At 39.7% G+C, this 72,089-nt stretch overlaps 3 protein-coding genes across 3 annotated transcripts; 2 read left to right on the top strand and 1 right to left on the bottom strand.

The window, feature by feature from the left end:
- Positions 1-35,019: 35,019 nt before the first annotated feature.
- On the bottom strand, positions 35,020-36,395 carry LOC9310502. The gene is made up of 2 exons (XM_002872273.2): positions 35,474-36,395; positions 35,020-35,381 (listed from the first exon to the last, which is right to left on the bottom strand). Exons 1-2 carry the CDS (start codon positions 35,979-35,981, stop codon positions 35,302-35,304), a joined length of 588 nt encoding a protein of 195 aa, XP_002872319.1. The 5' UTR covers positions 35,982-36,395; the 3' UTR covers positions 35,020-35,301.
- Positions 36,396-36,794: 399 nt separating this feature from the next.
- On the top strand, positions 36,795-39,923 carry LOC9310501 (receptor-like protein kinase ANXUR2). Its single transcript, XM_002874388.2, has 3 exons — positions 36,795-36,931; positions 37,012-39,588; positions 39,702-39,923. The coding sequence occupies exon 2, from the start codon at positions 37,014-37,016 to the stop codon at positions 39,585-39,587; it is 2,574 nt and encodes an 857-aa protein (XP_002874434.1). The 5' UTR covers positions 36,795-36,931; positions 37,012-37,013; the 3' UTR covers position 39,588; positions 39,702-39,923.
- A 2,444-nt stretch (positions 39,924-42,367) lies between these two features.
- Positions 42,368-45,919, top strand: LOC110227375. The gene is made up of 3 exons (XM_021021461.1): positions 42,368-42,455; positions 44,565-44,718; positions 45,538-45,919. Exons 1-3 carry the CDS (start codon positions 42,368-42,370, stop codon positions 45,917-45,919), a joined length of 624 nt encoding a protein of 207 aa, XP_020877120.1.
- Positions 45,920-72,089: the final 26,170 nt, after the last annotated feature.

Here is a 72,089-nt window from a genome sequence, read left to right as displayed (position 1 = left end):
TACGAAGATTTGTTATCTTGTTTGCTCTTGGCTGAGAAAAACAACAAGCTGTTAATGAGGAACAGTGCCCAGAGGCCCCCGGGATCGGCTCCAGTACCAGATTCCCGCAAAGAATCGTGGCCGTGGACATGGGAATGGACGTGGAAAGCGTGGACGCGGAAATGGACGTGGCAACCGACATAACCTCGGTTATGGTTCCGGTAAGGGCCGTGGTATCTCTAAACCAAACCGCCCTGCCCACCCAACCAATCAGTCTGCCTGCACCAGTTGCGGAATGTTCAATCACTGGACAAAGAACTGTCGTACTCCCAAGTTTCATTGCGATTTTTATCAGAAACATGGGAAAGCACCTGCTGAAGCTAACATGGCCCTGCAAGTTGATGCTAACGACACCACCATCGAGCCGACCGATCCCATGGACTACGAGATCTCAGATCTCCTCGATTGATTCTATCATCTGAACATGTGTTGTTATCAAACGGCACACATCTGGACATTCCAGATGCATTATACTCACCCAGCTCAAAAAGAAACCTTTTAAGTTTTAAAGATATCAGACTTAATGGTTTCCACATAGAAACCCAGGGTGAAGGGAACAAGAATCCCTACTGATCACTAAGATCATACTTGGCCATAAACAAGTCCTCAAGACTATACCCGCATTATCTACTGGCCTTTACTATGCTAAGGTCAGTATGATTGAGGCTAATAATGCTCTCAAAGCCCGATTCCAAGACTACACTATTTGGCACGACCGGCTTGGTTATCCCGGTATGACCATGATGCGTAAATTAATCCAAAATTCTCAAGGACACACCCTTCGAGAAAACCGAGTCTTCCCTCAGCACCTCACGTGCATAGCTTGCTCCCAAGGGAAGTTGATCACTCGGCCTTCACCAGTAAAAGTGTCCAAAGAGACATTACATTTTCTGGAAAGAATCCAAGGAGACATCTGTGGTCCCATTCACCCACCTTCTGGGACATTCTGGTACTTCATGGTACTCATAGACGCTTCGACCCGTTGGTCGTATGTCTGCCTATTGTCTTCTCGGAACCAAGCTTTTGCTAGGTTATTGGCTCAAATCATCAGATTACGAGCCCACTTTCCAGACTTTCCACTAAAGACTATACGTCTTGACAATGCTGGTGAATTCACTTCCCAAGCGTTTAATGATTTTTGTATGGCCATGGGGGTAACCGTTGAACATCTTGTGGCACATGTCCATACTCAGAATGGACTTGCTGAATCATTCATTAAACGAATACAACGGATTGCTCGACCATTACTCATGAGGTCGAAGCTCCGGTCTCAGCTTGGGGACATGCAGTATTACATGCTGCTGAATTAATACGCATCCGACCATCTAGTGAGCATAGATATTCCCCATCCCAATTATTACAGGGTCATGAGCCAGACATCTCCCATCTCAAAACATTTGGGTGCTCAGTCTATGTACCCATTGCTCCACCACATAGAAACAAAATGGGATCTCAAAGGAGGATGGGAATATATGTTGGTTTTGATTCTCCCACCATCATCAAATATCTCGAGCCGACCACTGGAGACCTATTTAAGGCCAGATATGCGGATTGCCAATTTGATGAATCGGTATATCCAACATTGGGTGGAGAGAAACACAAGCTGGTCAAAGAGCTATCATGGAATCAAACATCCTTAAATTGGCAAGATCCTCGGACTCTAGAATGTGATTCGGAGATCCAAAAGATTATACACTATCAAAAGCTAGCTAATCAATTGCCAGATTCCTTTGCTGACCCGAACAAAGTAACCAAATCGTACATACCAGCTTGTAATGCACCAGTACGAATCACTGTTCCAACGGGACAAGTTCAAGTTGCTACAGAGTCTGCATCACGAAATAAACGTGGCAGACCTCTAGGTTCCAAAGACAAGAATCTACGGAAATCAAAGAAAGGTGCAATAGTTGAAACCGGGATTCCCAATATAACAGACATAGCGCGCGCTGAGACTCACTCTAATGAACCACCAGAAGAGGTTCGGGACGCCGAATCTCTAGGTTCTGACGAGATCGATAACAATGAGATCTCTATCAATTACAACATGTCTGGAACCCAATGGAACAGAAAAGAAGTCGACTTAAATGCACTCTTTGCATACAAAGTAGCACTTGATATTGCGAACACGCAAGAGGATCTAGAACTCACGTCTATCATAGAGTGCACTCATAGAACAGACTGGCTAAAATGGAAAGAAGCCATAAACGTGGAGTTAAAGAGTCTCAAACTCAGGAATGTGTTTGGTCCGATCATCCGGACACCATTCAATGTCAAACCAGTGGGCCATAAATGGGTCTTTGTGCGTAAAAGAAACGAACTCGGTGAAGTCGTTCGTTATAAAGCACGGCTTGTAGCACAAGGATTCTCACAGAGACCCGGAATCGATTATGAGGAGACTTATTCTCCGGTGGTGGATGCAACTACTTTTCGATTCCTCATAAGTCTGGCCATAAGAGAAAATCTAGATTTGCGGTTAATGGATGTTGTCACCGCATATCTCTATGGGCCCCTCGACAATGAAATATACATGAGATTACCAGATGGCATAGAGCTTAAAGATAAGCATGCATCTCGAGATCAATACTGCATCAGGCTGAACAAATCCTTGTATGGACTGAAACAAAGTGGACGTATGTGGTATAACCGGTTAAGCGAATATCTCATCAGAGAAGGCTACAAAAACGATCCCATCAGTCCATGCATTTTCATCAAGAAATACTCAAACAAAGGATTTGTAATCATAGCAGTTTACGTGGATGATCTAAACATCCTCGGAACATCTGGTGAAATCTCCCAAACAGTCGACTGCTTGAAAGCAGAATTCGAAATGAAAGACCTAGGTAAAACTAAATTCTGTTTGGGTTTACAACTTGAGTACGTTAAAGGAGGAATCCTTGTGCATCAAGCGGCTTACATTGAAAAAGTACTCAAGCGATTCAATATGGACCAGGCCCACCCATTGAACAGCCCAATGGTTGTCCGGAGCCTAGGATTGGACAGTGATCCATTTGGTCCCAAGAAGGACGATGAAGAAATTCTCGGTCCAGAAAAGCCATACCTCAGTGCTGTAGGAGCGTTAATGTACTTGGCTAGTCACACTAGACCAGACATTTGTTTTGCCGTGAACCTCCTAGCTCGCTTCAGCTCATGTCCAACTCAGAGGCACTAGAATGGTATCAAACACCTCCTAAGATACCTTCAAGGTACTAAAGACTTAGGACTGTTTTACACTAACCACAACAAGGATGGACTAGTTGGTTTTGCTGATGCAGGATATCAATCAGATCCGCACAATGCCAAGTCTCAAACTGGTTATGTGTTCACGCATGGAGGAACAGCTATCTCTTGGAGATCGATAAAGCAGACAATCACTACCACTTCATCAAACCATGCAGAACTTTTGGCCATTCACGAAGCCAGCAGAGAATGTGTTTGGCTACGATCCATGACTCAGCACATCCGATCAGATTGTGGTATGAAAGAAGATAAGGAGCCCACGGTTATGTTTGAAGACAACGCGGCTTGCATTGCTCAACTCAAGGAAGGTTATATCAAAGGAGATCGGACGAAGCACATCCTACCGAAATTCTTCTCAACCTCGGATTGGCAGAAGGATGGTACGATCAGCGTTCAACAGGTCCGATCATGCGATAACTCCGCCGACCTTTTCACCAAATCATTGCCCGCTTCAACACTCCGGAAGCTCATCCAACAAATAGGAATGCGTAGACTTAGAGATCTACGGTGATGCTCTAATCAGGGGGAGTAATGCGTGTTGTACTCTTTTTCCTTCACCATGGTTTTTCCCACTGGGTTTTCCTGGTAAGGTTTTAATGAGGCAACATTCCCCAGCGTATTATCGAGATCCCGATTGACCATCAGGTCCGGTTACTCCGTCCAAGGGGGAGTGTTATAATACATCATATTGGACTTATAACCGGGCCCAATAAGCCCATCAGGGTTATTCATTATGTACTCTAAAACCCTAGGTTTATATGCCTATATATATGTATCATTATTCATGGAATGGAATAAGATAACAATAAGTTTCACAACAATTATAAAATACTTGAAAGTAATACAAAGTTGCAGGAAGAACACACTGCGGCTACGAAAACAAGTCTAGGTAAAAACTAAAAACAAAGACTGGATGCCCTAGGGAAAACCCTTAGAGGCTGCTTATATAAGCGAGAAAAGTTAAATAAGTAAAGTTCGAGATAGTGGTTTTCACATCGAGACTCTGCGATCTAGCATCTGATGGGCTGAAATGGGCTTCCCTGTGATCGAAAGGAACTGATCAAACTGGGCTTCGGGAACTCCGTCTTGCGATCGAGTGGTCTGAGGTGAAGACTCGATGGAATGGTCCAGCGACCCTGCGATCGAGTGGTGCGATCGAGTAGATGACGTGAGGTGGTGATCGAGTGGTGTAGAGTGGGTGATCCCTCCGGGCTTGTGATCGAGTGAAACTAAGCTGCTGCTTCTCCGGGGTTGTGATCGAGTGATATGTCCTCCATGACAGCTTCTGCTCGATCTTGCGATCGAGTGGTTTTTTTGAAATTGTTCCGGGGTTGTGATCGAGTGGTTTTGGCTTTCATGACAGTTTCTGGGGTTGCGATCGAGTGCTTTGCTCTGTCAGGGCTCCGAGGTTGCGATCGAGTGCTTTGGCTGAAGGAGTGATTGAGCGTTCTGAATTTGTGTTCTGTTTCTCCTCTGTTTGAACTCCAAAAGCATCCAAAGTACCTGAAAACAACCAAATATGCAATGCACATGCAATCCTAATGCAAAAACATCCTAAGTATGCAAAACACACTAAAACGACTACTGATGAGATGAAATGTGATTGAAACAATGACAAAGTGATGAAGAATGAATGCTTAAATCATGCAAATTATAGACATATCAATAACCATTGCGTAAGTATTCTGAGCGATAGTAAGGATGGGCCTTTGAAATCGTTGATACATGAGCCGAATCAGCTGCGGCTATCGCATGTATGCAAGGCAGTTTGTCGAGGTCAAACATACGACATGTACACTTCTTCTGTTTTAAATTAACAACATTCATAGACGCAAGACTCCTCACTTCGTATTGATGGGGATCAATCTCCTGAACACTTAGCTTACTAGCGCGAGTCACTCGGGACTGTTAGAGGAAAGACACAGTAATTAAAATAGATGGATCAAAAAATAAAGGCTAACAGTTTAAAATAAAGTAAGTTATGTGGAATGTAATACCTCTAGTGCTTTTTCAACTCCTTTAGTGAGAATGGTTGTCATAAGCGCAGCCTGTTTTCTCCTTGCAGCATACCATCGAGTTAACATCAATCTTATATCGTCTAGCAGTTCAACAATGGGATACCTTCTAGCAGGATTTAACACTTTGTATAATGATTCAGCAATGTTGCTTGTTGTGAAGTTGTACCTATCTCCTATAACAAGCAATCAAATGGATAAGAGATTCCTATGGACAGGGTTATCGAATAGCGTGGTCTCCTTAATCTATTTAGACGGTTGACAAAACTTCACATAAGCTATCCCTTGACAACAAGTTCAAAAGCAAATCAATTCACCACCGTGATAGATATTCTCAAGCAGAGCTAGATACAGACCTAATCACCATTAGCGATCTCTAACTAAGCAGGCAATATCGAATCAACTTGTTAAAGCCAATACCCGCTCTAAACGGCCAATACCTTGGGATAGAGACGAGTATCTCTGGAATTAGTGGATCAGACATTCCATCAAACACCTTTTGGGTGCGGGAATGTCTGGATTCATATTCCAGTTGATCAGAAAGGAACAAGCAATAAGTGCAACTAATCCAGAAGAGATTCAAACAATCTAAACTCAACCATCTAAATCGACTAAGACAACCACGACTACTCTATCCCATCCTCAGAAATACAATTCACTACTCAGACATAATAAAAAACAATAGCAATGAAACGATTGAAAACATGATAATAGGAAATGATAAAGACTGAAACGAAAACTGAATTATAAAATACTTGAAAGTAATACAAAGTCGTAGGAAGAACACACTGCGGCTACGAAAACAAGTCTAGGTAAAAACTAAAAACAAAGACTGGATGCCCTAGGGAAAACCCTTAGAGGCTGCTTATATAAGCGAGAAAAGTTAAATAAGTAAAGTTCGAGATAGTGGTCTTCACATCGAGACTCTGCGATCGAGCATCTGATGGGCTGAAATGGGCTTCCCTGTGATCGAAAGGAACTGATCAAACTGGGCTTCGGGAACTCCGTCTTGTGATCGAGTGGTCTGAGGTGAAGACGGGATGGAATGGTCCAGCGACCCTGCGATCGAGTGGTGCGATCGAGTAGATGACGTGAGGTGGTGATCGAGTGGTGTAGAGTGGGTGATCCCTCCGGGCTTGCGATCGAGTAAAACTAAGCTGCTGGCTTCTCTGGGGTTGTGATCGAGTGATATCTCCTCCATGACAGCTTCTGCTCGATCTTGCGATCGAGTGGTTTCTTCTGAAATTGTTCCGGGGTTGTGATCGAGTGCTTTGCTCTGTCAGGGCTCCGAGGTTGCGATCGAGTGCTTTGGCTGAAGGAGTGATTGAGCGTTCTGAATTTGTGTTCTGTTTCTCCTCTGTTTGAACTCCAAAAGCATCCAAAGTACCTGAAAACAACCAAATATGCAATGCACATGCAATCCTAATGCAAAAACATCCTAAGTATGCAAAACACACTAAAACGACTACTGATGAGATGAAATGTGATTGAAACAATGACAAAGTGATGAAGAATGAATGCTTAAATCATGCAAATTATAGACATATCAATAACCATTGCGTAAGTATTCTGAGCGATAGTAAGGATGGGCCTTTGAAATCGTTGATACATGAGCCGAATCAGCTGCGGCTATCGCATGTATGCAAGGCAGTTTGTCGAGGTCAAACATGCGACATGTACACTTCTTCTGTTTTAAATTAACAACATTCAGAGACGCAAGACTCCTCACTTCGTATTGATGGGGATCAATCTCCTGAACACTTAGCTTACTAGCGCGAGTCACTCGGGACTGTTAGAGGAAAGACACAGTAATTAAAATAGATGGATCAAAAAATAAAGGCTAACAGTTTAAAATAAAGTAAGTTATGTGGAATGTAATACCTCTAGTGCTTTTTCAACTCCTTTAGTGAGAATGGTTGTCATAAGCGCAGCTTGTTTTCTCCTTGCAACATACCATCGAGTTAACATCAATCTTATATCGTCTAGCAGTTCAACAATGGGATACCTTCTAGCAGGGTTTAACACTTTGTATAATGATTCAGCAATGTTGCTTGTTGTGAAGTTGTACCTATCTCCAGGAAAGTGAACCTTACTCCACGTAGTTATGTCTGCCCGCCCAAATAGCTGTGCAGGTCTGGATACAAAGCTTTAATAATATCAAAAGTTGCATTGAAATCTACTAACCGATAAGCTGTAGGCCGCCTTCTTCACTAATCCAAATGTTTCACTTCCTCTAAATCTAAGCTTTATGTTTTTGTGTAGATGGTATGTGCAAATCCCTCGGCTAGCTTGTGGATATACAGTCCGTATAGCTTTTGCAATAGATTTATGCCTATCCGAAATAATGGCTAGTCCATGATCATCTGGAATAACACAGCTTAGTTGTCTGAAGAACCATTCCCAGGATTCATCGTTCTCTGAATCAACAACAGCAAATGCTAAGGGAAATATATTGAAATTTCCATCTTGTGTGGTTGCTAGTAACAAGGTCCCTAAATATTTCCCCTTCAAAAATGTACCATCCACAACAATAACTTTCCTCATAAAAGTAAAGCCGTCAATGCTAGCACCAAATGAAATGAAAACATACTTGAATCTATCTAACTCATCTACTTCAAGCCTAGTAAGGCTCCCGGGGTTTGCTCTCCTAATCCTGTATAAGTATTCTGGAAGGTCTTGATACCCTGTTTCCGGACTACCTCTAACTAATTCACGTGCATACTTAAGTATACGATGAGCTTTCCAATATCCAACCTAGTAAGATGAAAGTTTATGTCATATAGTTACCAACGCCTTACGGGTGTGAGCACTTATATGTAAACCTAGTAAATAGACTTACCTTGATGCCATAACGCAGTTTCAACGCCTCAGAGACATGATTAGGGAGTACGCCTGGGCCTACACCACCAACGAAATTCTTGTAAAGTACTGCAAGTATATCCTTGGTTGCTTGTCTACAACGGGCGGATCGCTCTGTTACAGAACACGTATGCTGATTCACATAGACTTTGATGTGAAAATTCCCAAATGCATCAATCGGTGTAGCTCTAACTCTCCAAGTGCACCCTTTAACCCAACACTTTACAGCAAAAACCCACGGCGTAGACCGAGCAACGACGAAGTCAAATTTTTGTAAGACACTAATTATCTTTGTTCGAATCACCAATTGAAATTTCGATTCATATTTTTGCCCAACAGCGATAGCAACACTTCCACTAAGTAATTGCACATACTCTTTTGCAGTAATCGACACCCTCTTGCCAATTGGAACGATTTATTCACTTCTTTTTTTTGCACATCTACCATTTCTTCATCTTCTTCATCTTTAACCGCTACTTCCTCTGCATTCTCTTCTTCTTCAACTTCCAACTTTTCTGCATCAGCTTGATCTTCATCATCTGTTTCCTCATCAGATAACTTATAAGACATACCGTAATCTTCATCCCCAGAGCTTGCTCCATCACTATCATCGCAACAATCAAACCTGTAAATCTCGTCCTCATCCTCGCTTTTCTGTTCCTCTCCTTCTAGATAAGCTTCGCCGTCCATTGAACAAGTATAAATTGGTTGTTTCCCTGCTGCTTTACTCTTGTAATACTGCTCTTCGTTGGACTCTGTTTTCTCAGGTGATACATCCGGGTCAAAAATATATTTTTCAGTTTCATATTCTTCGATTTGGACACAGAGGCGCCCCACGAATTCGGAATTGCATTGCCGGATAAATCCTTCTAACTGGCGCCGGTTACATACAATAACCGGAGGAGTATCTTCTGGAATGACGATGAAGTTCATCGTATGCAATTTATAACTAAGCTTAACCTCATAAACCTTTCTATCAAACCTGAAATCCTCGTACACCATTGCCAAAAAATCATCAAACGAACTTCCTGCTTTCGCAGACAGTACCCTGCAACCTCTTCTTTCATCTACAATAAATGACCATTTGTTTTTTGCAAATTTCCACTTCCCACATACCAGTGGAATTTCTACCATCTTTCACTAGATGAAACAACAATAGATCTGTAATAAACAATACTTTTTTGCTAAAATGTTTGCTTCGGGGAACAAGACAGGTTTCCGGCGTAATAAATCGTTAATGTAAGGGTAAACAAGACTTTCGCTTTTGTTTATGTTCGCCCTCTTTAACACTAATCGATAACAATTTCTTACATATCTATCACCACATACATCCAGAAAAAACGCCCAAACGTGCTAGTTGAGTAAACTGTTACTCTGCCTCGTTATGACAGAGTTAAGAAATAACTCTGTCCAAATAATTAACTCTACCATGTTGTAACAGACTTTTTACGGTTTCTGTGTCATATAACTCTAAATCGCTCTTTTAGTCTACCACCATAACATAAAACTCTCCCTCACAAATATATTATTTTACAATGTCACATAACTCTACCACCACATAAAATTAAATCTATCACGGTGTTATATGAGTAAACGTAAAGTCATCATAATCTGTCAAATGACTCTATGAAACAAATAACTCTGCTACCATGTAAAATATCTCTATCCGTAAACTCTATCAATTATTAACTCTATGATATTAATCTAACTGAAAAATATAGTTTTTTTTTATTTCTATCGATTAAATCTAATCATTTAATTAACTCTACCGTCACTACAGCGACAGACTTTTGTCGGCGCGGGACATTTTCGCGGATAAAATTCACCTTCTTTCACTGACGTGGCATCATCTTTTAATGGCAGATTCGTAATTACGTTTCCCACACAACATCAGACGAGGGGCAATTCTGCCTTTAATGAGCGACAAATCGTACGCTCCATATGGGTAATTAACGCCCTTTTTGTGCTTTTTGAGTAACTCACCCTTTCTTTTTTGTGTATCTCATTATTTTTTTTAACAAAGGCTTTCAATTAAGGTAAAAACCAAGTACAGGAGAAGAAGGAATTAGAGATCCAAATGTTTACATTACAACCATAAAAGACATTCCCCAAAGCCAACATAAGATAGATAAAAGGATAGATAAGGTTAATCGACAAGAGTTTCTTGAGAGTTTTGAACCAAAAGTTATGAAGCTTTTTGGTACATGTGAGATCAAAGATTCGACAATTCTTCCAAAGACGAGTGATACGATCCTTCCAAGGACTCGGCACTCTAGAATTGGTAGATGGATATTCCTTAGGTTCAAAGGGTGATGAAACCACAAAGAACAAGGATGGTGGAGTGAATGGTCGCACAAGAGTTGCGGAAGACTCTTGATATTCCGGTTGATCTCTTGGATATGACGCACCAAGACGGATCGGTGACTCCTTGGATATGACACACCAAGACGAGTCGGGTTTTGACTGTTTGGATATGACGCACCAAGCAATCGGTTTTGTTCACAAGGAAGAAATGAGAATCACTCTCAAAGAAGAAAAGGTTTTATCAAAAGTTGCTTGTTTCTCAAATGAGATTACATAAGTTTATAAAGACTAAAAATTTGGAGACAAATCCAAGTAATAATTATTCTTGAAAACTAAAAGCAATAAAGATAGAAAGTTGAATGAGAATTCAACCCTTGGTGTTCTCTCTTCCTCCAAAATGACTTTTGAACTCCATTTTCGTCACTTCTCTTTGACCACAAAAATGAGACATTATTTTGGGCCTTCTTGGACTTGTATTAGGCTCAAAGTGGGCTGGACTTGATAGATATCATCCCAAATAGACTTTCTCATGTTCTCCTTGGCCATAAGCTCTTGAATCAGCCCACTAAGTGCATTCCTTAGTTGTTTAGCTCTTGCTCGAGTTAGTGGTCCTTCCGGCACAAGTAACGATTCTTCCGTCTTAAGCTCCTCGGGTTCAAGCTCAGCTACAAGTTCCTCGGGTTCAAGCTCCGCTACACACTCCTTCTCTTTAGTTCCATCCATGATCGCATCATCCCCCTCCTCTTGAAAAGGATTTGACCTCAAATCTGGATCATCTGCCACAAAAGGAACCAAATCAAAAACATTAAAGCTTCAACTCACATTGTACTTACCTTGAAGATCAAGTTGGTAAGCATTGTCATTGATCTTTCTTTTAATCTTAAACAGTCCGTCAATTCTTGGCATAAGTTTTGACTTCCTTTCAGCAGGGAACCGTTCTTTTCTCAAATGAACCCACACTTGGTCTCCAACTTCAAACACCATTTTCCGCCTTCCTTTGTTGGCTTGTTTTGCGTATTGTTTCGTTTTCTCCACGATGTTCTTCCTAGCTTTCTCATGAATCTGTTTGACAAGGTCAGCTTTCTTTTTCTCATCCAAGCTAACTCTTTCACTTAGAGGAAGAGGGGTTAGATCCAACGGAGATAAAGGATTAAAACCATAAACGATTTAAAACGGGGAAAACTTAGTAGAAAAATGAACCGATTGGTTATATGCAAACTCAACATGTGGTAAGCATTCTTCCCAAGTTTATATGTTCTTTTTGATCAAAGCACGCAAAAGTGTTGACAAAGTCCTATTAACTACTTCCGTTTGACCATCAGTTTGTGGATGACAAGTAGTTGAGAATAGCAACTTAGTACCTAGATTAGACCAAAGTATTTTCCAAAAGTAACTCAAGAACTTAGTATCCCTATCAGAAATAATCGTCTTAGGCATACCATGCAAACGAACAATTTCTTTGAAGAACAACTCAGCAACATGCAAGGCATTATCAGTTTTGTGACAAGGTATAAAATGTGCCATTTTCGAAAATCTGTCAACCACCACAAAAACCGAATCTATCCCAGTTCTAGTTCTAGGCAAACCAAGCACAAAATCCATAGAAATATCATGCCAAGACTGAGTAGGAATAGGCAAGGGAGTATACAAACCTTTGGGTTGTACCTTTGACTTAGATTGCTTGCAAGTGACACACCTTTCACAGATTCTTTCGACATCGCTCTTCATATAAGGCCAATGAAAATGGTCTTGCATTACCTTAAGCGTCTTTGCTACTCCAAAGTGACCCATCAATCCTCCACCATGGGCTTCCCTAACAAGAAACTCTCGAAGAGAACAATTAGGCATACAAAAACGATTGTGATCGAAAAGGAACCCATCATGCCTATAGTATTTTCCCGAAGCAAACTTTTCATAAGCTTTGTAGACTTCTTTAAAGTCAGAATCGTTTTCATACATTCCCTTAACTTGTTCAAATCCCAAAAGCTTAACATCAAGAGTAGAGATTAGAGCATACCGTCGAGAAAATGCATCAGCAACAACATTTTTCTTACCTTGCTTATACTTGATGACATAAGGAAACGTCTCAATGAATTCAACCCACCTAGCATGTTGTTTGTTGAGCTTTTGTTGACCTTTCAAATGTTTGAGGGACTCATGATCGGTTTGAATCACAAACTCTTTAGGCCATAGGTAGTGTTGCCACATTTGTAAAGCCCGAACCAAAGCATATACGTGGGGTAGTTCAAAGTAGCTATTCCAAGTTTCTCACTAAAATATGCGATGGGTTTCTTGTCTTGCATGAGAACAGCTCCAATACCTACACCAGACGCATCACACTCAATTTCAAATGTTTTAAGGAAATTTGGCAAAGTTAAAAGTGGTGCATTTGTAAGCTTCCCTTTCAAAGCTTGGAACACTTCTTCTTATGCTTTCTCCCATTTAAATCCAACATCCTTTTTGATCACTTCGGTGAGTGGTGCAGCTATGGTGCTAAAGTCCTTCACAAAACGTCTATAGAATCCAGCAAGTCCGTGAAAGCTTCTCACTTCTCCAACGGTTTTTGGACTTGGCCAGTCTCTAATGGCTTTAACTTTCTCCTTCATCAACTTTGATGCCTTCTGCACTAACAACAAAACCTAAAAAGACAAGGTTATCCGTACAAAAAGTGTATTTCTTATGATTGGCAAACAGTTTTCCTCTCTAAGAACCTCTAGAACCTCTTTCAAATGTTGAACATGCTCATTTAGACTCTTGCTATAGACCAGGATATCATCAAAGTAACTACAACAAAGACTCCAATGAAAGCCCTTAAAACATGGTTCATTAATCTCATGAAAGTGTTGGGTGCATTTGTTAGCCCAAAAGGCATAACCAACCATTCATACAACCTATGTTTAGTTTTAAAAGCCGTTTTCCATTCATCCCCTTCTTTCATGCGGGTTTGGTGATATCCACTTTTGAGATCTATCTTAGAAAAGATACAAGAACCATGTAGTTCATCAAGCATATCATCTAACCTAGGAATAGGATGACGATACTTTACTTTGATACTGTTGATGGCTCTACAATCAACACACATGCTCCAACTTCCATCCTTTTTTGGCACGAGTAAGACTGGTACGGCACAAGGACTCATGCTTTCTCTTATATGACCTTTCTCCATAACTTCACTAACTTGTCTTTGTAGCTCCATTGTCTCCATAAGATTAGTCCTATAATCAAGATCCTTGGATAACGCATTCAAATGCAATGTCCCCATCATGTTAACCAAGTCCACTTGGTTTTTCTCCTTCCGGGTTGTCCTCTGGAAACACATCCTCAAATTCCTGCAAAAGAGAATTCATCTCACTCGGTAATGCTCTGATACCAACTTGAAAGACCCCGATCCGGACTGCCTAAGTACGGAGAGGTTCTCTCCGACCAAATCACTAAGTGATCCGATCCTTAGTCTAATTTTAGGGCCATTTCCTTAAGACAATCCGTTTTACGATATTCTGAGATTCATTACTTAGAGTCAATATGCGATATTAGAGTAAACAAAGAATCGGATACTTTATTAGATATTTAAAAGGATTCGATACAACTTATGAGTTTGCATATAAGCTATTACAAGTCATATAATCGATCCTATTCTACCCGATTCATCACCACCCATCTTCCCGGCCTTGAGTCTCTCACGCCTAAGCCAAGTCCTTCCCACGATCACCATCCTTTCCTGAAAGTCAAAGAGGCATAAGTATCCGTTTTACTTATTATATGCAAGTCCATGCAATGCTCTCTAAGCCTTTTAACCACCCGGAACGAAGAACAGATCGGAGAGTGGAAGTATGCGCATCAGTTCGGCCGATTCACGGTAGATCTTAACAGATCCGCCGATCCTCCGCCGAGCCGCATCCCCATTTCAGCCGATCCGCCATTCGAACCAAGTTTATGCATGATATGAATGATCCCTCGATACTACAATATCACCCTAATCGTTCCGGACTTCTTCTAAGTCATCGGAACAATCCCTAGGCTAGATCGTACGTATCATATCTCCTTAGGTTCGGACACAAAGTCTAGAACCGTCTCACCTTCAGTCACACCGATCGTAACTCTCTCTTAAGTGTTTTCTCTCAAGATTTCTCCGAGAGTTTCTGTATTTTTCTCTGAGTTTTTCCGTGTCCGAAATAGCCCCAAATGCCTTGTATTTATAGAGTTTCGTTTGGAAAACCGTTTCCCAACCGTTTCTTTAAAAGGCGCTTATTCGGCCATAACCGCCCGTTTGTAACCATCATCCGTAACCGCCCAACCGCTCCTCCGTAACCGCCCAACCGTCCTTCCATAACCGCCCAACCGTCTAACCGTCGGACAGTTACCCGAGCTGAGCTGAGCTACCCGGCAGCTGGTCGAGCTAGCTAAGCTACTCGACAGTTACCCGAGCTTAGCTGAGCTACCCGGAAGTACTTCGAGCTTAGTTGAGCTATACGTGAGCTGGTTTGGCTACTTAGCGTGCATTATTCTCCTTCTCCGAGCTAATGGGCAGCTCCTATCTAGACTTGTCCGAGTTTCTCCTCTTTTCCTCGGACCAAGTCTCATCCGACGATCCTATTGAGGATCGCGGGCGTTACATTAGTCAAGCTCGTAAGAGCTTCCTTGTAAACAAAGATAATCAAAGGTTGTTTTGAAAACAAAGCTCTCTTAACCTCTCCTTTTCTCGCAAAGAAATGAGAATGTCTCACGGGTGTTCGCTCAAAGGCCTTTGACTTGGTTTTTCTCAAACTCTCGCTCTCTTTTCAGTGAGTAGTGTTTGTGGGGGCGCTCAAAGTGTTTGTTTCCCTCCTTTGCTTAAGTAGCAACTGATCTTGATAGACTTCATGCAGTGTCAACGGAACTAGAGTGATCTTTCGGCCTTTGAACTCAAATGAATACCGGTTAGTGAAACCGCCATGGAACACTCTTCGATCGGATTGCCAAGGTCTACCAAGTAGAATATGGCTGGCCTCCGTAGGTAACACATCACACAAAATCTCGTCCTCATACTTCCCAAATGGTGACGGAAACCTTCACTTGATTGCTGACCCTCATTTCCCCACTATCGTTAAGCCATTGCAGATTAAATGGCTTTGGGTGCTTTACTACGGTTAATCCAAGCTTCATGATCATTGTCTCACTTGCCACATTAGTACAACTTCCTCCATCAATAATGAGACTGCATAATTTATCTCGGACATGGCACCTTGTGTGAAACAAATTCTCCATTTGTTCTTCCTCAACCGTAATCTGCACACTTAGTGATCTCCTTGCTACCAACAACTCGCCCTTTGCTGGCATCGCTTCGTGTTCCTCCGAAGAATCAGAAACTACCTCTTCGTCTTCTGATTCAAACTCTCCATTCTCTAAGAGAATCATGGTTCTTCTGTTGGAGCATTCATTGGCATAGTGTCCTCTTCCTTGACACTTAAAACATCTCACATCACGAGCTCTTGTAGTAGTAGCTTCAGCTTTGTCTTTGGTGACTTGATTCGTAACATAAGGTTTTGCTTCCACTCTTGGTTTGGTGACAGCCCACTCTTCTCTTTGGTAACTCGGCCTAGAATTGGATGCTCCAGCCGCATAAGTTGGTGATGTGAGTCAAATTAAGACCTAAGACTACTCTCTCAAATAAGAGATCAATTGCAGTACTTGAGGGTCGAAATCCACAAAGCTCTCGTGTTCACACAATAGACTAACATGCTTTGAATTAAGCTAAACAGAAAATATAAATATTTAAAATAAAAGAAAGCAATTAAATTTGGGTTTTAAAACAGATGAAGAAAACGTTAGGCTTAGGGATTTCTTAGGAAATAAACTAATAGTAAATCTAGCAAATTATTAGGATTATTTAACGAAACCTTCTAGAACTCAAATCACTAATGACTAGCTAACCACCTCTCGATGCGCTAACTAACAAGTCTAATATTAGTAATTCCACCTCTCGATGCGAATATCTAGATCTAGACTAGCATTAAACTCAAGTTTGATATGTTCACCTTAGTAGATAGGCCGATTCTTATTACACACCTATAAACCAGGCTCATCTAAGGTAGTTCCAGTAACAGGTGCCCTCTCAGATCAAATACATATTATCCTAAGATCAAGTTCTAGGTGACCAAGCTAGAATTAGCATTAAGAATAACCTAGATGAAGAACTCTATAGATTAATCCTAACAGGTAATCGATTTACTAGTTCATCTAAATCCCTAATGAGAATCCCTAAACCTAACAAGAAAACTACTCAAACATGGAGATTGAAGCAAACAACATTCTATGAATAGAAAGCATTAAGAAATCAAAAGAAGAAGTAAAAGAGTTTAAGAAATCTTCTCTGGAGGAGCTCTCTCCAATTATCTCCCAAAAGGTTCAAGCTCCAAAAATACAATAGAATAATAGAATGAGAGATGTCTCTAAAACAAAACCCTAAAAATCTATATATATGTTCTTACAAACGTGCAAGGACTTCTTTGAAAATAGGAAGAAGTTCTAGGGCGAATCTGCAAATCTTCATAACTTCAAAAACTCGCGAAATTGAATTGCCATCAGATCTTGGTGTCGACCGACACCAGGGGTGGTGTCGTTCGACACATGCACGTATTTTCATCTCCGGATTGCTCGGGCAGCATAACTTCTCGGTTTTCCTCCAGAGTGATCCATAATCTCCAAATTGGTCCTGAACGTGTATAAACCTGAAAAGACTCAAAAAGACACTAGAAACAACAAAAAGATTCTAAAAACAATACATATATCATGGCTAAAAACGGTAAAATCCATGATATATCAGTTGGACGTGTAGAACTCCTCCTCTTGAGCTGTTGTTCAACCAGAATCGCTTTGTGTAGCATCTCTTCTAAGTCAACATAGTGCTGCATCTCAAGTCTGTCCTGAATATCTCGGTTCAGTCCACTCAAGAACATAGCCATGTTCGCCTCACGATCCTCAAACACATCAGCTCTTAACAAAAGAGTCTCCATCTCCTGATAATAATCTTCCACACTCCGACTTCCTTGAGTGAGTCTCCTTAACTTCTGATGTAGATGACGATGGTAGTGACTAGGAACAAATCTTCTCCTCATGACAGCCTTCATCTCAGCCCAAGTCTCGATTGGGTACTCACCATTGCGTCTTCGAGAAGTTACCAACTGATCCCACCAACTAGCGCATACTCATTAAACTCAACAGACGCCATTCGTACCTTGTTGTTCTCCGTAAAGTGTTGATAGTTGAATACGAGCTCTACTTTCTTCTCCCACTCCAAGTAGACATCTGGATCGTTCTTCCCAAAGAACAGTGGATTTTTGAACTTAGGACCTCCTAGGTTGTCATTGTTGTATCCTCTGTCTTCCCGGACACGTCTAGGTCTCCTTTGGCTTTCTCGCGATGAACTACATCTATGAATATAATATTCTTCCGCCCCTTCATCTCTCGGTGCTCTCAACTGTTCTACTTCTCTCCTCGGTTGGTTAGGCAAGCTTCGTGGTTGCCTCTGTTGTACCTCCTCTTGCACTCGATCCATTCTCTCATGAATAGAATCTATTTCAACCCTCATCAACTGCCGCATATCTTCCAGCAAGGCTTCCGTTTGGAGATTAGGAACTCCAACTTGTCGGTCTTCATCTTGATTGTTATTTCTCCCTATTTCTGACATGATTAGACCTGCAAAGATTTAACAAACGGATTAGAAGTAAAAAGTCCTCACAAGTTTGTACTCTCAAGTGTTTCTCTCAAGTGTTTTTCTCTCAAAATGTTTTCTCTCAAACTCCCAAGATGTAATCCAGTGATCCTCAAAGGTTCTAATAGAATAGAAACCAATCAAACTCAATGTTCAACATCAAACTCTCAAGAAAGATGGAAAGATAACAAGGTGGGTGGTAATTGAATAGAAAAAGTTGAGAACAAAATAATGACATGATAGAATAGAATGAGAAGAAAATGAGAATATAATAGAATGATAATGGAATGAAATAGAAATGAGACTTTTGTTTTTCAAAACGATTTTTTTAAAAAAAATTTATTTTATCTTCTTTTTTTTAAACAAACTGAATATTTAAAATAGAAGGGAGAAGGTGAAAAGATAGTGAAAGATGATTGATAAGAAGGTGACAAGATGAAAAGATGATAGAATGATAGAATGATAAATTACCGAACTTAAGTGTGTGCTCTGATACCACTTGATACGATCCTCCCAAGGACTTGGCACTCTAGAGTTGGTAGATGGTTATTCCTTAGGTTCAAAAGGTGATGAAACGACAAAGAACAAGGATGGTGGAGTGAATGGTCGCACAAGAGTTGCGGAAGACTCTTGATATTCTGGTTGATCCCTTGGATATGACGCACCAAGACGGATCGGTGACTCCTTGGATATGACACATCAAGACGAGTCGGATTTTGATTGTTTGGATATGACGCACCAAGCAATCGGTTTTGTTCACAAGGAACAAATGAGAATCACTCTCAAAGAAGAAAAGGTTTTATCAAAAGTTGCTTGTTTCTCAAATGAGATTACATAGGTTTATAAAGACTAGAAAACTTGGAAACAAATCCAAGTAATAATTATTTTTGAAAACTAAAAGCAATAAAGATAGAAAGTTGAATGAGAATTCAACCCTTGGTGTTCTCTCTTCCTCCAAAATTACTTTTGAACTCCATTTTCGTCACTTCTCTTTGACCACAAAAATGAGATATTATTTTGGGCCTTCTTGGACTTGTATTAGGCTCAAAGTGGGCTGGACTTGATAGATATCATCCCAAATAGACTTTCTCATGTTCTCCTTGGCCATAAGCTCTTGAATTAGCCCACTAAGTGCATTCCTTAGTTGTTTAGCTCTTGCTCGAGTTAGTGGTCCTTCCGTCACAAGTAACGATTCTTCTGTCTTAAGCTCCTCAGGTTCAAGCTCAGCTACAAGTTCTTCAGGTTCAAGCTCCGCTACAAGCTCCTTCTCTTTAGTTCCATCCACGATCGCATAAACGAGTCAATGGATGAAAAGATACCCATTATCAAGGGATCAAGTGGTGTTGTAGAATGGGCCAAAGTCGTGATTCTCGCCGGCTCGAATAGAACTACACGAAGTAGTGCTTTGACACGGGTTCGAGCAAAGGTAATGGTGCTCTGATGCTTGGAAATGTTTGCTAGAGTTGTCGTGGATTGAGAATTGAGCTTAGACAGTATAAATCAATTGGAAATGGAAGCTGGAGTCTGGATATGCAAAAGATGGGTGAAAGCCCATAACAGAACAGGTGGATCTTCTCTCACATGAAGTCCTCGACCATGGAGATTAAGATCGAAAGCCGATAATGGATTTGCTACATGGAGAGTTAGAAGAGGCAGAGAAAGAGATATGTAATGCATTAGGCAATCACGAGAAGAATTACGGAACAATACTTGATATCATTGATCAGAAGGGTAAAGATCGACTCGATAGTCCTCTTTAGTGGATTGCATATTTTTGAATCTTTCTTATTTTTATAAGGATCTGACTATCCAATTCGACTGAGATGTCATTACTTCTACTTTCAAGTGTGTTAATGCGTTTCTTCCCAAAGATCTTAATATGCAAATATTTGTCATCAAAACTTTGGGCATCCAACAGCCAATAAAAGATGTTTCAAGAATGATGAAAGTTATGATCTAGGTTTATTTTCTAATTATTTTTTATTCTGAATATTTTCTATGTACAATTTACTAATAAACATGTATTTTCATTTCAATGGTGGAGCTTTTATGGAGTTGAAATTCCTAAACTTCTAACAATGACGAAAAATATTATGTTTTTGACAAATGTGAGCGTAATTGGAGTACTTTCGAAGGGGTATTTACTGCAAACTACAAGAGATATGTTTTTATTATTAATAAATTAACAAATATTGTTGATTTGTTCTCATTTATTAGATTTTATTAGGTGCACACCAAAAAGCAAAATAGACTTGATACAAAATGGTTGAACAATTTTGTTTATGTTCAGTTTAACATGAGATTGTTGGTGAAACGAAGAAGCAGAAGGAGAAGAATGTGAATATACTAGTTGCAGGTTATGCTGTTCATTCTCAAGATCAAATTGTCGAAGATGTTGATGTGGAACTAGGAGATGCATCCACTGATGAAGATTTGGTTAGGGAGATTGATGAATATGATGATGGCGAAGAAGTTGACGTTGATTTTGAGTCAGATAAGAGCATCTCCAGTGGTTACCTTCAAATATATCTTCAAAATTGAAAAAAAAAATGAAGCAATGTTTTTCCAATGGTTTCCTTCATTTACTACTTCAAAAAGAATATTTAAGTATATTCTATCTCTATTTTATTATTAATTACTAACAAAACTCTTTACTTTCTAAACTTATGAATTTTAACCCGTTTATTTTATAGTAAGCAAATAGTTCAACAAATTTTATTGAAAGTACATTATTATCGCATTACATAACATTAATTAAAAATATTTATGATGCAATTGTAGACATATACTTCTCCCACAAATGATCAATTAGTGCATTCCGAAGGGATAAATGAGCTTCTTTATCTTTTACTAGGTGAGTGTCCGCGCTACGCGCGGGATTTTGTTATAACTTTTGTTTTTATATTTTTTTAAAATTAATTTAAATTTATATGTATATATTATTAGATTTCTGTTTTTTTATAAAAATTATGTATTTGTCTTTTTTTATTTAGTATTTTTAAAAAATTTATTTTTGTATATCTTTGCATGTTTGAGACTAATATATACATTTTTAAATAAAATTTCTCATTTAGCTTTTAAGATATAGTTTAATATTATTTTTATTATTATTTTAGTATAATAACTATACAATTTTTAATTTTATATGGAGTTTATCAACTCTAATTGAAATGTTTTGTTTTGTTTTAGTTAGAACAACTTATTTAATGTAAAAAGAAAAGCAAATATCCTCAAAACTTTAAACTTGAATGTAAAACAAAATTATTGGCTCGAAAAGATCATGTCCACAGTTGTATTGAAGTATTTTATAAGAGAATTGTTTTCTAAACTCCATTTTCTCTTGGTCTCCATTTTTTGTCCCTCCACTTTAACTGATTGTAGAAGTTGTTGTCGGCTTCTTGATGGGATTTTGTTCCTCAAATGTGCTCCAGCCCTATAATGAATATTTTGTGTTATATATGTTTATGTAATTTTTTTTTTTTTTATATTATATTTACCTCGTCAAAGTTTTTATAACTTATGTTTGACACCATGAAATTCTGATTCTTGGGGGTATAGTTGAGAGGAGATACTCTTATTTGGAAACGGAAATGTTTGCCAGCAAGATCACTTAAACATGTTGGTAAGATATTGTTGTTACCTTTGTTGCCCTGCAAAAAATGTTTGTTTTTAGGTTTAATTGTTATTAAAAATGAGTAAAATTTGCAATATTATATGATAATTACTTTCCTAAGATTTTATTTACCTTCTCGTCCATAATTGTGGTTGCCGTTTTGTTTGTAAGTTTTCTCATTTCTTTGTCTAAAATCACAAATGTCGTACCATGTTCTCCATCATGAACATCAAGCTCCACTCGATACCTATGAAATAGTTGTATATAATAGTATTTAAATGTAAAAATTTCTAAATTGTTATATCTTTAATTCGTTGTGTTTGCAATTTATTAAAAATAGCTATAAGCAAATTATAGCGTACCTAAGAATTCCTTCCTCATTAGGCGTAACACAACTTTTGCATCGTAGTAGTGTTGTCCTTTTCTCTAAATTCCGTCCACAATCTTTGCAAGATCTGTATGTCCATCCGTTTCTTTGTAGCACCCCAACAACATATGCGTTGCAAAAAAATTCAGCATCCTGAGTCTTTTAAAAGTGTTGTAGATTTATCAAGTTTAGTTAGTTGTACATGTATTTATATGTGATGATAAATTAAAATACTCTATTGTGTTAAATACCTGTTCGTTAGCTTTGGATATATAGTCGTAAAGTTCAGCGATGGATACTTCTTCTTTTTTCATGTCTCCCACATGGTTTCTGCATGTTCATATGTTTCTCCTTCTTCTATTCCCATCCTATATGGATAATTAAACAATTGTTAAAATTTGTGTAGATAAGTAAATGTGTTACTTTTTAGCTAATTTATTTAAACCTTACTCTTTTGTAAATTTTTGGATGACATCAAATGTTGAGTCAAAATATATCCTTGTTGCTTCCGTAGAATTCAAGTATAGGTTACTTTGTTCATGTTAAATGTATTTTTATTAATATAACCAAAACTGTTTAAAGGAATTTTTATCGTAAAACTCAGAAAGGTACTACATTTGTTTTCGTTCCAATAACAACATCCTTCCAGTCCTATCACTTATGAATTATTTGGTCGAAAGCGATATCCCGAAGCAGAAAAACAAGCTAAGAGCTGAAAACCAAAGCTGATTACAAACATTCTAAATACTTGGGGCATGAATAATGTAAATTGCACTCTAATACAGGGAAATGAATCACCTGTTTAGAATCTTCTTCAGCCTCCTTTGCTGACTTAGCATAATTCAGCAGGACCTGCAGCAGAAACAGAGTGTTTACTTCCAGATCAAAAAACTAAGACTAATGTGTAGCAATTAAGGAGATAAACCTATTGATGTGTCTCCATCATTCTAATGACTACAGAAACTGAAAGCAATCCTGAGCTAAAATCTTCATAACTCAAATTACTAATCTCACGAGTATTTTCTTTCATCAATTTCATTCAAAAAAACTACACCCAAACCTTCCCAATGTTCAGCAAATACTCGATCAAACCATTTCATTTTTTTCCGAGTGAATTTCGTCATGCAAAAAGCAGAGTTATCATATTTTCACTCCATGAACACATTACTCACAACATGATACCAAATTTTTATGCGAAACCCTCGGTTGATTCTTCTGGAGTTTAAATTGACACCGGTAAGGAAATAGAATCAGTACCTGAGTGATGAATTATTTTCCGGTGACAGTATGAAGGATATCAAAGTCTATAACGCCAAGCTACTGAAGCTTCTGAACCAATGCGACTACATTTCGATCCGATAATCTCACACTTGACTTCACCTGTTGGGCAAACTCGAACTAACGCTACAATTCCAACTATACATCATCCATCTCCCTCGCGTTCTCACCGGAATTTGAGTCTCAGATCATATTGATATCGTCGATACAAAGAAGCGTCAGTTTTTTTTTTTTGCGTCAGTCCTCAGATTCTTTTGATTATATTCAAATACCGTATTAAGTATCTTTCCTCAATTGAATTTACTGGTTAAACGTAAACCGACCCGACCGGGTTTATCTCGGAACACCTAAATTGTTTTGTAATTGAGGGTTTTGATACTTAAAACAAAATAAACCCTAATTCTTCAGAAAATCAGAACGGTTATTCTTTTCTCCTCTCTGCTTTAGTTCTTCTTCGCCGTAGCTGAATCTTCGTCTTGGATAGTTTTCTAATCTGATTAGGAATCATAATTTCTTCTAGCCTCCTAGAAATAAGGTTTTGACTGTAGAATATGAGCTACGATTTCTGAATTTTTATTCACTGAAACAGATTAAGCCAAAGAAGTCGCTACTCTTGGAGGCATGGAAACCAGTATCGATTGGATACAAAAGAAGGTATATATTGATGTTGCCATTAGATATATCTTGAATGTTGAAGAAGAAGACGAATTACTTGGTTTTCTTTCCCTCTGTTTGTAAATGTGATAGAATATGATCCAATCTACATACGGTAACTCATGATCATACGTAATAGGCTTTTCGTTAATATATCTAAAAACTCTTTCCGTAGGTGGTGGGACTACATCGCATTGCCAGATGATGTTCATCCTTTTGATGAAGGAGCGTTGAGGATGGAGATTAAGAATTTTGCATGTACGGTATGTGTTTGAGTATATAAGTTGAATTTGCTTGCCATGTTGTGTAGAGATTACAAATCGCCATTTGCATCAATATCAAATCCTGACTGTTTTGCCAACTGAATTATATTGTTTTATCTCCGGTATTTGGAGCTCTTGAAGACAGCCATATTTGACAAAGAATGTGAAGCTCGTATCCCCATCATCATTTTGATATATGTTGTACCATTGTTTCTTTGTTTCATACTTTACTCACTGAGGGTCATTCCTTGACCCTAGAAAGTTTTCTCACTCGAAATCTAAGGGAATAGCATCGGCATGTTTGAGCTGAGTAACCTGTAAGAGTCGTCAATTCCTGTTTATATCCTTACATTTACAATGAATTTACCCACAATATGTTTGATCTTTGGCGGAGATTTGGTGGTAGCATTACCAGTAGAGGACTATTTCTTGTATATTTATGATCTTCCTGATGCCGAAAAGGTGTGAACAGAATAACGCTTTCGGCCCATTCTTATTGTTCTTTGACCAAAATCTATCGACTCTTACCAGTTTTTTATTCTCATTATCCTAGGAAGAAGCCGAGGAAATCACGAGACTGTTTCTAGATGCTCTTGGTGATGAGTATTCGGTCTATTGCCAAGGTTAGAAATGAAAGGAACATTGTCACCATAAAACAGAGGAGTTATGTAACTTGAAACCATGATTTGACATTATTATGTTTAGGAACGGCTTTCTTCCCTCTACAGAGCTGTATGAACCATTCTTGTCGCCCTAATGCAAAAGCCTTCAAAAGAGAAGAGGTATATTTCTAACATGTCGTCCTCTTTATGGTCTACACATCTCAAGGATTAAAATTTTTTCAACAACACTTTGGGACTGAAGTCGATTCATCCATTTGGAACTCTTTTTTACTTGTGGGTTTTGCAGGACAAAGAAAAACAAGTTTTGCGAGTTTTGTGGGTTTTTTACACTGATCCGGATTTGAACAGTGTTAGAAGGGTGGGTGTCTGGTTCTGTCCTAATTTTCTGCACGGAAAAAGTTTTGAGACTTGAGTTGTCAATATTATCTTTGTTTTTCAGGTTGTTTTGGAGGCAGATGGTTATCAACCTTATCTTATATCTACAAAGAAAGGGTTCAGAACGTTGATAAAGTTTGTCATTGAGTTGGCTAAAGACCCTCCACGTCTTCATGTTCATGAGGTGTGTTTATTTAAATGTTTTTTAGATAGATGCAGTAGGATTGAATTTTAGAAATTTACAGCATTGTGAACTGTTCATGGCTAGTCTAACTTGTGTACCTTAAACTCTTCGGACTGTTATTTAGAGTTTAGTCAAGTTTTCCCTGGTTGTACTGCTTTTATCTGGTTTAAAATGTCTTATTAAGTTAATATACGTTACCGTAGATGAAGGTTTTTTTTATCCTACTCTAAAAATCATTCATCCAGTTTCCCTTCTGTCAGATTTTTCTGTTACGCTAACATGGTCTTAACTTTTGATTAGTTTTTTTTCTGTTACACCAATTGTCATATTTTAAACACATATGGCCCATCTATTATGGGCTATTTTGTTTAGTCCTACACATTTATAATTAGAGGTTGATGTGTTAAAAATAAAAGCTGACTCATATTAACGAAATGTTTTGATTGGAAGGGAAAAAAGCTGATGTGTAAGCTCCAGAAAAGCCTAAAATGCTGATGTGGCGACCATATGGAGAGAGATAGTCTCCTTTCATATATATGATTTTTTTGAATCGAGCGAGAAATTCTTGGAATCGGGTATTTTCATCATTTTCTATTTCAACATCCGGAGGTAGAATTTCTCTTCCAACTTCAATTGGCGCATCGAAATCACGCTCATCTTCAATTATCATATTATGTAAAATTATACCTGTAGTCATTACATCATGTATCACGCTTTTCTTCCAAAAACGAGCTGGTCCTTTCACGATTGCGAAACGTGATTGGAGAACTCCAAAGGCAAGTTCTACATCTTTTCTACACGCTTCTTGTTGCGTAGCCAAAAAAAAAAATTTAGAACCCATAGGCTTATGAATAGTGTGCGCTATGGTAGACCATTTTGGATATATACCATCAGCCAAATAATAACCCATATTATATTCTTTTTTTTAATGACATAATGAACAGGAGGAGTAATAACTTGAGCGAGATTGGAAAAGAGATTAGAAGACTCCAACACATTGATATCGTTATTGGTGTCTGGCATACCAAAATATGCATGCCATATCCAAAGATCATAATCTGCCACGGCCTCAAGTATTATAGTTGGTGATCCACTCCAACCTGTATATTGTCCAGCCCAACCGGTTGGACAATTTTTCTACTTCTAGTGCATATAATCTAAGCTGCCTAGCATTCTAGGAAAACTCCGTTTTTCACCAATGTAAAAAAGTCTCGAACATCATTAGGTGTTGGTGATCGTAAGTATTGCTCTGAAAATATTTCCACTATAATCTTTTCAGGCTTTCAATCGCTGTTGATTCTCCAATCTTAATATACTCATTTGTGGCATCCGCTGGTACATCATATGCAAGCATTCGAAACACCGTTGTTGCTTCCTGAAGGGGTGATAATCTAAGTCTACCGGTTGAATCCCTTCGTTGTTGAAAGTAGTTATCATGATCTTTTGTTCCATTAATAATACGAAGAAATAGAGAACGAGACATTTCTGAGAAACATAGCATCCTTGTAAATTAGATTTTCCAAAAAGTAATCGTTGAACAATCTCCAATGTGCACTTTCTCAATCACGGTGAACGAAAGAACGTCCGGGAACTGAGCCACCATGGATCACCTGGCTGGTTTGTTGATTAAGAAGATATTGAATGATCGCGTTGTTATTAGCAATAGTTAAATGTATCCTTCTTCTTCTTGGTCAAGAGTATGGAGAATCTCCGTATTCTCATCATCATCAGAAGAGGATGAGGAAGAGGATATATTTGTCAAATTAAAATTCACTGGAAGTTGTACCCGCACGTTGCACGGGATTTAACTTTAAACTTTTATTCTTTGAGTATAAATATAATCAATTGAATTTTAAAAGATTTTACTTTACCCATGTGCATTATCTTTCCAAAGTAGTTAAAAGTTTTTCATATTTTTAACTATAATTTTTCTCGTTATCTTCTATGATTCACTCGTCGTCTCCCGACATCTACTCTCTTTTCTCCTTACATCGTTTCTATTTTCTCCTTCATATCATTCAATACTCAATTATTTTTTATAAGTTTCATGATCTTTTAAAGTGAACATTAGAAACAGAAATCTGAGGAGATGTTTGTCATAATGTTTTTTTTTTACCATGTTTTGGTGCAACTAAAATTGCTTTATAGAAAACAAATCTCATATATGAACTAATTCCTATTCACAAACAGAGGATTTCAACGTAAAATTTTGTACTTTATCTTGACCATTTGAAAAATACAAAAATCTATTTCTACATATATAATTTAACTATATTATGATTCTAGATAGTATTCTTAATATTGATTTTTCTAAAATGTGACACTTACGAACTCATAAAAAATTATTCTCATTTTAAGATACATTTATTTAAAAAAAGCAAAATCCCTTTTATTTCTAATGAAAACACTTTAATCTACCATTACTATTCTAAATTCCAAATAGCATTCTCAAATATTATTGTTACATAGTTTTATTATTCGATAAGATTATTTTAATTTTATTTGTGATATTTAAGATAGTTTTTTTTGTTTTTTTTCAAATCACCTTAGTTTTTTCAATCTATGTTAACTTCTTAAACACTAATTAATATTTAGTTTTTCATTTTTAGGTATTCACTTTTTAATTTAGTAAACATTAATAATATAGAAAATTTATTAATTGAACTAATTATATTATATTATAATTAGAAATAATAATATGTTCTAAATTTTTCTTATTTTTTAATCGGTACTCAAATTGTAATTGTCTATTTTTCAGAAATGAATTGCTTTCAATTTTAAGTAAAAACTTTTAAATTTGGTATTTTTTAACTCTTATTTTCTTTACTCTACTAAATAATTGTAACTCTTAAAAAATAAATTATGTACCATTAAAATATAAGATAAGTTCCTTTTTCGTATCTCTAACTATTTTAAAATATTTACTCATTATATGTTAAAATATAATGATCTAATTTATATTTATTCAATCTCTATTCAAAATTTTCATATTTTAAGTTGTATATATATATATATATTTTTCATAATATTTCAAAAATGCCACTTTTTCAATGCCACTTTTCAAAAATACCCCTTTTTAAAACCTTTTAAAAAATGTTCTTAAAAATATAAGATTTACCCAAATATGTATGTAATATTATTAAAACATACACAAACTACATTTCTATGTATCTAAAATCTTATAAATACTTTATAAATACCTTACAAATGCATTTTAAATACCTTTAAAAACCTTTAAAATATCTTGTAAAACCTTTGAAAAGCCTTAAAAATACTTTAAAATAACTTGTAAAACCTTTAAAAACACCTTATAAAACCTTATAAATACTTGGATCGAGTCTTCAAGTAGTAGTTACAATCCATAAGTACCTTATAAACCTAATAAAACTTTATAAAATTTTCAGATTTAAAAAGGGGCATTTTTGAAAATGGACATCTAAAAGGGGTATTTTTGAAAAGGGGCACACCAAAAGGGGTATTTTTAACAATTTCCCTTTTATTATTTAATGTGTGAATTAGTTTTTGTTTAAATGTTTTTTTTTAATAAATAAAATATATGGAGCCCACAAAAAATAAATTATGATGACATGGATGTTGACGTGGACACCCTAGATGGAGAGAAAAACTCTCCCATTATATATATAGATTTCGGAAGAGAGAATTTAAAATAAGAAAAATATAAGTATTTATTGGCTTGTGATGAGTAACATAAAATTTTGATGGAATTTATAGAGATAACATGTGAGAATATTTAAAATTTTAAAATCAATTTTGTATTGTCAAATTTTGTCATAACGGATTCTCTTATCACTTTTTCATTGCATTCTCTACTCTTGTTGTTATAGATTAAATAACGTGCAACCTTATAAGTTTTTTCGTTTTAAGGTCAAATCTAATAGTATATGAATAGTAGAATTCAAAAAGAAAATCGTGTTTACTTTTTTATCTAACACTTTATATCACTCTATCATTGTTTTCGCAAATCTTAAAAACACTTTGTCATTTTATTTTCAAGTTTTGTTATAATGAATTGAGAAACGTAAGAATCTTTGAATAACTTTATTATTGTATTGTCTAATCATCTCATAAGAGATTGAGTAATATGGGAGCCTTTATTAACATCTATAAATAACGTCATGGTGTTATATTTTCATTCACCTCATTAAACCATTCTATAACTTTCTATCTCTACTACATTTATTCTTACTTTACTTACAAAAATGCCTTTACGTTCTAGTGGATATACACAAGAAGAAGATATGCTTTTGTGTCAAATTTATATGGAGATTTCTCAAGATCCAATTACGGGTGTCTATCAGTCATCCGATCGGCTTTGGTTTTGGTCTCGTGTGCTAGAAGCTTATGTGAAGGAGAAAAATCCAACGTGGAATGAACGGTTAACAAAATCTATCAAATGCCGAATTCAAACTGTCGAGAAAGTAACAAAAAAATTACATGCATGCATCAAAAAAGGTGAGAATAGATGTCCAAGTGGTGCTTCAAGTGACGATATTGTGAGTATTTTTTTTATTATTAATAGATGATTTATCAAATTTATTTGCATTTGATTATTAATTTTTTTTTTCTTCAAATTTGTTTGCAGTTTAATCAAGCAAAAGTGATGCTAATGGAAGATAAAAGATATAAAAGAGGTTGGAAATTTGATTATGTGTGGAACATTATTAAGAATTTTGAAAAGTTTAAAGATGGTGACACTTCTAGAAAAATATCAAACCCACTTAGTTTCGGGTATATATCTTCAGAGTCAGAAAATCCTACTCCTGATTCTGCTACACAAGCATCTCCAGGTTTGTCTTTATTTTCTTTGAACTTAGATGGTGATGATGATAACATTGGCGGATCTCCATCTCAACGTCCAATGGGAGTAAAAAAATCCAAACTGAAAAGAAAAATTGATGATCAAACATCAATTATTATCAATACTTTGGAAGAAGGAAATAAACAACTTTTGGAGCAACTAAAGAAGACAAGTGCTCAAAGACAACAACATTTAGAGATTCAAAGTAAGAATTATGCTTTAAAAGAACTAAAGGCATACAACAAAATGTTACTTCAAGACTTGAATTCCATAGAAGATCCAGAGATTCGTGCATATGTTCAAACTGAAAAAGCTTGCATTTTACAGAAAAGAAATAAAGAAAAACATAATCAACAAGCTCCATCTAGATCAACCTCATTTGGGCAATATTTTAATTATCTTAGTGGATCCAGAAACGAATTATCAGATTATTAAGTTTTTAGTATATGCTATGGTATGTTTTTTTTATATTTAATGTTAGTATTAATTATGTATTTTAAATTTTATGTTGCATATGTGTTTGTTCTTCTATTTAATATATATTGTTATTGCATTTTAGTTGACTAGATTAAAAAAAATTTTGTTTGGTATAAAATAAATACTTGTTATAATTTAAAGGATCATTTTGTAAATAAAAAAGTTCATCTTCAAAATATGAAGATATGAATAGTATACCTTCAAATATGAAGATACGCTATTCACTCCTTCATTTTGAAGGTGACAATGAATCACCATTGGAGAAGATTTATTCATTTTTATCTTCAAAATGAAGGAAAAAGTGAAATTTGAAACACCATTGGAGATGGTCTAATGAGCATGGTTTATAGGAGGAGATAGGTGATGGTGATTAGAGTCAGCAATAGAATTTATTTTTCTTTCAAAAACTCAATTTTTATGCTTATTCTATTTTTTTAATGTTTATTAGTATAGGTAAAATATTATTTTATTATCTTTAAAGTACTTTTATTCATATTATTTTATTATTTTTTATAAATTATAATATTATCTATTATTTTATAAAAAAAACCTTAGTGGACCCTAGCCGACGGCCGGTTCGTCACGTCTGGGAGGCTTTAAGACTTGTTTACCGACCTTACAAATCACCACATGATCTTTTCCTGTGTTTTATCTTCACTGACACAGTTCCGACAATCACTTCTCGGAATATCACTCATCTTTAAATTGCTCTACCTCAAGCACGCTTAATTATATAATTCTCTTGGGATGTTTGACTGAAAAGATAAGTACACTTTGTTGATATAGGTGGTCAAATCAATCCTTTTAAACCTCTCCGCATGCACCACCATATTCTTGAAACCAGATGTTACAGTCACGAACGAAACTAAGTAATGAAATAACGTAAATAAAAGCAAGTAAACGAATGTGTAAATCAATAAGAGAAAAGCATTGGACATTCAAGGGATTGACATGGGTTCAATGATCTTTCAATCTTGGGAATTATAGGTGAATGTTTGTTTACTTTCAAGTCTCGGACTACAAAATACGAATGATCAATTAACCCTATGTTGTAGAATTAACCATCTAAAATTCTTACACTTTGTTACTCAACAATTCGCATGAAACGATGCATATATCAAAGCAATAAGATCAAGTTCTAACATGGTTTTCCGGGATCCAAAATTAGTTTTTGGGTCTAAAAAGCCTTTAGAATCACCTGAGTTATCAAAAAAGAAAAAAAAAAAAAAAAATCAAATTCGATTATTGTCCATAAAGCCCTATAACTAAGTGGTGGATGCTTATTATAACACGATACTCATCTAAGCTAGGTTTTTGTAAATAAGAAAACGGATATCGAAACCTAATTACCTGAGATCAGAGTTAGTTCATGATGCTAACTACATGCATTTGGAGAAAACTTTGAACGAAAGAGTAGTAGTGTAAACAATTAAAAAACTAGAAAAACGCCACCTAACAATCGATCATGTCCCTCTTTGATTTCCCTTTAAACCCAACAAGTATACTACTCAAGAATGGTTAAAGAAATCATCAAAGCAAGATTTGATAAACTCATAGGCATAAAACGGTTAAGAATTGAATATGGTTTTGAGATTACTTCTTAGAATTGAATGCAAGGAGGTTAGACTTCCCTCTTATGAATCAAAGCAACAAAGACGAGAAAAGAAGAGATTTGGTGATCTTCAAGAGCTTCAACGTGCAAGAGGGTGGCTACAACTTCTCTGGTTGTCATTGGGTTCTCTATGAAGACACATTTAAAATCACACAGCTCTTACAATTTTGGAATGGGTATTTATAGGTCTCAGGGTCCAAAAGTCTGTTTAGGGATAATTAGGTCAAAACACGTCGTTTTAATTAAGTGCATGGACAAGGAGCTTCACACCGGATATAGGGTCTATGACCTGCCTCTGGAGAAGGGAACACACTAGTCACAAGCCTTGTGACCATAGGGCTTCATTCAAACAGGCACTACAAATCAACCGTTGGTTGTATGTTTCTAATGCTAACTTTGCTGCGGATCCTGAATCTTCTAGCTTTCCACAGCCTCCAAGATCTCTTGATTTGGAGCTCGGGAAGATTTTCAACGGATGTCAAACTTGGCAAGCTCCGAAATTGTCCTGAAAGGGATATTTGTCTTCTTTTGATCTATTTTGCCTTCAAACCTGTAAAAGCTTCTTGATACTAAAAATACTTAGAAATCATCTTTCAACTTTGAAATCATACCAAATTCTTGTTAAAAACACAAAAAAAATATAGATAAAACGGGCGAAAATACAATGTTATCAAAAGAAAAAATTGGCAAATTAGACACCTTTTTATGAATAATAATTTGAAGAATAGACACTTGTTACAAATAATATGCAAAATAGACACCTTTCTTTCTTCCTCTAATAGAACTCTCTATTAGAGAGGATTGTGTGTAATGACATAAATACTCTTTTTGTTGGTTTACACACATATTCTCTTTTTTTTATTTTTTTTTCTTTTTACTTTGATTTGTTACAAATTCTTCATAATTTTTTTTACGACAATAACATTAATCTTTAATTTTTATGTGAATCTAAAAAATCTAAATTTGTTATATTTTGCGGATATAAAATGTTTAATTTTATTTAATCTCAATTTAACGATGTACGTGTTAATATTAAAAATAGTATACATACGGTAGTGTACGAATATAATGTAAAAACCAATATATGATATTGATGAAAAAATGGTATATAAGGTATGACGATATACAAAGCGGTATACAAACGACAATATATAGTGGTGTATAACTACAAAATACGATGGTGTACGAAAATGATGTAAAAACTGGTGTATATGATATTGGGTCGCGCTATACACCATATCGTGTACCGTCTACAACACAATACACTTTCACATATATTGCACACCACGTCTATAAAAGAGATAACCATTTTCATCGGTGTACTTGATGGTCTATGAGATCGTACAAACATCAGTGTATAAGATGATGAGGTATATGAGCGTTGGTGTACAAAACAATGTTTAAATGATACGAGATTGATATACAGAATGTAAAAACTATGGTGTACACTACAAGAGAATATACAAACCATCACTTCAATTTAATAGTGTACATCACGCTTGTCCACCGTTATGTTCAATTTAATGATGTACACCATCATATTAAGTATACCATCTGGTTTAAACCGTAAATGTGGGTATACATGGTAGTGTGGTGTACAAGTGTTAGTGTACAAAATAATGTTTAAAATGATAGTGTACGAGATTGGTGTATGTGAAAGTGTACAAGCGTCAGTGTACAAGCGTTAGTGTACACTACAAGAGAATATACAAACCATCACTTCAATTTAATAGTGTACATCACACTTGTCCACTGTCATGTTCAATTTAATGATGTACACCATCATATTAAGTATACCATCTGGTTTAAACCGTAAATGTGGGTATACATGATAGTGTGGTGTATAAGTGTTAGTGTACAAAATAATGTTTAAAATGATAGTGTATGAGATTGGTGTATATGAAAGTGTACAAGCGTCAGTGTACAACGTCGTTGCACATGATGTTATATAAAATGAAAGGATCCACTCAAAGTTTTCTTCATCTTAAAAGTGAAGGATAAATCCGACTTCACAAATCTTTGTCTTATTCTTATTAGAATTATTTTGTCTTATCCTCTATTAGAGCTATTTTGTCTTTATCTTCTATCTCACAAAAAGTAAAACTACATATTCTTCAAATTATTTTTAGAAGATGTCTATTCTTCAAATTACTTTCTAAAAAGTGTCTATTTTGCTATCAAAATCCTACATGTGAATTACACTAAGCACGTCTTTAAGCTAATTGAAGGGGAGATAAATTTCTCTTGAATTGTGTAATATTTTTAGAGCCACTTCGAAGTTAGGAAGATCCACCCGTGAATGTGAAAACTCCATGCTCATCGTATGATGAAAGGAGATGCATATGGTGAGAGTTCGATCTGCTTTGTTGTTTTTTTCTTCTTTTGCTTCGTTGTTTCTAAACGCTATAGCTTTTGAGTTTTGATCTTAACAAGTAACATGAAAAACAAAAACCAATCTTCTGTTACTCTTTTCTTTCCTATTGGTATTTGAAATATTATTAGACACAAGTAAACTATTGTCAAAGATATTATGAAGTCGAATCATAAAGTGGTGCATGGCATGACTCTTGTAAGGTTTTTACTTGTAAGATTATAAATATGGAAAATATACCTCAAAATAACCATCAAATCCACGACCATATATTAGATGTTAATAAGTAGTACATGAATAAGAAAGGGCTACATCTTTTCATCTTGTTCCTTTTGCACAAGTATGTAGAGAGTACCGTGATCTCTTACTCTCCCTATTTTGTTTCTCCCAAAACTTTTCTATCTCTTTTTTGTTCAGAGAGATCCTACGTAGTAAGATTCTTTCTCTGTCCTATTTCACCCACAAAAGTAAAAAAAATAAGTGTTTCAAGTTGAAACTTAAAGTCACAACATATACACTCATCAGTGAGATTGCATCAAAGAACATGCAACAGCTTGTGCCCAATGTCGTAATCTTTGCTTCACCTGTTGAGGATTGTCCCCTGCACAACTCGCATTCACAATGGTTGGTTGATCATAAGAATTCAAATCAGCATTTTTATATAAGAAGATAAACTTGGAACTTTTGTTTTACCTGGGCATAGGATCTTTAATGAATCCGAGTCGGTTTTTGGGCTACAAGGTATGCTGCTTGAGGAAACAGAAGTAGAAGACAAGGATCCATCTCCTCCATTGCTGCTACGGCTGCTACTAGGTGAAGGGAGAGGCGAAAGCTGCCTATTCACAGCAAAGTAAAGATCTAATGCTGGTAATGTGTTGCACAACTTCTGTCCGGCTTCTTCACTGAAACCAAACCCTAACTCGATCGACCCTTTAAGCTCCCTTAAATCTTCATCGGTTAGATCTGGCGGATCACTATCGTTTTCAGAGACGCCTTTTTGCTTCTTCTCCTGAATCTTTAACATCTGACGGCGCCTTTTTTCCCAAGCAACATCTCGCGGTGTCTCACGCATTGATAATTGCTTAGATAACCGTTGTTTTGGTTTATGTGGCGCCACTGTTTTAATATCGGGTAGTGATTCAGGAAGCGATGGCGTTGAAGACGAAATTGGTAAGGTAAGACCTTCTCTTCTTCTCACCATTTTTGACTACTTTGAAGAGGTGGCTTGTAATGCAAGGCAGAGGTTTCAAGCTTATAGTTGGGAGATATATACCGTGTGGTGCAAAGTAGGGCTTTTCGTTGTTGATTTCTTGACCTCTATTCTTTATGAGAATATCAAAGCTTTGGCTTTGCTTTAGGGTCTAAATGTATGTTCTTCATCTGATGGCCGCGTGCAACACCTATTTACGCGGCCAACAAAGAAGCTTCTACGGGTCGGGTTGATCAGAAAATCTTCTGTATACCCTTTTTACCTGAAAATTTTGCCGACCCGACCACATAAACTCTCACAAAAAGAGACTCAAGGTGCTTTAATGGAGGATTGGTAAAAGTAGTTTTCACCATTGATTTATGCAATGGATGGTCGAGCTATTTTCCTCCATTGTTTCAATTTGATACAAAGACTCATCCGATATAATTAGGGACCTTTCTTTGTTTAGATTCTTTGCCCCCTAAAAGAAAACGAGTTTCAGATTTATCCTACTCTAGAAGAATATAGATTGACCAATCTTGTTAATTTTCCTATTTTAAAATCAAGTCAAATTTCGGAATTCTACTATCAAAATCTTGTTGATTTTCCTATTTTAAGAATCAAGTCAAATTTCAGAAATTCTACTAGATATTTGAAACAACAAAGTTTAAGAGTTTCTATATTTGAATTTAAACGAAAGTAAAATAAAATTAAAGTCATAATGCGAGTTAAAACTCAAAAGTATATATTAATCTCTTTTAACGAACTGCTAAAAATAGCTTTCTTCGGTTAATCCTCTCCTCCATAGATTCTCCAACTACTTTCTGTTTCTCTTTCCGACACAACCACGAAAAACGAGCAGTTTTTGTCTTGCTGGGGTTTCTGCTTCTGTTTCCATGGCTTTGATCAAACATCCTTAGGTTGCAGAAACAAGCCTCCAGTTTTCTCTATTGGTGCTTGAGGTAATGTCTACATATTTTTTTTTTTATCAATCGTTTTCATGTATGTCTAAGAACTTAAATACGTGTTTCATATGTTTCAGCCATGAACGAGAAACTCCGGATTTTGTTTTCCGTCCTCTGTTTCTTCTATGTTCTTCTGGTTTCTCTATCTCAATCTAATGGCCAAGATATCTCGTTGAGCTGCGGAGCGTCAGAACCAGCTGTTGATCAAGACAAGAAAAAATGGGAACCCGATACCAAATTCTTGAAAACGCCAAACACGGTCCATGCACCAGCGACTTATCAAGATCCTTCGCTTCTTTCGACGGTTCCTTACATGACTTCAAGAATCTTTACAGCTCCAGCGACTTATGAGATCCCGGTTAAAGGAGACAAAAGACATTTGCTTCGCTTACATTTCTATCCATCGACATACACAGGACTCAACATTAGCGACTCTTATTTCTCCGTGGCGGCTAACGATGTTACCCTTCTCAGCAATTTTAGTGCAGCTATCACATGTCAAGCCTTGACGCAGGCTTACCTCGTGAGAGAATATTCTCTTGCACCATCCGAAAAAGATGTTTTGAGCATTACATTTACTCCTTCGGATAAACACCCAAAAGCTTTTGCTTTCATAAATGGTATTGAGGTCATTCAGATGCCAGAACTGTTTGATACAGCTTCTCTTGTTGGATTCTCAGACCAGACATCAGATACTAAGACCGCGAATCTTCAGACGATGTTTAGGCTTAATGTTGGTGGGCAGGATATTCCTGGAAGCCAAGACTCCGGTGGATTAACCAGAACTTGGTACAATGACGCGCCTTATATATTCAGCGCAGGTCTCGGTGTTACCTTGCAAGCAAGCAACAATTTCAGGATCGATTATCAGAAAATGCCGGTTTCTACCGCTCCAGCTGATGTTTATAAAACAGCTCGATCACAAGGGCCAAACGGAGATATCAACATGAAATCAAATCTTACTTGGATGTTTCAAGTTGACACTAATTTCACCTATATCATGAGGCTCCATTTCTGTGAATTCCAGCTTTCTAAAATCAACCAGAAAGTTTTCAACATTTTCATCAACAACAGAACCGCGCAAGGGGATACAAACCCCGCAGATATACTCGCTTGGTCAGGTGGGAAAGGTGTCCCAACTTACAAAGATTACGCGATATATGTTGATGCTAACACCGGAGGAGGAGGTGAGGAGATTTCGCTTCAAATGACGCCATCAACATTTGGTAAACCGGAATATTACGATGCACAGCTTAACGGGCTGGAGATTTTCAAGATGGACACAATGAAGAACCTTGCCGGTCCAAACCCGAAGCCATCGCCTATGCAAGCTAACGAAGATGTTAAAAAGGAATTTCAAGGTAACAAAAGAATCACAGCTTTCGTCATTGGTTCCGCTGGAGGAGTAGCAACGGTTTTACTTTGCGCATTGTGTTTCACAATGTACCAAAGAAAACAAAAATTTTCGGGCAGCGAATCTCACACATCGAGTTGGCTTCCTATATATGGAAACTCCCACACATCTGCAACAAAATCTACAATATCCGGTAAGAGCAACAACGGAAGCCATCTATCGAATCTTGCAGCGGGTTTATGTCGAAGATTTTCATTGTCGGAAATAAAACACGGAACTCATAACTTTGATGAGTCAAACGTAATAGGAGTAGGAGGGTTTGGTAAGGTTTACAAAGGAGTTATAGATGGAGGCACAAAAGTAGCAATCAAGAAGTCTAACCCTAATTCAGAACAAGGGCTCAACGAATTCGAGACGGAAATTGAACTTCTCTCAAGATTAAGACACAAACACTTAGTCTCTTTAATCGGATACTGCGATGAAGGTGGGGAAATGTGTCTAATATACGATTACATGTCTCTTGGAACACTCAGAGAACATCTTTACAACACAAAGAGACCTCAGTTAACTTGGAAAAGAAGACTCGAAATCGCCATTGGAGCTGCAAGAGGATTACATTACCTACACACTGGAGCAAAGTACACAATCATACACCGTGACGTGAAAACAACTAACATCTTACTAGATGAGAATTGGGTTGCTAAAGTTTCAGACTTTGGATTGTCCAAAACAGGACCAAACATGAACGGAGGTCATGTCACAACCGTTGTTAAAGGAAGTTTCGGTTACTTGGATCCAGAATATTTCAGAAGACAACAGTTAACTGAGAAGTCAGATGTGTATTCATTTGGAGTTGTTCTTTTCGAGGTTTTATGCGCTAGACCAGCTTTAAACCCTAGTTTATCTAAAGAACAAGTTAGTCTTGGAGATTGGGCTATGAATTGTAAACGTAAAGGGACTTTAGAAGACATTATTGATCCTAATCTTAAAGGAAAGATTAATCCAGAGTGTTTGAAGAAATTTGCAGATACGGCGGAGAAGTGTTTATCTGATAGTGGATTAGATCGGCCAACGATGGGAGATGTTTTGTGGAATCTTGAATTTGCACTTCAGTTACAAGAAACTGCTGATGGGTCACGTCACCGAACACCGAGCCATGGCGGTGGTTCCGTTGATTTAGGTGGAGGAGGAGGTGTGGCGGTGAACATCGGCGCCGGAGAAAGTGACTTGGGTGATGACTTGTCATCTGAAGAAAACAGTGGAATATTTTCTCAGATTGTAAATCCTAAAGGACGATAAGGTAATTTCGTAACCGAGCAAAGAGTATACTTTCTTTTGTTTGTTTTTTTATGTGAAGTAAAGGAAATGGTGATTTGGTGTATTGTTTTGTTTTGTTTTTGTGTAATATGATAGGCAAAGAAAATAAAAAGAGGAATATGGAGACAAGTAGAACTTCTTTCGTTTTTTTCCTTTTTAATTTGCCTGAGGCTTTATCAATAAATCAAAAGTCAAAAACAATTGTAAAATTATGTCCCTATGTGGTGTTATATGTTATATGTTATCAAAGATGTTTAAAATTTAGACAATAATTTAGGCTAATAAGAGGCTAAAAATGCAGTGAGAACATGAAAGCAATGAATTTGTTGATGCTCTAGTTCAAGTTTTCGGGTCCAAATCAAATGAAATGTAATCCACTTTAATTTAAAGACAATAAAATAAGTAAAATTATTACAATTTAGCGTTTTTACTGTTTTGCCACTCTCACAATTCTCTCTCAATATACCAAAGTCAGAGTTTTTTTTAGTGTTCAATAATATTATTCCCAATTTTACCAATATATACAATTAAGAAATTATATACCACATTCCATCTATCTCATTTTCCCATGGTGTTTGTTAGGATCATATAGATCATTTACACATATGTGATTTTCAGCCGTGGAATTATTGTCATCAAGTTTCTTTCGTGTACTGATAAGTTGTTATTACGATCTACAGAGAGAGATTGTAGATGAAGAAAGAAGAGTTTGTTATGAAAGGTTCCTTTTCATTTCTTAGTAAACACGATGTACAAGTGTTGGATTATATACACATATGGTTATCTATTTGTACCGAGTTAAACCAACTAATTAAGCTAAACCGGACATTTACTCCAATAGTCCTCCTCAAGATGAGCAGAATATGTTATGAAGACTCATCTTGGACTTTAATGAACAAACTGATGAGGAAACAAAGCTTTGGTGAGGATGTCTGAAACCTGATCTTCAGTCCGAACATGGAGCATCATGATAATACCTTTCTCTAACTTTTCTCTGACTGTGTGACAATCTACCTCGATATGTTTGGTACGCTCATGAAACACAAGGTTAGAAGCAATGTAAAGAGCTGGTACTGTGAGAGAAGAGGATAGGAATAGGAATACGTATCCGCAAGTCTGAGAGCAGAGTAGTCAGCCAAACCATTTCACAGGATGCAAGAGCAAGAGCACGGTACTCAGCTTCTGTAGATGTTTGTGAAACTGTAGGTTGCTTCTTAGAACGCCAAGAGATCAACGAGGAACCCAAAAATATTGTGAAACCAGTGGTAGATTTTCTACTGTCTTGGCAAGATGCCCAGTCAGAGTCTGCAAAACCCTTGAGTGTGAGATCATGATCAGCAGAATAAAAGAGTCTCTTTCCCACTGTACCTTTGATATCAGGGCGTGTTATAGTGAGGTACATGAGACGACCCACAAGACTGCGATAATACTCCCTGTCTTCCAACAAGTCACCATCACTCTTGGATAAATGGAGATTAGGGACCATATGAATAGAAGAAGGTTGAAAATTCAGCATTCCAATGGAAGTAAGTAATTCCAAGGCATACTTCCTTTGACAAAGAGAAATACCTTCTGAATTATGAGCAACTTCCAAGCCCAAAAAATATTTTAAAGGACCAAGTTCTCTCAATCTGAAACTTTCCTTGAGAGCATTAGTCAGTTGAGTAGCAGCTGTCTCTGTAGTGCTTGCAATGACAATATTGTAGATGTCGGATTCGCACACTCAAGTATTTTTATTAAGTAGGAAAGATTACTCTTGAGGGACAAAAATAAATATGCAAAAAGCTTATGAATTGTTACAAGAATTGCTGTAGTATTTCTTACTCGAGAGAGAGATCCCCCTTACATGGCCATTGGCCCTTATATTTATACAAACAAAAACAACATTTAATTGGCTAATTAAGTACAATTATTCTCTCTTAAATGTGTCCGTTTTGATCTTTGACTTTTTAATGCTCAACGTTTGAATTTGAGTTGACTCCGATCTTTATGGGCCTCATCTTTTGGCCCAAATGTCCTTGGACCGACTTAAACGTGACTTTGGCTCCGGACTCGTGCCGAGGTGAAGTAACTTCGTATTCTTCTCGAGGTGACAACCACTTCGACTGTTCCTTTGACTTATGGGTCTAATGGGCTTTATCCCTTATGGGCCGTTATCCTGACTACGTGGCAATCTTTGGTTGGTCCCGGACCTCTGGTGCGGGATCCGACACCAACAATTAGCCCCCCAAGTTCTTCGAAGTGCTATTCCAATTCGGAGGACTTTAAATGCTTTAATGACCAAAGATTGCGTTCCGGGGAATCTTCTGATTTCCCGCCAAGATCTCATCAGTCCTTTAATTTCGGCGCTACCCATATTTAGTCGCGTGACATCTGTCGCCATCATGACCGTATATTAATTATTTACTATTAAAGTGGGAAAAAACCTTCCCACTTCTTCCACGATTCTCAAGACGGTTCCATCATTATCACCTAGCTGAGGTAACCTTCTTTTTCATTATTACTTTTACTCTTGTTCTTCGTGGTTAAAACTCCTTCTGCTTCTCTCGCCGAATTTTTCTTTTTCCTGGAACTTGAGTTTTTCATTCTTCCCGATGACTTTTGATTCCGATAGACCCGAGTCTCCGTCTTTTGATGAGAGGCGTTCTAGTAATGACGAGTGCACCCGCCCTAATGATATTGCCGGTCCGCACTATAGATCCACCTGCACCCTTCAATCCCTTGAACGATTGAAGGAACTCTGCCGAATTCCGCCGGGAATTATGGCGGAGGCGCAGATAGCTGATCCCACGGAGTCTCCAGAAAGCCATCGCGACGGCTACTTCTGTGTATACGAGATTTATTTTAAAGGTTGCGGGCTGACTTTTCCCCTTCCCGAAGCCCTAGTTCGATACCTAGCGGCTCTTGAAATCGCTCTTCCTCAATTAACCCCCAATCTTCTTCGTACTATCCTTGGAATTATAACAATCGCGGCGGAGGCCGGATACGTTATCGGAGTCACTGAGCTAAATGAGCTTCTAAGCGTGAGAAGTTCATCGAAGAAAACGGGGTATTTCTCAGCATATCCAAACGCCAACAAGAACATCATTTCGCATCTTCCGAACAAGGATGAAAATTGGCACCATCCTTGGTTTCTGATTAAGAAAACTCCCGCTTCGATTAGAAATCTTGCAGATTTTCTCCCTTCGAAGTGGTCTGCGAAACCTGGTAGAGATTAGGTCGCCCATATCTTTCCCGGTTGTTTTATTATCTTTATTGACTAAAACCGTTGTTTCATTTCGCAGCTTTCGTCGCTCCGACTCTCCCATCTAACGCATTCGTTGAATTCTTCAAAATAATTCTCGAAGGGGAAACCCTTTGGAATTCTTTCACTCTTGAACGATTTTTAGAAGCCAACCACAGGCTCAGGATGAGTCCCCCAGGTCAACTTCACCAACTTCCGCCTCCTCCCTCAACTCAGGGGATGTCATCTCGGGCCCTTGCGGCCAAGCGTAAGGTGCTCTCCAAGCCGATAGCTGAGGCTTGTGAGGAGAAGAAAGAGTTTCTTGCGGCTTCTATAGATAAGAAGGACTACAGTAGGACCCTGCTGGTTGATGATGGCAGCTCTGAAGGAGCCAGATCTGTCGCTTCTTTCAGATTAACTCCTCGTCGCGATCGTCGTGACGCACGTTCTCCTCGGAGGGACCGATCTCCTCGCCGTAATTCACCTCGTCCTTTCCGAGATGATTTTAGCAATGAACCTCTTAAGAACTTGGTTCGCAGGAAGAGAGACAAGTCCTCTTGTAGTGATTCTTCCCCGCGAAGGGAGAAGTCAAGGGCCCGGACTGACCGTTCACCTCGATCATCCCCTCCTACTGAACCAATGGGTCCTCCTCGACCGGTTGATATGTCTTCTTCTTCCCAGCCTGACAGCGAAAAGACTGTCCGGAGCGCATCTCCTAAAAAGGGAGATTCTGAATCTCGAGATGCTTCCTCGAGGTTAAAGCCTGCTCTTGTCCCTCAAGTCAAATCGCTTTAAGGTTTGGTGATTTACACATACTTAAAAGTTCCTGTCTCTATTCAGATTCCAATTTTTACAACTCTTCCTTCTTCGCAGCTATGGAGAAAGAAGGCAGCGTCTTTCGATGCTTCAAGACCCGATCGGGTTCGATCTTGCCAGACTTCAACAAGTGGCGCCCTGCGATTCGTGAGCGCTATTTGCTTCATGCTCATCATTCATCCCGGGTTAGTTCCACTTTATTTTTCCAATTGTGCTGCCGTTCATCGAAATGACTCACCATCCCGGTTTTATGCATAGTGCCAGGCTATCGGTGAGCTTAATGACATGATTGAACATTATGAGGGGCTGGTCATTGGTCGGGAAAAGGAGATTGACGCGTGGAAGAAAAAGCTTTCTGCTCTTGAGGCTGAACTAAGCTCTTCTACCGGCTCCAAGCACGATCTGGAAGACAAGGTCGACAGTCTAACATCTGAGCTTGCGAAGATAAAGGGGGAGCTGCAGGACCAGTATGACCGGAATTACAAACTCCAGGATGAACTTTCTGGTGTTCAGGGTAGACTTCATGAATCCGAATCAACCGCCGATACCCTGAACAACCAGCTTATTGAGCTTAACGCGAAGTACAAGGTGATTGCCAAATTGCGTGATTCCGAGTTGGCAAGGTCGGCATCGAAAGCCAGAAAGGAGGTTAAGGGACGCGGGATGGAGTTGATCCAAGGGGCCATCCGCTTCATGCAGACCGAGAAAGCTAGGTCAGATTTGGAATCAGACATCAAGGAGCACGAGAGCAACCTGATTCTTTTGGATCAAATCCATGATACAGATTTCTCTTCGAGGAATTCTTCACTGAATCGCCTCCTATAAGTGAATCGGGTCTAGACTGGGCAGGTAACGCTTGGCTCCTGACACTTACTACCTTATGTTTTTTTTTTTAAATTGACTGGAACTGTCCTTCCCAGGCTCAAGTGAGACGGAAGATGTCATCCCACCCGAAGTTCCTGTGGCACCGGCGGTCACCCTGGAGGATGGTTTTACTGTGGAGGGCGGACCAGGAGCCCCATCTGACCAAGCACCAGCCAAGGAGGCGAATGAAACTTCGACTACCGAGCCGGAGTCCGAGGTGGCTGTTATTCCGTAGTGGCTGCGTCCACTTTAAATTGGGAATTGTCCCATTTATTTTAAAACTTAATTTCGAACTTGTTTTTGCCTAAGGAGGCTTTATTATTTTTTTTGAACAAGATATTTGCCTGAGGAGGCTTTTAAACCTTTCTAGGTTTTGACCCCAAGGGGGTTTTGTTAAAATTATGTGCGGGTTTGCAAAATCCGCTTTTAACCCTTTGTAGCCTTGTGGTTATGCTTTTGAGATTTTTAGGCTGATCAGACCTTTCTCTTAAGAATGCGAGAACTGAGCTCGGCTTAAAGCGAGCTCCCCACTTCGGGTTTAGTCAACTCGGTAAATTTATTGGGCTTGGGCCTTAGAAACTTTTGTAGTTAATGCGACGGTTGCTCTTTCCCTTCTTATTTCTTGAAAGTAGGAAAAGCGGCTCGTCTTTAATGCAATAATTGTCTTTTCTCGATTTTCCAAAAATGGTTTAAACCATTTGGGCACGCCACTATTATTGAATTTTCATTCCCAAGACAAACTCTAACCTTATTATAAATAAGAGTTTGTTTGCCTTTGATCTTTCCTCAAGAAACTTCATAACACCACATTAATGGAAAACGAAAACGTAGCCCGCATTGATCCCGGCAGCCCACTCTTCTTGTCCGGCGACGGCTTTGAACCGGCCGGTGTTCTTTTCCCTCACGCCGTCTTTCACTTTCCTTCAAAGGAGAAGAAAGAGGCTTGCGACTTTATTGACAAGGTTAATATCTGTCGTCTTTGATTAAAAACTTTTTGTTTCATCTTATTCATTCATCTTTATGCTAGGTCGTCGACAAACACCGTCGCTTGTGTGAGGAAAGGCAGCGGCTAGGTCTCAAAAGGCAAACACTCGAGGCTCGCATTGCTCGGGTAGAGAGGAAGATAAGGGCTCTGGAAAGTGATCTCTTTCAATGGGAATGGCGGAACTTCGATTCTGTTGCTGAGATCCCGAAGATGCTTCAGATGTATCTCCGTGCTAAAGGAGTTCCGGTTCCTGTGAATGCTCCGGTCCATACCGTTCCATCTGATAGCGAGGAAGAAGACGAAGAGGAGGCCAGTACCAGTCGGAAACGCGTTCGGGATCGTCCCGAAGTGGATGCCAAGAACAAGGCGTCCACTTCGAAAACTAAACCGGCGATGAAGGAGCCTGTTCCTGAGCCTCTTCCATAAATGTTCTCTAACTTCTTCACTTACTTTTAATGCAGGATCGGTTTAAGGGCATAAATCTCTCCGCGAATCATTCCATTCTTAGGATAGAATCCACAGCTTACCAAGAATATGACATTCCTATAAATTATAGTCTCAACTTCTCTTTTCGCCTCACCACTCTTTTTCATTTTAGTAGGTATGGAATTTAACCTTCGATGTTCAGAATCTATGTCCGACTTCTCCAGGATTGGAATGATAAACGAAGATGCTCCAAATGAGCCAAATAGGCGGCCTTTTCCACCTCGCGGCATCTTCAGATCCCAGATTCGAGCTCCATGCGCTTTGATCAGGGATCTCTCTATCAGAGACCAAGGAACAGCGATGGCATTCATAGATGCACTTGCGCTTCAACATCGGAAGCTTACGTTGGAAAAAAGGAGACTCCGGAAGAGGATTAACCGGATGCAACGCAGGCTTACTACGGTATCAAGAGATCTTCACGTCCTTGAATCTCACCCTGGAGAATGGATCGAGCTTGGAATCTCTGACTTCGCTCGAATTCCGGACTGCATGAAGCCAATCCTTGACCTTGCTGGTCAAGGAGTTGAAGTGTTCTGCTCGTCAACAAGATCTCCATAACCCGAAGTGTACGATGAGGGACATTCCATTTTTTTTTTTTGAATAAACGCTCTATTTCCATTCTCTTGTATGTTCGCATAGCCGAACCTTTATTTGCTTCACTTGTTCGCTCAGTCGAACCTTTTCCTTTAATAAAGAAATAAAACAAAAATTTTTATTAATAGCTGAACTCGTTTCCGAGCTGCCTACGTACCCATTTCGGGATCAAGCCACACCGTAGTTCATGTACATAAAAATGCATGTAGCTTTAAACATAAAACTTCTTTAGGTTGATCACATTCCAAGGTCGCTTGACTGGCCTGTCTTCTAAGTCTTTCAATCTATAAACACCGTTCCGAACCACTTCAGTACTAATGTAAGGTCCTTCCCAATTAATACCAATTTTACCGGCACCTTCTTCTTTTTTATTGTCAAAGACGCGCCTTAACACATAATCTCCCACGAAGAACGGCCTACTTTTGACTTTAGAGTTGTAATATCGGGCTGCTGCCTGCTGGTAGTTCTGAATCCGAATCAAAGCTTGATCACGCCTTTCATTTATGGTATCTAGTGAATCATTAAGCATTGCTGAATTTTCTTCCTCATTTAATGGTGCTTCTGTTCGGCGAAGTCTGGGCACGTTGAGTTCAGCTGGTACTACTGCCTCCATGCCATAAACCAAAGAGAATGGAGTTTCTCCGATAGGTCGCCTAGGGGTTGTACGATAGGACCATAGGACGGGTTGGAGTTCTTCATACCATCCTCCCTTTAGATGATTCAAACGTTTCTTGAGATTGCTCAATATCGTCTTGTTCGCGGCTTCAGCTTGACCGTTTTCTTGCGGATATCGTGGAGTAGAGTAACTGACTTTGATTCCCCATTCCGCACAAAAGGCATCAAACTCTTGTGAAATGAATTATGGCCCGTTATCGATGACTATTTCATACGAAACTCCATGTCGACATATAATATTCTTCCAAATGAAAGTCTTCACCGCCGAATCCTTGATGGCAACATATGCCTCAGCTTCAATCCATTTCGAAAAGTAGTCCGTCAAGACCAAAAGGTATTGTACACCTCGAGTTGATCTGTGCAATGGTCCAATGATGTCCATTGACCATCTGATAAACGGGTACGGGGCGGAGATGGAAGAGAATAACTCCGAAGATTGATGGATCAATGGTGCATGGAGTTGGCAGCGTTTACATCTTTGGGCAAATTTAACACAATCCGTGATCATAGTGGGCCAATAGTATCCCATTCTTTTAACTTTAAAAGCCATAGCTCTTCCTGATGAATGACTCCCACATAATCCTTCATGCACTTCGCTCATGACGATTTCGACTTCGGGCCCAAAAATGCATAATAGGTAAGGGTCGCTGACACCTCGTTTATATAATGCATCCTTTGATAGACAAAATTTCGCGCTAACGATTTTCATTTTCCTGGCCTGCCACTTATTCTTTGGGAGCTCGCCTGTCATGATGTAGTGCTTTATTGGCTCCCTCCAGTCAGCCCCCCAGTCTTTAGCCGGAATTTGGTCAACCTTGTAAAATACTCGTGGTTCTGGTTCGGGATGTTCGTTTGGTTCAAGAACATTCTCCTCGATTAACGGCTGTTGGGGTCGGATTTCATCCCATAGCACCGAGCCGAACTTAGAACGCCTCAGGGAACTTCTGAAGTCACCTCGGCGAAGCGAACCATTCGCCTCGGTACAAACTACCATTCGCCTCGGTACAAACTGCCATTCGCCTCGGTACAAACTGCCATTCACCTCGGGTCAAACTGCATTGGTTGCCTCGGGGAACGCCCGTAGTCTGCTCGGGGTCTGTCAGCAAGCTCGTGAACCCGATGATATGTCTATATTTTACTTGTTTTGAGCATCCATTTAGCATCACTTTATCATCATTTCGTCATTGTTTCATACCATTCTTCATCATTTGTCATCACTTTGCATGATTAGGATAGTTTTGCATGCATGTTGCATATTTGAGTTGTTTTCAGGTGATTTGGAGCTGTTGGTGAGCAAATTGGAAGAAGTGGACCAGAACCCATCAGTACGCTCGAACACGAGGTCGAGCACCATCATCATGACCTTCCAAATGCACTCGACCACCACCAAGTCGAGCACCAAGTCGATCACCAAGTCGATCACCAAGTCGAGTACTCTCTCCTTCACCAACTCGACCTACCACTCGACCTCATGGTCGAGTACCCTCTCCTTCACCAAGTAGACCACGACTCCAGATCACGACTCGAGCACGCAGTCGAGTATCCTCCACCAACTTACTCGACCAAGCACTCGACTGCACGCTTCAGAGGCTTCTAAGATCCCAACTAAACCAGACACTGAGCATAAGGAAGAGAAGAAGATGAAGCGGGACTCGAGTGCATACTCGACCTAGTCACTCGATCGCATCACGACCAGATCAAGAAACCGCAAAGGAGCCAGCTTTGCTCGACCTCTTCACTCGATTGCACGAAGCCGAATGTCTCCGTAAACCGCCTTAATACTTTGTCGTCTTGTGATTTAGGGTTTCCTAGTATTTGCTATAAATAGGTTGTTTCTCATAATTTTCAGACTAAGTTTTATTCTGTCTAAGTTTTATTCTGCAGAACAATTAGTGCTTTCTTCATATTTGTAATCCAGATTTCTCTTAATCTATTGAGTATTTGCTTTTGATTTCTTCTACAAAGTTGTTCATCTTGTTGAGATCTTGCTATTATGAAGTTTTTATGTGTTTCTGGGTTTGTGTTCTTGGTTATGAATTTTGAGTAGTGATTAGGGTTCTTGAGGATGGGTTAGAGTAGTTTAGAATCCTTGATCTGCTAGGTGGTTGAGTTTGATTGGTAGATCCCTTCTGGATTAGTTGTTCTTAATGCTGATTGCTTTCTGATCAACTGGAATCTGAGCCCAGACATTTCCGCACCCAAAAGGTGTTCGATGAAATGTCTGAACCACTAATTCCATAGATTCGTGGCTCTGTACCAAGGTATTGGTTACAGGGAGCGTTTTGGCTTTAACTTGTTGATTCGTAATGCCTGTTAGGTTAGCTCTCGTCAATGGTGATTGAGTCTGGGACTAGCTTTGCTTGAGGATCTCTGTTGCGGTAGCACTTTGATTTGGCTGTTGAACTTGTTGTCTAGGGATAGTTTGTTGAGCATGTTAACCACCTGTTAGATTAAGGAGACTTAACTACTCGATTACCCCATCCTCGGGAATTTCTCTTCCAATTGATTTCTTTGTTAACATCGCTATTGATTGCTTGATCTCGTTACTTGTTGCTTAGTTTTTGCATTTTTACTTATTTCACTTGAAGTACTCGACCACACCCAGCGGTTTGGAGACGGACTGTGCAGTCGAGTACATTTGTTGCAGTTTCTGTTTGGTACTCGACCTGGCACTCGACCACATCCAGTGCTTGGCATCAAACTGTGTGATCGAGTGTGTTATCTGTTTCTGTTAGAATTATTGTTTTCTGCATGATCACTGGAACTGTTAACAACCTCAAAACCTGTTATTGCTTGGCTTGACTCTGTGAAATCTGATTGCATCTTGATTGCTAGCATCACACCCATTTGGATTGACACCTTAAATACTGCAATGACATGATAGTGATTTAAGGATAATTGATCTTAGTGAAAATCTTACTATCAATTTGGCGCCGTTGCCATTTGGGTGTTTGTTTGTTACATTTGAGATTTCAGACTTGCTTAGATCAAGTTCTATTTCAATTTTCACTTAGGTTACTAACTTTTTGTTTTTCTTGTTGTCTTCTTGATCCAGGTACAACCCTGCTGTATGCAAACTCGATCAAAAGGCAACCAGAACCTCCTTTTCAACGATAACATTGACCGTATTGACAGAGAACTAAGGGAAAGGAGAGACACTACAGACCTTGAACACAACCATCCTTTCAGAATGGCTGATGAACAAGATGTCAACAATCTGCCTGCAAACATTGGTGCTGGAGATGCACCAAGAAACCACCATCAGAGGCAAGGAATTGTGCCTCCTGCTGTCCAAAACAACAACTTCGAGATTAAAAGTGGTCTCATCTCGATGATTCAAGGAAACAAGTTCCATGGTCTGCCTCTGGAAGATCCCTTAGACCACTTGGATAACTTCGACAGGCTCTGCGGCCTAACCAAGATAAACGGTGTTAGTGAGGATAGTTTCAAGTTGCGCCTGTTTCCCTTCTCACTGGGAGACAAAGCACACCAATGGGAAAAGACGTTACCTGCTGGCTCCATCATATCTTGGGACGATTGCAAGAAGGCCTTCTTAACAAAGTTCTTCTCAAATTCAAGAACTGCAAGGCTTAGGAATGAAATCTCCAGTTTTACCCAAAAGCAGTCTGAATCCATTTGTGAAGCCTGGGAGAGATTCAAAGGCTACACTATACAGTGTCCACACCATGGTTTCAAGAAGGCTTCTCTACTAAGCACACTCTACAGGGGAGTTTTGCCCAAAATCAGAATGTTGCTGGACACTGCTTCTAATGGGAATTTCTTGAATAAAGATGTTGAAGACGGCTGGGAATTAATTGAGAACTTAGCTCAATCCGATGGTAATTATAACGAGGATTTTGATCGCTCCAACAGAGGTATTGGAGAATCGGATGCAAAGCATAGTAAAGAGATGAAAGCTCTTAATGAGAAACTGGATAGGCTTATCCTTGGCCAGCAGAAGAATGTGCACTTTCTACTTGATGACGAGCAGTATCAAGTCCAAGATGGGGAGGGGAACCAGTTAGAAGAGGTCAGCTACATCAACAATCAAGGCGGCTACAAAGGGTATAACAACTTCAAGACTAACAACCCCAACCTTTCTTACCGCAGCACCAATGTTGCTAATCCACAATATCAAGTGTATCCTCCACAACAACAGCAGGGTCAGAATAAACCTTTTGTTCCCTACAACCAAAGTTTTGCTCCCAAGCAACAATTTCAGGGGAACTACCAGCAGCAACCACCACCTGGGTTTGCACCTCAGCAACACCAAGGTCATGCTGCCCCTGATTCTGACATGAAGCAAATGCTACAACAACTTCTCCAAGGACAAGCATCTGGCTCCATTGAGATTGCTAAAAAGATTTCTGAATTACACAATAAGCTAGACTGTAGCTACAATGACTTGAATGTCAAAGTGGAGGCATTGAATTCTAAAGTCCGATACTTGGAAGGACAATCTGCATCAACATCTGCTCCAAAACCTACTGGCCAACTTCCAGGCAAAGCGATTCAGAATCCAAAAGACTATGCTCAGGCTCATGCTATCACCCTGCGCAGTGGTAAAGAACTTCCAACCAGAGAGGGACCTAAGCCAGCCACTGAGGACAGTGCAGACCAAGATGGGGAGGATTTCAATCTCAATGAAGATCAAGCTGACAAGCCAACAGAAGTACTCGACCCTCCACTCGACCATGTTACTCGATCACCAATTCCAGTAACATCACCTGCTGTTCTAAAACCAGTTGCTGCTAAGAACAAGGAGAAGGTTTTTGTTCCTCCTCCTTACAAACCCCCACTTCCATTCCCTGGACGACACAAGAAAGCATTGGCAGAAAAGTATAGAGCTATGTTTGCCAAGAACATCAAAGAAGTTGAATTAAGAATACCTCTTGTTGATGCTCTCGCGCTTATTCCGGATTCCCACAAGTTTCTGAAAGACCTGATCATGGAAAGAATTCAAGAAGTGCAAGGAATGGTAGTATTGAGTCATGAATGCAGTGCTATTATACAAAAGAAGATCATTCCAAAGAAGCTTGGTGATCCTGGCTCATTCACTCTACCGTGTTCATTAGGTCCTTTATCATTCAACAGATGCCTCTGCGATCTAGGCGCATCAGTGAGCCTCATGCCTCTCTCAGTTGCGAAAAGACTTGGTTTCAGCAAATACAAAGCTTGCAATATCTCTCTGATCCTAGCAGACAGATCCATCAGAATACCTCATGGCCTGCTTGAAGACTTACCAATCAAGATCGGAGTCGTAGAGATACCTACTGATTTTGTAGTGCTTGAAATGGATGAAGAACCAAAGGACCCTCTGATTCTGGGAAGACCTTTCTTGGCGACTGCTGGAGCTATCATTGATGTCAAGAATGGGAAGATCGATCTGAACCTTGGTAAAGACCTTAAAATGACCTTTGATATAAAGGATGCAATGAAGAAGCCAACTATAGAAGGGCAACTCTTTTGGATTGAAGAAATGGATCAGTTAGCTGATGAGTTACTAGAGGAACTAGCAGAAGAAGATCACCTTAAGAGTGCTTTGACCAAGAATGGTGAAGAAGGGTTTCTGCATTTAGAAACTTTGGGTTACCAGAAGCTGTTGGACTCACACAAAGCAGTAGAAGAGTCAGAATCCTTTGAGGAATTGAATGGGTCAGCAACAGAGGTAATGGCAGTGAATGACGAGGACTCAACTCAGGCTCAACCTGCTCACTCGAGGACTTACTCGACTGAACACTCGACCACTACAGTTGACATCCCTGCGGAGCTGATCATTCCAACATCAGACGACTGGTCTGAACTCAAGGCACCAAAAATTGAACTTAAGCCGCTTCCCAAAGGACTCAGGTATGCATTTCTAGGTAACAACTCTACATATCCTGTCATTGTGAATGATGCATTAACTGATGAACAAGTGCATCTTCTGTTAACTGAACTGAAAAAGTATAGAAGAGCCATTGGTTATTCACTTGATGATATAAAGGGCATTTCACCTAGTTTATGCACACATCGCATTCATCTTGAAAATGAATCTTATTCGAGCATTGAACCCCAAAGAAGGTTGAATCCTAATTTAAAAGAAGTTGTAAAGAAGGAGATACTTAAACTATTGGAAGCAGGTGTAATTTACCCTATTTCCGATAGCACTTGGGTATCTCCAGTTCATTGTGTTCCAAAGAAAGGAGGTATGACTGTTGTAAAAAATGATAAAGATGAGCTCATACCCACTAGAACTATAACTGGACATAGAATGTGCATTGACTATAGGAAGTTGAATTCTGCATCTAGGAAAGATCATTTTCCACTTCCATTCATTGATCAAATGCTAGAAAGGTTAGCTAATCACCCATACTACTGTTTTCTTGATGGTTATAGTGGTTTCTTTCAAATACCAATTCACCCTAATGATCAAGAGAAAACTACATTCACATGTCCATATGGAACCTTTGCATATAAAAGAATGCCTTTTGGTCTCTGTAATGCACCAGCTACATTTCAGCGGTGCATGACTTCTATCTTCTCGGATTTAATTGAGGAGATGGTTGAGGTATTCATGGATGACTTTTCCGTGTATGGCTCCTCGTTCTCCTCTTGTTTGTCAAACTTGTGCAGAGTACTTTCTAGGTGCGAAGAGACAAACTTAGTACTCAACTGGGAAAAATGCCATTTCATGGTCAAAGAAGGCATTGTATTGGGGCACAAGATTTCAGAGAAGGGTATAGAAGTTGACAGAGCAAAGATTGAGGTTATGGTGCAGTTGCAACCACCAAGGAGTGTCAAAGATGTGAGAAGTTTTCTGGGACATGCTGGGTTTTATAGAAGGTTTATCAAGGATTTCTCCAAGCTGGCAAGACCAATGACAAGGCTGCTGTGTAAGGAAACAGAGTTTGATTTTGATGAGGAATGCCTGAAAGCTTTTCAACTCATCAAGGAAGCTCTGATTTCAGCTCCAATAGTCCAAGCTCCAAACTGGGACTATCCATTCGAAATCATGTGTGACGCCTCAGATTACGCTGTAGGAGCAGTCTTGGGACAAAAGATTGACAAGAAGCTCCATGTTATCTATTACGCAAGTAGAACAATGGATGATGCTCAGGTGAAGTATGCCACGACAGAGAAGGAGTTATTGGCAGTTGTTTTTGCGTTTGAAAAGTTCAGAAGCTACTTGGTGGGTTCTAAAGTCATAGTCTACACAGATCATGCAGCCTTGAGACACATTTATGCAAAGAAGGACACTAAGCCAAGACTATTGAGATGGATACTACTTCTGCAAGAGTTTGACATGGAAATAGTAGACAAGAAGGGTATAGAGAACGGTGTAGCTGATCACTTATCAAGGATGAGGATCGATGATGAAGTCCCTATTGATGATTCGATGCCAGAGGAGCAACTCATGGTTACAGAATTCTTTGGAAAGAATTACAGTGGGAATGAGTTTCACCAACTGAATGCTGTTGAAGGAAAATCTCCATGGTATGCTGATCATGTCAATTACTTGGCCTGCGGAGTAGAGCCTCCCAACCTGACCAGTTATGAAAAGAAGAAGTTTTTCAGAGATATCAACCACTACTACTGGGATGAGCCATATCTTTACACTCTCTGTAAAGACAAAATTTACAGAAGATGTATCTCAGAGGAGGAAGTGGAAGACATCTTGCTTCACTGCCATGGTTCAACATATGGTGGTCACTTTGCGACTTTTAAGACAGTATCTAAGGTACTGCAAGCAGGCTTCTGGTGGCCAACCATGTTCAAAGACGCCCAGCAGTTCATATCAAGATGTGACTCATGCCAAAGGAAGGGAAACATCAGCAGAAGAAATGAAATACCACAAAATCCTATACTAGAGGTAGAAATCTTTGACGTCTGGGGAATCGACTTTATGGGGCCGTTCCCTTCTTCCTATGGGAACAAATACATCTTGGTAGCAGTAGACTACGTGTCCAAGTGGGTTGAGGCCATTGCAAGTCCGACAAATGACTCAAGGGTGGTTCTGAAGATGTTTAAAACCATAATTTTCCCTAGATTTGGTATACCAAGGGTCGTCATCAGTGATGGAGGTACACACTTCATCAACAAAGTCTTTGAGAACTTATTGAAGAAACACGGAGTGAAGCATAAGGTAGCCACTCCTTATCATCCACAGACAAGTGGTCAGGTTGAGATCTCCAACAGGGAGATAAAAGCAATTCTGGAGAAGACTGTTGGGACTACAAGGAAAGACTGGTCTGCAAAGCTAGATGATGCACTATGGGCTTACAGGACAGCATTCAAAACCCCTATTGGTACAACTCCCTTCAACCTTCTCTATGGAAAATCCTGTCACTTACCTGTTGAGCTCGAGTACAAGGCTATGTGGGCAGTGAAACTCCTGAACTTTGACATCAAAACCGCTGAGGAGAAGCGGTTGATCCAACTGAATGATCTCAATGAAGTTAGGTTGGAAGCTTATGAAAGCTCTAAAATCTACAAAGAGAGGACTAAGCTTTTCCATGATAAGAAGATCATCACCAAGGACTTCCAAGTTGGTGATCAAGTGCTGCTATTCAATTCTCGCCTGAAACTCTTTCCAAGCAAGCTCAAGTCTAGATGGTCTGGTCCCTTCTGTGTTACTGAAGTTCGCCCTTATGGAGCAATCACTCTAGCTGGTAAGAGTGGAGATTTCACAGTGAATGGCCAAAGACTCAATAAATACTTAGCAGATCAAATCTTCCCAGAGGTGACCTCAGTTCATCTCCAGGAACCTCTTGATGCTTAAGGGAGTAAGGAAGTCAAGCTAATGACTTAAAACAAGCTCACTTGGGAGGAAATCCCATGTCTATCTCTGTACATATTTTTGCTTTCCTTGTTATTTTTAATGCATTTTGGTAGTGCTTTCAGGAGATAAGTGTCATGAGCTGAGTGAAGTGGATTTCGACTTTGAGTGTGCAATAAAGTACTCGACCACATCCTGCAAAGAGCAAGTACAGTTGTGCAATCGAGTATGAAATGGGTCTGTGTTTCAAGATTTTTGAAGTTTCAACATGTCACTCTATCACGCGAGGCCACATGCTGATGAAGAGTTGCAGTCGAGTATGATGTGATTTTTGATCCAAATTTTTCAAAATCAAGATCATACTCGACCAACAGAAGCCATATGGTAATGAGATGACATGGTCGAGTCTCAAGAAGGAGAAGGAGCAGAAGCCCAACAATAAGAATCATCAATGACCTAGCTGTACACACAAGCAAGCATTGATGAGAACATCAACTCCTTCTTCAGTTGAGGTAACAACTCCACTTCCCCATTGTTTATACCATCTCATGTTTTCTTTCTTTATTTGTTTGTCCTGAGTACTCTCTTCCAAATTTGGTCACACAGAGGACTGTGTGATTTAAGTTTGGGGGAGGGCTCAGGAAGTATCTGATGTGTTTGCTTTGTTCTTGTTTTCAAATTTTTCTTGCATTGTACATATTGTCTGCATTCATCTATGTTATTGAAAAAACCCTAAAAATTTGAAAAATTTCTGAAAATGATTTCACAAAAATAGAGTGATCATGTAGTTGCATTTTCATTTTAAGATTGAGTCTAGAAGGTTTCATATAGGATTGTTGCATTTGCATAGGGGATGATGATGAGATAACCTTGTAAGCACGCTCATTTACTGAATGAATTCAATGCCTTCGTTATTAGTTGTTTAATGCTTGTGATAGAACTTGAATTAAGACTGCACCATATTTGGAATTCACAACTTGACTCTCTTGTTTTAATTGAAGCATGCTTGATGTGATTCTTTTCCCTATCTATTAGAACCTGAACTTGACTTATAATCATCATGTCTTTGCATTGTTGTTGAACTTGTGGCTACCAATACACATACTTGCTAATCCAAGTAGCTGATTCCCATCATTGGAACAGTTTCCCCCACCCTGAACCTAACCTTTCTTTCAAGCCCTGAATAAATTTGTGTGTGTGTGAGGCCTATTTCTGGATTGAGCTTGGTAGAAAGTGTTAGGTATGAACCGACAAGAATGGTATCCCATGTAGTTCTAGTCCACGCTTTTTGGGCTAGATAGGACTAGGTGGGAGTTTTACTTTGGGTTTGGGAATGTGTTTGGAATAAAAATGAGAAAGAAAGACAAGTGTTATTGTTCTTAGGAGATGGAAGTGAAACAGAAAAGAATATCATGTTAGTCTAGTAAAGGAATTGGGAAGCTTGAAAATAAAAGAAGTTAGGCTCTGTGCAAAGTAAAAAGAAAGGCAAAAGCCTAGAGTTGTCTTAAGTCATGAGATGAGAAGAAGAGCCTTAGTTGTTAAAGAAAGTCCCAATCCGCTAGAAAGTCTAAAAGAAAACCTCTCCTTAGAACAAAAACCAAAAACAAAGAATGAGTTGATCCAAGAGATTATTGAAACATGCCTTGAGTGCAAAAGGGTAGAATTAGGATCATTTCTGGGGTTTAGAGATAGGACCATCTATGGAGTTTGATATACTTATGGTTATTTGGGTAGATGGGGTCTGTTCTTGTATGCGTAGGTTGGTTCTAACCTTTAGCATTCTACTAAAGCTCTGTCCATTCATGAGAGTTCCCTGTTACTGTGAAAAAGTCCGAAACCATTTACAGAGGAACCATCTTTGTTTCTCAGCCTTGTCCTTTAAACCAAATGAGTTCTTCAACAATGTTTTGCTTGATTCATGGTTTGAGCTTAATCAATGTTAAAGGGAATTGATGATCTAAAGGTGTGTGTAGATTGGAATAAATGTTAGGTTGTCTTGTGATGAATATGGCTAAAGTTTTTAAGTAGAGTTTGGTCTCTAAGCATTCCACAAAATATGGACATTGAGTTCATTTGCTTTGTCTGCATGCTTTGGTTCTGAGTCCCCGCTTTCAAACCTCTCCTCCAGCTTGTTCTTAATTGTTTGCTTGAGGGCAAGCAAAGACTAAGTTTGGGGGAGTTGATATGTCTATATTTTACTTGTTTTGAGCATCCATTTAGCATCACTTTATCATCATTTCGTCATTGTTTCATACCATTCTTCATCATTTGTCATCACTTTGCATAATTAGGATAGTTTTGCATGCATGTTGCATATTTGAGTTGTTTTCAGGTGATTTGGAGCTGTTGGTGAGCAAATTGGAAGAAGTGGACCAGAACCCATCAGTACGCTCGAACACGAGGTCGAGCACCATCATCATGACCTTCCAAATGCACTCGACCACCACCAAGTCGAGCACCAAGTCGATCACCAAGTCGATCACCAAGTCGAGTACCCTCTCCTTCACCAACTCGACCTACCACTCGACCTCATGGTCGAGTACCCTCTCATTCACCAAGTAGACCACGACTCCAGATCACGACTCGAGCACGCAGTCGAGTATCCTCCACCAACTTACTCGACCAAGCACTCGACTGCACGCTTCAGAGGCTTCTCAGATCCCAACTCAACCAGACACTGAGCATAAGGAAGAGAAGAAGATGAAGTGGGACTCGAGTGCATACTCGACCTAGTCACTCGATCGCATCACGACCAGATCAAGAAACCGCAAAGCAGCCAGCTTTGCTCGACCTCTTCACTCGATTGCACGAAGCCGAATGTCTCCGTAAACCGCCTTAATACTTTGTCGTCTTGTGATTTAGGGTTTCCTAGTATTTGCTATAAATAGGTTGTTTCTCATAATTTTCAGACTAAGTTTTATTCTGTCTAAGTTTTATTCTGCAGAACAATTAGTGCTTTCTTCATATTTGTAATCCAGATTTCTCTTAATCTATTGAGTATTTGCTTTTGATTTCTTCTACAAAGTTGTTCATCTTGTTGAGATCTTGCTATTATGAAGTTTTTATGTGTTTCTGGGTTTGTGTTCTTGGTTATGAATTTTGAGTAGTGATTAGGGTTCTTGAGGATGGGTTAGAGTAGTTTAGAATCCTTGATCTGCTAGGTGGTTGAGTTTGATTGGTAGATCCCTTCTGGATTAGTTGTTCTTAATGCTGATTGCTTTCTGATCAACTGGAATCTGAGCCCAGACATTTCCGCACCCAAAAGGTGTTCGATGAAATGTCTGAACCACTAATTCCAAAGATTCGTGGCTCTGTACCAAGGTATTGGTTACAGGGAGCGTTTTGGCTTTAACTTGTTGATTCGTAATGCCTGTTAGGTTAGCTCTCGTCAATGGTGATTGAGTCTGGGACTAGCTTTGCTTGAGGATCTCTGTTGCGGTAGCACTTTGATTTGGCTGTTGAACTTGTTGTCTAGGGATAGTTTGTTGAGCATGTTAACCACCTGTTAGATTAAGGAGACTTAACTACTCGATTACCCCATCCTCGGGAATTTATCTTCCAATTGATTTCTTTGTTCACATCGCTATTGATTGCTTGATCTCGTTAATTGTTGCTTAGTTTTTGCATTTTTACTTATTTCACTTGAAGTACTCGACCACACCCAGCGGTTTGGAAACGGACTGTGCAGTCGAGTACATTTGTTGCAGTTTCTGTTTGGTACTCGACCTGGCACTCGACCACATCCAGTGCTTGGCATCAAACTGTGTGATCGAGTGTGTTATCTGTTTCTGTTAGAATTATTGTTTTCTGCATGATCACTGGAACTGTTAACAACCTCAAAACCTGTTATTGCTTGGCTTGACTCTGTGAAATCTGATTGCATCTTGATTGCTAGCATCACACCCATTTGGATTGACACCTTAAATACTGCAATGACATGATAGTGATTTAAGGATAATTGATCTTAGTGAAAATCTTATTATCACCCGAGCCGGCTCCCTTCAAGTACCCGAGCCGGTTCACTCCGGGAAACCGAGCCGGTTCGTGTCAAGACCCCCGAGCTGGCTCCTTCCGTGGACCCAAGCCGGTTCACTCCGGGAAACCGAGCCGGTTCGTGTCAAGACCCCCGAGCTGGCTCCTTCCGTGGACCCGAGCCGGTTTCCCTCGGGAGCCTGGGCTGTGCCTCTCTTGTCCCCGAGCCGATTGCACAAGTCACCCGAGGCAAAGACTTGGTAAAATATTCATTATCAAAGTACCATTTCCAAGTAAGTCGTCATTTCCGAAAGAGAAGGACCATTTCCGATGAACCCAGAAATGATAAGGAAGAATCTCAAAGGATCGACTCAAATCAGGATATCTTCCAAAAACTCCGAAGAATAAGGAAATTATCCTGATCCGCGATATTCTACACCGACTTCAAGATAAATGGAAATCTTCCGAGAATATCGCTGGAGAGGCGGTTTATCACCCCTATATAAAGAGACTTAAGGCTCAAGCAAAAGGCACGCAAGAACGCTCTAGAATTTACACTACGCAAAGCTCTCACAGCACAAACATCTTTTTCCTTTTACGATCAAACTCTTGTACGATCAAAGTCATCTTTTTCTTAATAATATCAAGAACACCATCTTTGGTTACAATCGTTTCTGTTGTTCTTTGAGAATTCACGATTATCGTATCCCTAAAATAAAACCCTAGACAAATCTTGATTGTGTTAGTTTCGACTTCCACAGTTTGGCGCCGTCTGTGGGGATACTTTAGAATTCTCTTACCCTAAGACGCAGAACTCGATTACCGAAAAGGACGATGAACGAAGACGGTCGTCAGACACCACCAGCTGGAGGAGGGATCCCGAACCCTCCGAACCCTCAGAATCCTCAAGCCGATCCGACGATCATAGCGACTCTAGCCGAACTGAAAGACCTGATGGTTAAATTCCAGAAGAAAGCTGACGACCAAGAGAAAGCTAACAAAACCTTGGCGCAGCGAGTCGACGAAATCGCAACACGTGGGCAACCAAAAACAACGCGTTTCCAGACTCGGCCGCCACGAGCTCGGAGGGACTTACCTGGCATCAACCCAACAAGACTCACGTTCGCGACACCAACCGGCAACACCAGAGCCGCAACCCGAGCCGACCCTGCCAGACGCGAGAACCAAGATGATCCCACCGAGCCAGACGCAGTGGATTTAACGGACGAGCCAGATGATCTGCAAGATAAGCGTACCCGAGCCGGAGCTAACTCCGCCGAGCGAACAGATCTCACTGACGATGAAGAAACTGAGGAAAACATAAGGTGGGCCGAAGAATCTGAAAGAGAAGACGAGCTAAGCAAGATCCGAGCCTCCCTAGGCAAGGCGGAAGCTGATATGAAGCTCGTCAAAACCCAGATACATAGCGTTTCATCCTCCGCACCGAACATCGACCGAATTTTGGAAGAATCTCGGAATACGCCTTTCACCAAAAGAATTTCCGAAACGACGATGTCCAATCTGGGAAAGTTCAAAATCGACTCTTACAACGGATCAACCGATCCAAAGTGCCACATTAAATCGTTCGTGATATCTGTGGCCCGAGCCAGGTTCAAACCCGGGGAAAAGGATGCAGGTCTGTGCCTACTGTTCGTGGAACACCTCAAAGGACCCGCATTAGAGTGGTTTTCAAGATTGGAACGAAACTCGATTGACAGTTTCAACGAGCTGTCGACACTGTTCCTCAAGCAATACTCCGTGCTCATCGACCCCGGAACCTCTGACGCGGATCTGTGGTCCCTGTCTCAACAGCCCACCGAGCCGTTAAGAGATTTCCTCAAAACCTTCAAATCGACGCTAGCCAAGGTAGAAGGAATTACAGATGTAGCCGCTCTTTCGGCTTTAAAGAAAGCCCTCTGGTATAAATCAGAGTTCAGGAAAGAGTTGAATCTGTCTAAACCGACAACAATTCGCGACGCGCTGCACCGAGCCTCGGATTTCGTTGCCCACGAAGAAGAGATGGCGCTGCTATCAAAGAGGCACGAGCCAACGAAACAGGCGCCCCGAGCCGAGAAAACCGAGAAAGCCCAAGCGACGCCTACGGTCCAGAAAAACACACGTGAGAGCGGTACGTATACGCACCACGAAGGGCGTAATTTCTCAGGATACCATAGCTATCAGATTGACACGCCCCGAGGCCGTGGCCGCGGCAGAGGCCGGGGCCGTGGACGAGGAAGAGAATCCTTCACTTGGACAAGGGATCAGCCACCGAGCAATGATCAAGAATATTGCGAACACCACAAAATTTTTGGCCATCATACCTCGAGATGCCGAAGCCTCGGAGCCAAGTTAGCAACCAAATTCCTAGCTGGAGAGCTCGGGACAAACGTTACTCTTAAGGACCTCGAGCCAGAACCATAGCCCGAGCAGACCAACCCAAGAAGAGACCCCGAACCAAGGAACCAGGAGTCTCAGAAAAGAGCCCGGGGGTCGAAAGACGAAGACCGAGATGGTACGCGGCAGAAGGTTCTTACCATAATGGGTGGATCGCCATACTGTCCCGACACCGTAGCGGCAATCAAAGCTTATCAACGCCGAGCCGAGACGCCTAGCAACTGGACGAGACGCTTCGATCGACCTAACGACGTGATCACGTTCGAAGAAAGCGAGACAAACGGGCTCGACATGCCTCATAACGATCCAATCGTCGTCACATTAGCGATAGGAGACCATGATATCTACCGAGTATTAATTGACACCGGCAGCACCATCGACGTAATCTTTCGCGAAACGCTCCGACAAATGAACATCGACATGTCACAGGTGATTCCGACCCCGAGGCCTGTCCTCGGATTTTCAGGGGAAACTTTGATGACGCTTGGAACCATCCAACTACCAGTCCGAGCCGGCGGGGTAACAAAGATAGTCAACTTCTCAGTCACCGATCGACCTACCATCTACAACGTCATAATGGGAACTCCGTGGTTAAACCTAATGTGAGCTGTCGCATCAACGTATCATCTGTGTGTCAAATTCCCGACCCCCAATGGCGTGAAAACGATATGGGGCAGTGATATGTCTATAATTTGCATGATTTAAGCATTCATTCTTCATCACTTTGTCATTGTTTCAATCACATTTCATCTCATTAGTAGTCGTTTTAGTGTGTTTTGCATACTTAGGATGTTTTTGCATTAGGATTGCATGTGCATCGCATATTTGGTTGTTTTCAGGTACTTTGGATGCTTTTGGAGTTCAAACAGAGGAGAAACAGAACAGAAATTCAGAACGTTCAATCACTCTCTCAGCCAAAGCACTCGATCGCAACCTCGGAGCCCTGAAGGGCAAAACCACTCGATCACAACCCCAGAAACTGTCATGAAGGGCAAAACCACTCGATCACAACCCCGGAGCAATTTCAGAAGAAACCACTCGATCGCAAGATCGAGCAGAAGCTGTCATGAAGGACATATCACTCGATCACAACCCTGGAGAAGCCATCAGCTTAGTTTCACTCGATCGCAAGCCCGGAGGGATCACCCACTCTACACCACTCGATCACCACCTTGTCATCAGAAGCCCATCTACTCATTCCTCACTCAACCAGACAAGCTGAGCATACGGAAGAGAAGAGAAGCTGAAGAAACCACTCGATCACCACCTCACGTCATCTACTCGATCGCACCACTCGATCGCAAGGTCGCTGGACCATTCCATCTCGTCTTCACTACAGACCACTCGATCGCAAGATGGAGTTCCCGAAGCCCAGTTTGATCAGTTTCACTCGATCACAGGGAAGCCCATTTCAGCCCATCAGATGCTTGATCGCAAAGTCTCGTTGTGAAGACCACTATCCTGAACTTTCCTTATTTAACTTTTTTTCGCTTATATAAGCAGCCTCTAAGGGTTTTCCCTGGGGCATCCAGTCTTTATTTTCAGTTTTTACCTAGACTTGTTTTCATAGCCGCAGTGTGTTCTTCCTGCGACTTTGTATTTGCTTTCAAGTATTCTATAATTCAGTTTTCGTTTCAGTCTTTATCATTTCCTGTTATCATGTTTTCAATCGTTTCATTGCTATTGTTTTTTATTATGTCTGAGTAGTGAATTGTATTTCTGAGGATGGGATAGAGTAGTCGTGGTTGCCCTAGTCGCTTTAGATGGTTGAGTTTAGATTGTTTGAATCCCTTCTGGATTAGTTGCGCTTATTGCTTGTTCCTTTCTGATCAACTGGAAAATGAATCCAGACATTCCCGCACCCAAAAGGTGTTTGATGGAATGTCTGATCCACTAATTCCAGAGATACTCGTCTCTATCCCAAGGTATTGGCCGTTTAGAGCGGGTATTGGCTTTAACAAGTTGATTCGATATTGCCTGCTTAGTTAGAGATCGCTAATGGTGATTAGGTCTGTGTCTAGCTCTGCTTGAGAATTTCTATCACGGTGGTGAATTGATTTGCTTTTGAACTTGTTGTCAAGGGATAGCTTCTGTGAAGTTTTGTCAACCGTCTAAATAGATTAAGGAGACCACGCTATTCGATTACCCTGTCCTTAGGAATCTCTCATCCATTTGATTGCCTGCTATCTTACCTGCTTTGTTATTCAACTGCCTGCTATTGCTAGTTTGCATTTCGGTTTCATTTCATTTCTGTTATTTCGCATTAGGATTGTTAGAAAACAACAACTCTCTGCTTGGCTTGACTTAGCAAATTCTGATCATATCTCTTCTGTTTGCATCACACTAGATTGGATTGACACCCTAAAATACTACAACGACACGATAGTGTTTTAGGTTTAATTGAGTGAAAAAACCTATTATCAATTTGGCGCCGTTGCCAGTTTAGTGTTTGTTTGCTATATTTGAGATCATTAGAATCGTTAAGATCAAGTTCGTTTTTGTTACACAAGATACTGACATTGTGTTTTTCTGTCTGTGTTTCAGGTACTCACAGCAACCAGCTTTACAGACTCATCTTTGATTGGTCTGCTAAAGCCTTGCTGTTACCTGTTATATGCATACACGGTCAAGAGGAAATCAGAATCTCCTTTTCAACGATAACATCGACCGTATCGCTCGCCAACTAAGAGAACAAACAGTAACAGACACAATGGCTGATATTGTAGATGACCAAGACCAACCCAACAATATTGGTGCTGGTGACTTCCCACACAATCACAACCAGCGTCATGGAATTGTTCCTCCACCAGTCCAGAACAACAACTTTGAGATCAAGAGCGGTCTCATTGCAATGGTTCAGGGGAACAAGTTTCACGGCTTGCCAATGGAGGATCCGCTTGATCATCTTGACGAGTTTGAAAGGCTCTGTGGCCTTACTAAAATCAATGGAGTAAGTGAAGATGGTTTCAAGCTTCGCTTGTTTCCATTCTCACTTGGAGACAAAGCCCATCTGTGGGAAAAGACGCTACCCCGGGGTTCAATCACGACCTGGGATGACTGCAAAAAAGCCTTCTTGGCTAAATTCTTCTCCAACTCCAGAACAGCAAGACTCCGGAATGAGATATCCGGATTCACTCAGAAGAATGCTGAAACCTTCTGTGAAGCATGGGAGCGCTTTAAAGGTTATCAGACCAAATGCCCTCATCACGGCTTTGGAAAAGCTTCTCTTCTCAGCACACTCTACAGAGGCGTCCTTCCCAAGATAAGGATGCTGCTTGACACCGCTTCCAATGGGAACTTCCTCAACAAAGACGTTGGAGAAGGGTGGGAGCTCGTTGAAAACTTAGCTCAGTCGGATGGCAATTACAACGAGGATTATGACAGAAGCATCCGCACTAGTACTGACACTGATGACAAGCACCGCAAAGAGATGAAAGCTCTCAATGACAAACTTGACAAGCTCCTACAAGTGCAACAGACGCATGTTCACTTCGTCTCTAAAGATGAACAATTCCAAGTCCAAGAGGGGGAGAATGATTAGTCTGCTGAAATCAGTTACATTCAGAACCAAGGTGGCTACAACAAGGGTTACAACAACTACAGACCAAACCCGAATCTGTCATACAGAAGCAACAACGTTGCCAACCCTCAAGACCAAGTTTATCCTTCTCAGCAGCAGCAGCAACAACAACCCAAACCGTTTGTTCCATACAACCAAGGTCAAGGGTTCGTTCCAAAGCAGCAGTTCCAGGGAGGATATCAACAACAGCAACCACCACCTGGTTTCCCATCACAGCAACATCAAGCACCTTCGCCCCCGAATTCTGATATAAAGAACATGGTCCAACAGATACTTCAAGGGCAAGCCACCGGAGCGATGGAAATTGCAAAAAAGTTGGCTGAATTAAACAACAAAGTCGACCGTAATTTCAGTAACCTTAACAACAAGTTTGAATCATTGAGTACTAGACTACGCTATCTGGAAGCCAATCCTATTTCAACATCCATTTCCAACAACCCAGGCCAACTTCCAGGGAAAGCAATCCAGAACCCAAAGGAGTATGCCACTGCTCATGCTATCACTATCTGCCATGATCGAGAGCTGCCAACTCGACATGCCCTTAACTCAATCACTGAGGGCAGTGTGGTTCAAGAGGGGGAGGATTTTTGTCAAGATGACGTTATGGCTGACCAAACACTAGAGGAGCCCATACTCGACAGGCAGTCTACTCGCCCACCAGCTTCACCAGTCGCTCCCACTGTTGAAAAACCAGCTGCTGCAAAGACCAAGGATACAGTCTTGGTGCCACCACCTTACAAACCCCCGCTTCCATTCCCTGGTCGATTCAAGAAAGTGCTTATTAAGAAGTATCAAGCCCTCCTGGAAAAACAACTCAAAGATCTTGAAGTCACTATGCCTCTTGTTGACTGTCTTACGCTAATACCGGATTCCCACAAATACGTGAAGGATATGATCACAAAGAGAATCAGAGAAGTTCAAGAAAAGAAGGTGTTGAGTCATGAGTGCAGTGCAATCATCCAAACGAAGATTATTCCCAAGAAATTGGGAGATCCTGGTTCGTTTACCTTACCTTGCTCTCTAGGTCATTTAGCCTTCAGTAAGTGCCTCTGTGATCTAGGTGCTTCTATAAGTCTCATGCCTCTCTCCGTGGCCAATAGACTGGGTTTCAGCAAGTACAAATCTTGCAACATCTCCTTGATCTTGGCAGATAGGTCTGTTAGACTACCTCATGGGTTATTAGAAGATTTGCCTATAAGGATTGGAAATGTTGAAGTGCCCACAGACTTCATAGTGCTAGAAATGGATGAAGAACCAAAATATCCTTTAATCTTAGGAAGGCCCTTCTTAGCAACAGCTGGAGCAGTCATAGATGTTAAGAAAGGGAAGATTGATCTTAATCTTGGAAAAGATTTTAAGATAAAGTTGGACATCAAAGATGCTATGAAGAAGCCGACAATAAAAGGACAAACCTTCATGGTTAAGGAAATGGATCAGCTAGCTGATGAACTGCTAGAGGATCTTGCTGATGAAGATCGCCTTCAAACTGCTTTAACCAAGAGTGGTGAAGCTGGGTATCTCCCAAGTGAGACCTTTAGCTCTGAGAACTTATTAGACTCACGAAAGGCAACAACTGGATCAGATGTCATTGAGGGTTTGATTGCGTCAGAAAAAAATGGTATGGCAGCAATTGAGGCAAGCTCGCCCCATACTCGACCTGCTGACTTGACCGTCTACTCGAGTAATCCTTTAACTCGCCCACAGAGCTCATGCTCGACAAAACTGCTTAATCAGAAGCTAGAGTCTCACAATTTTGCATCAGACGATTGGTTAAAACTCATGGAGAGGTCTAAATGGCAGGACAAAGCCATAAGGGAGTTAACAGACACTGTGAGAAATCTAAAGGATCAAGTCAAAGTGCTCCATGGGAAAGCCAACCAAGGACCACTCAATATCAAGGACGTACCAAATGATGAAGCCATTGCTCTGGTTAGCAAAGAAAAAAATGAATTCACATTTGAATGGTCTATAGAAGAAGACTATCCGGATGATCAGAAAGAAGCTTACTTTAAAGAAACGGCCATTGAGTACTCAGTTGCAGACTTGTCAAGAGAGCATGCTGAGTTTGATTATCCATCTACTGAGGAAGAAGAGGAGGCCTCATTTCATCTCCACAAACCTCCCTAGGCCTAATAAGTGTGAGGAGTCAAGCTAGAGACTTAAAACAAGCTCACTTGGGAGGAAGTCCCATGATTATCCTTGTATATAGTTTTTATTTTCTTGTTGTTTTTGATTTGTGTTGGTAGTGTTTTTTTAGTTCTCAAGAGGCGTAATTGTCAAGAGCAGTAACAGGAGAAATATGGTGAACACACTCAATCGCAATGTCGGGGTATCATTGATGCCTTGCGATCGAGTGCTTTGGTTTAGGGGAAGGCTACAGTTCGAAATTTTTATTGAACATACTTGATCACGAGATCGCATGATCGCCGAGCTCAACAACCTGCTGGGGTTGCAATTGAGCACAATGATGAAGAGATGGTGGAAGCGCCGCTAGGACCTGTCATGCCTACGGATTACACTCAAGCGGAGATGGATGACTACATCTCCAGGCAATTTTCCTGAGGTAACACACCAAAACACAATTGTAAATACCGTTTTTGTTTTTGTTTCTTGTGTTTATCTTGAATTCTTTCACAAATTTTTATTACACAAGGGACTGTGTAATTTAAGTTTGGGGGAGGGTTCAAGACGTATTTGACTTGTTTTTTGTGAATATCATTTGAGTCTGCATATCATCTAAAACATAGAAAAAAACAAAAAAATTTGAAAATTTCTGAAAATGTATTCCACAAAAACAGAGTGCTCATGTAGCTGCATTGCATTTAGGATCGAGTCTAGAGTGTTTCATTTAGGATTGTTGCATATGCATAGGGGATTATGATGAAATAGCCTTGTAAGCATGTTGGTTCAGTAGATAGACTCAATGCCCTCGTTGCTAGTTGTCTGATGCGTAGTCAATGAAATTGAAGTAAAACTGCACCATGTCTTGAATGCTCTACTCGATCACACTGTCATGATTTGATACCATTCCCTATCAATTTGAACCTGAATCTGATTTACAATTATCATGTCTTAGCATCAAATTTGAACTCATGGATACCATATACATACTTGGGTTTTCTTTCAACTTTTCACCATCCTTGCTAACCCAAGTAGCTGCTTCCATCATAGGAGCAATTTCCCTAGTCCTTAACCAATCCTTTCTTTTAAAAGCCCTGTAATATCTCGTGTGTGATTGTGAGGCCTGTTTCAGGATTGAGCTTGGTAGAAAGTGTTAGGTTTGAACCGACAAGAGTAGCGTCTCATGTAGTTCTAGTCCATGTTTTCTGGACTAGATAGGACTAGGTGGGAATCTATTTTTGGGTGGGGATCGAGTATATGAGTAAAAGAAGGTAAAGGTTGATGTTTTTAGGAGAGGGAAGTTGAGAAACAAGTTACTCTAGTAATGGGTTTTGAGGAACTAAAAAAGTCGAATAAATAGGCTCTGTAACAAAAGCAAAAAAATTATTATAGTGTTTATCATCAGAAGATAACAAGAGCCATAGTTGTCAAAGAAAACCAAAACCCACTAGATCCATCAAGTAAAAGAAAACTTCTCCTTAGAACAGAGTCAAGGAAAAAGAAAGAGTGATTTGATCAAAGATAAGAATGAGAAAAAAAAAAAAAAATGCTTTGAGTGCAAAGGGTAGAACTAGGATCATCTTCTGGGCTTGAGGGTAGTACCATCTGCTGGTGTAAACACGGTTTATGTTATTGGGTAGATGAGATACTGTTCTTGTATGCATGAGTTGGGTCTTACCTTTAGCATTCTCCTAAAGCTCAGTCCATTTCTTTTGAGAGTCCCCTGTTACTAAACTTGAACCACTTTAAAGGGACTGCCTTTGTCTCCTAACCTTCACCTTAAGCCAAATGAGTTCATTGATGGTGCATTGCTTGATTCACGTTCTGAAACTAACGAATGTTAAAGGGATTGGTCGATTTGAAAGCATGTGTAGGTCGAGTATAAGAGTCAGATTGAACTATAACAAGGCATGGCTAACTTTTTTGAGTAGAGATCGATCATATCGCATCTTAGAACTATTAACTTGGACATTGAGCTTAATTACTTCATCACGTGTTTTGGTTCTGAGTCCCCAACTTCAAACCTCTCCTCCCGCTTATGTTTTCTTGTTTGCTTGAGGGCAAGCAAATACTAAGTTTGGGGGAGTTGATATGTCTATAATTTGCATGATTTAAGCATTCATTCTTCATCACTTTGTCATTGTTTCAATCACATTTCATCTCATTAGTAGTCGTTTTAGTGTGTTTTGCATACTTAGGATGTTTTTGCATTAGGATTGCATGTGCATCGCATATTTGGTTGTTTTCAGGTACTTTGGATGCTTTTGGAGTTCAAACAGAGGAGAAACAGAACAGAAATTCAGAACGTTCAATCACTCCCTCAGCCAAAGCACTCGATCGCAACCTCGGAGCCCTGAAGGGCAAAACCACTCGATCACAACCCCAGAAACTGTCATGAAGGGCAAAACCACTCGATCACAACCCCGGAGCAATTTCAGAAGAAACCACTCGATCGCAAGATCGAGCAGAAGCTGTCATGAAGGACATATCACTCGATCACAACCCTGGAGAAGCCAGCAGCTTAGTTTCACTCGATCGCAAGCCCGGAGGGATCACCCACTCTACACCACTCGATCACCACCTTGTCATCAGAAGCCCATCTACTCATTCCTCACTCAACCAGACAAGCTGAGCATACGGAAGAGAAGAGAAGCTGAAGAAACCACTCGATCACCACCTCACGTCATCTACTCGATCGCACCACTCGATCGCAAGGTCGCTGGACCATTCCATCTCGTCTTCACTACAGACCACTCGATCGCAAGACGGAGTTCCCGAAGCCCAGTTTGATCAGTTTCACTCGATCACAGGGAAGCCCATTTCAGCCCATCAGATGCTTGATCGCAAAGTCTCGTTGTGAAGACCACTATCCTGAACTTTCCTTATTTAACTTTTTTTCGCTTATATAAGCAGCCTCTAAGGGTTTTCCCTGGGGCATCCAGTCTTTATTTTCAGTTTTTACCTAGACTTGTTTTCATAGCCGCAGTGTGTTCTTCCTGCGACTTTGTATTTGCTTTCAAGTATTCTATAATTCAGTTTTCGTTTCAGTCTTTATCATTTCCTGTTATCATGTTTTCAATCGTTTCATTGCTATTGTTTTTGATTATGTCTGAGTAGTGAATTGTATTTCTGAGGATGGGATAGAGTAGTCGTGGTTGCCCTAGTCGCTTTAGATGGTTGAGTTTAGATTGTTTGAATCCCTTCTGGATTAGTTGCGCTTATTGCTTGTTCCTTTCTGATCAACTGGAAAATGAATCCAGACATTCCCGCACCCAAAAGGTGTTTGATGGAATGTCTGATCCACTAATTCCAGAGATACTCGTCTCTATCCCAAGGTATTGGCCGTTTAGAGCGGGTATTGGCTTTAACAAGTTGATTCGATATTGCCTGCTTAGTTAGAGATCGCTAATGGTGATTAGGTCTGTGTCTAGCTCTGCTTGAGAATTTCTATCACGGTGGTGAATTGATTTGCTTTTGAACTTGTTGTCAAGGGATAACTTCTGTGAAGTTTTGTCAACCGTCTAAATAGATTAAGGAGACCACGCTATTCGATTACCCTGTCCTTAGGAATCTCTCATCCATTTGATTGCCTGCTATCTTACCTGCTTTGTTATTCAACTGCCTGCTATTGCTAGTTTGCATTTCGGTTTCATTTCATTTCTGTTATTTCGCATTAGGATTGTTAGAAAACAACAACTCTCTGCTTGGCTTGACTTAGCAAATTCTGATCATATCTCTTCTGTTTGCATCACACTAGATTGGATTGACACCCTAAAATACTACAACGACACGATAGTGTTTTAGGTTTAATTGAGTGAAAAAACCTATTATCAGGCAGTCAGAAAAATTCTCGGATGTGTTTCATGGCAGCACACAAACTCCGAAACCCTGTCACTGAAGCGAAGGCTGAAACGGATCACAAGAAATCAAAACTTGGCCGGAGTGAAGAGAAGGCTATATCTAAACAGTTATAGCAATTACAGATCGAGGAGGCGCGCGAGGAGAAGAAGCCTACC

This window comes from Arabidopsis lyrata (genome assembly GCF_000004255.2).
Source record: "Arabidopsis lyrata subsp. lyrata unplaced genomic scaffold ARALYscaffold_6, whole genome shotgun sequence".
In the NCBI taxonomy this organism is placed as follows: Eukaryota; Viridiplantae; Streptophyta; class Magnoliopsida; order Brassicales; family Brassicaceae; genus Arabidopsis; species Arabidopsis lyrata.
The sequence above is the reverse complement of the archived record's forward strand: the minus strand, read 5'-3'. Positions and strand labels throughout refer to the sequence as shown.

Bases quoted from the DNA above. Each gene is read 5' to 3' on its own strand.
- LOC9310501 (XM_002874388.2), top strand. From the start codon at position 37,014: ATGAACGAGAAACTCCGGATTTTGTTTTCCGTCCTCTGTTTCTTCTAT.
- LOC110227375 (XM_021021461.1), top strand. From the start codon at position 42,368: ATGGCGGAGGCGCAGATAGCTGATCCCACGGAGTCTCCAGAAAGCCAT. The intron at 42,456-44,564 runs GTTGCGGGCTGA...TGTCCTTCCCAG, and splicing joins ATACGAGATTTATTTTAAAG to GCTCAAGTGAGACGGAAGAT. The intron at 44,719-45,537 runs GTCCGAGGTGGC...TTTATGCTAGGT, and splicing joins ACTTCGACTACCGAGCCGGA to CGTCGACAAACACCGTCGCT.
- LOC9310502 (XM_002872273.2), bottom strand. From the start codon at position 35,981: ATGGTGAGAAGAAGAGAAGGTCTTACCTTACCAATTTCGTCTTCAACG. The intron at 35,382-35,473 runs GTAAAACAAAAG...CGAGTTGTGCAG, and splicing joins ATTAAAGATCCTATGCCCAG to GGGACAATCCTCAACAGGTG.